This window comes from Sander lucioperca, chromosome 9 (assembly GCF_008315115.2).
Source record: "Sander lucioperca isolate FBNREF2018 chromosome 9, SLUC_FBN_1.2, whole genome shotgun sequence".
NCBI lineage: Eukaryota > Metazoa > Chordata > Actinopteri > Perciformes > Percidae > Sander > Sander lucioperca.
The window spans coordinates 15,577,503-15,635,562 of NC_050181.1; the positions used below are offsets into that span (position 1 = coordinate 15,577,503).

The window sequence follows — 58,060 nt, forward strand, 5'->3', positions numbered from 1 at the left end:
ATTAGGGTTGCAAAAGCTCAGACAAATATCCTGTGACATGATAGGGGGTTAAGTGGCGATTAGCTCTGTATTAATATAGCCCATAAAAAAAAAGAAAACAGATATATATATAATCTATATCTATCTGAACCTGTGACTATATATTAAACACAGTAACATTTTCAAAACATCTGAAATATTAAGCTATATGTACAGCTGCCCTATTAAAAACAAAGTCTCTCTCTCTCTCTCTCTCTCTCTCTCTCTCTCTCTCTCTCTCTCTGACAGACATCTATTAAAAGCTGTTGCTGACGTCAAAAGTGTCCGCCATCTTTGACTGAGAGCTGCACTGCATGCCCCCCCCCCCCCATTGAAAAAGAAGTGAGGAAGAATCAGCCGACGTGCAGTGCCTTTGCAGCATTCCAGTCATATACAGAGAGAGGCTGGTATAACAGGGTTCGCTGTTGATAGACGCAGACATTTCCTCCCATACTGACTGCGGGACACCCACAACAGGCACAGGTAAGACTGAGGACATTTTCTACTTGGATGTTTTAACATCTATATTTCTTAAGCGGGTCGGTTTTTGTGCAGTGAAGAAGCAGATGTGTATTATTCTTGGGTAGAAAAAAAAAAAAAAAAAAAAAAAGTGAGCGTTGGACGTCTGATTTCTGCCAGCCTGGATGATGGTGATACATCATGTTTGCTGTTAATTCTTTTCGGGTTTTATCTCGTTGCGGGATGAAGCGGATCATTTGCGGCATTGTTAGCGGGGAGACAAGGGTGAAGGAAGGAAAGGAGGAAGGAGAAAAGTGACGAAGAAGAAGCCAAGGGAAGGCAATGCGTGACAATCCCGGGTGATAAATCTCAAACGCAAACGGTGGATTGCTGAGCGGATGGATGCGGCGGTGCGCTAGATTGAAGGTGTATTATTCAATGTGGGCGTTTTCAATGTTTCAGCACCTTGGACAGCGCCAGAGTGGGGAGGAAAGAAAAAAAAACACACGGAGGAGGTGAAATTCAGGTCCAAACACTGCATTGTAGAAGAGGTTCAGGGCTGTGTCTGAAGCATTTCTCCCAGCCATTTTGAAGGGATTGTGTGTTATGTGTGTGTGTGTGTGTGTGTGTGTGTGTGTGTGTGTGTGTGTGTGTGTGTGTGTGTGTGTTTTTCGTGTCGTGGCTGACTGAGAGCTTCATCTCCCACCTCGGAGCTGACAGACCAGCAGGTAGACTGCTGATGTCGCAGCGGGTTGGGGGGAATCGTGCACGCCGAGCAACGAAAACAAAAGCAGCATCCTCGCTGCTTGGAAAAGAGGAGTCAGGGCTGATGCGGCGCATGTGGTCTGAGGAGGAGAATGTCATGTTATAGCCTAGTAAACTGCGCCATGGTGGAAGTCGGTGGGAGGAGGGTTCGCCGATATAAACAGGAGGGAGGGGGGCTCCACGACTGTTTTTTTGTTTGTTTGTTTGTTTGTTTGTTTGTTTGTTTTTACGCAGTGTTTTTGCATCACAAATCCGTGGCACATTTACCTGATAGAGGCATGAGGGGAGCTCGAAAATACCCCGCTGGTAGAACGGTGGTTGGTGGGTGGGTGTTGGGTGGGGGGGTGGGGGGATGGGGGGGGGCTTACAGGCGAGTAATGGGAAGAAGAGCGCCGGGGAGGACCGCGGTGAAACCCGCACTATGACAACCCCCCCACGCCCCCGCCTCCCCCCTCCCCTCCCCTCGGTATCCATTCATCCAGCCGTCTCCGAGGAGACGCACATCACTGCCAATGAGCCCTGCACGCACTGTCTGTCAATCATACACACACAGAGCAAAAAAAAAAAAAGAAATCAAAAAAATTAAGCCCCCTGGGTGCTTATTTGGTACCCGAGCACTCCTACATGTGTGTACCAGTGTGGACTGTTGCATGTATAATGCAGAACATTAGGCTACATACACGCTACATATAGAGCTATACCAGTATTGCTTCCAAACTAGACATTGTTAGCTACATTTCAAAAGCTTGCAGTAGCGACCCAAATCGATGTTTTGCCAACCCACCCCCCCACCCCCTTTTTCGTGTAGGGGTCTTTGCAGTTCAATTTAGCCAAGCGAAGGCTACTGTGAGCCGGGTACAGAGCACCGTGAGGTCACGGTCTTTTGTTGCAGTTAAATTTAGCCGACAAAAGGCGACTGTCCTGCAGCGATGACAGATATGTTTAGGCACCAAAAGAGAAGGGGGGGTCCGAACATCCAAGGTGGGACCGAACACCGGTCTTCTCCCTGAGTGTGTCTGTGCGTGTCATTGAAATAACATGTCTATTGGGGTCGATTTCTGCAGGTATATGGACGTTTTTGCTGAGAAGCAATCACGTCGATGTCTGGATGTCGTGTGTGTTGAATTGACGCCCCTGTGCTGCCTGTCACGCACAGCACGCACACAATGCCATGGCTGCTATGAGAGGTACCCAGCCTCGTGGTGCAGAAATAAAGATGATTGTAGTTTTATTCTGAGATTTGACCATGCGGCTGATTAGAGATTAAAGTCCTGTTGATCTTTGGCGCACCTGGGATTATTTGACATTACACCACGCATGGCGGTAGGCTGGCTGAGGGTCACAATTGAGGGGTTGATTGAATGTGTGTCACATTACTGGAAATCATGCAGTGAGCACTGTGACATGAGGATTACATTTACCCAGTTACACATTCCTTTAGTGAGTTTTTGGTGGTTTCTAATGACCTTAAAATAACAGATGTTGCAGTAAAGTCAAAAGCAAACACGTTCAGTTTGTTTCTAAAGGAAGAATAGCCTACAGGCTTTGGACACTGACAGCTGTGTCGCTGTGTGTATTCACTACAATGGCAGATTATAGCCTAGAGTATATAGAGAGCACAGTGAAGCCCCCCAAGGATGCTCCAGTTGCCATGACCGCTATATCATGTCGCGTTATGCGGCTTGCACTGTTTGGACTGCAGAGAGGGAGCGAGGGAGAGACGTGGAGGGGGTGGGGGGGGGGAGGGTTGTCAGGCCTATACTGCACTATACACACTGTGAAGGGGCTGCTCTCCGTACAAATGGTGACTCACAACACTATCCCTATGCGCTGATTGTTTCTCAGAAACACCCCGGCCATTGTTCATTTCACACGGGGCGCTTTTACGCCTGACGCCTGCATAGTACTGTTCTGAAATGGAGCTAAAGCCTCTGTGATGGATGCTCTGGATCACTGAGCCGGCTAGCTGCGCATTGCTTGTTTTTGGTGCAGGTACAGGTCTTATTTGTTACCTATATCTAACAGCTCCTTTTTCACCCTAATCTTTCCGATTCAGGCTCTTAGCCTGAACCTTCAAGTGATAACCAAGCCTTAAGAACAGTATGCAAAAAAAGCCTTTTCTAAAAAGAGTTTTTATGGTTTGCAAGGTCCTTATGCATGAGCAACGTCACACATAAAGTCAGTCAACGACAGTCTCATTTAACATTCTCAGTTAGACTTTCCAGTCTTCTAAAGTCTTGGTATTTGTAGGCCTTCACATATCAAACATCTTCAGTCGTGTTTTGTCTTTCACTCTAGCATGCACGTTTTTGTTTTGTTTTTACACATCTCATTTTGGGAGCAAACGCAACCGCGACTGCCAACCCAACAAGGCCAGGTGTGGTATCCCAGAAAAGCTGTTTACATTTGGGCCTGAATCCAACCGAGAGCTGGAGATAGAAAACAACTGTACCTGCTCAAAGTAGAGCAAGCGAAGCATCCACAATTCTTTGCTCAAGGGCCTTTTCCAAAGTGCCCTTGAGCAAATAACTAGACCGCTGCTTTTCTGCCTCCTTGATGAACTCTGGATTGGCAGTGTGAGCTGAAAGCCCTCCTGCCGTTGTTTACCGGCCATCACAGTGCAGTTCAGGTTTTATCTGCATGAGAAACTAAATCACCCTCGTGGATTCAGCAGAGCTTGGTCTGCTGCTGTCGCATTAGTAACTCAGAGATGTCCCGAATAATACCCTCAAGTATGCTGCATGTTCTTTCTCTCTTTTTTCTGAATAGTGGTGCCCCAGTCTTGGTTCATACAGAAGTCCAGAGCCAGAAGAGACAAGGCTATTATTCTTGTCTGAGTAGGGATTGTGTCTGCCTTTTGGACACATCATAACAAGGGGTTATTTCTTTTTCAGGATATTCTATTTTCTCTGTGCAAAGTCCCCACGCCCTGGAATAGAAGGTTTTATAATCCGGACGTCCACATCTGTTCTTTGTATTTTAATTAACATCACAAATGTGCCTCACACTTTATCTATGTAATATGATATTTGACAGAAGTCAGTCCCTTTGAAAGGGCATTTGAATTAGAGCAATCTGCATAGAGTCAAAACATAATAATGACAATCACAAAGAAACAATACAGTATATATCTACTGACAAAGGACTAATGCAGTTGGCGTAACATTGCAGTGCATTACTTAAAGGAAAAGTTTTTTTTTGGGAATGAGAAGAAGATAGATTCCTCTATTATATCTGTCTGTTAAATATGAAGCTACTGCCAGCGTATCTTAGCATAAGGAAGGATGGAAACAGTGAGAAACAGCTAGCCTGGCTCTGTCTGAGGGTAACAAATTCCAAAGTACAAAAACTGAATTGTAAAAAAAACACGTTGTGATTTTTTTTTTGAGGGGGGGGTTATACAGTACAACCCATCATATAACATAATATGTCATTTTTACACATCAAGTTTTTTACAGATTAAGAGGTCTGAGGGCATATTCACATATTTTCTTAAATTGACCTTTTTAGGGTATTGGCATATCCCCATGTGTTTCATATCAAAATGTTCACAACAAACTTAGCTTTCCCTATAATGACGCCCACATTTTTTTCTAGAGCAATGTGTAAAGAGATAATTTGACCCTAAAGCTGAAACGCTGATGTTCGCTTTTTTGAAATTCCTCAATTTTTTTTTTGAAAACAAACAAATGTTGTATGAATTGTTTCGGTGCTTTAAATGAGTTTGCCAGAGTCTTAGGTGATATGTATTTTAAACAGTAAATAAATGTCTGAAACAGAAATGTTGTAACATCGCTTTTTGATTAGGAGTTTTGTCAAACATCGTTTGGACGTGCCGGTGCGTCTTCCTCAGTGGGTTAAAGAAACGAGACAACGTAACGTACGTGTAACTTACTGTAGCGATAAATGCTTTTCTGATTCAGATTCTTCAGATTCTGATTGTGATTGAAATTGATTGAGTTTTACAGATGCTGAATTTTCTTTATTTTTACAGAGCCAGGTTAGCCATTTCCCCTTGTTTCCAGTCTGTAAACTAAGCTAAAGGGCTGCTGCTGGTAGCTTCACAGTACAGTTCCAGTGGTATCAATGTTCCCATCCAACTCTTTAGGTTTGCCATTGCACAGAGACACACAGGTACCGATACAGAAATGCAGTGCAAACTCTAGGCTGGAAAGCAAATAAGTTCACCAAAAAATCTCAAACTCTTTCTGTACATGAAACAAGAGGCGACAAAACAGCATCCAGTCTGAAAGATTGTCATTCTTTCCATGTGAGTGTGAGATATATGAGAGCGACGGCAGCGGGAAAAAGGCAAGTCACGGTAAAAGGCATGGGTTGAGCTTTTTGTTTTGTCCAGTCAGCCCTCGCGGGACAACCCCTCGCTTCCTCAGACGCACTCTGCATGGGAACACAAACAGACAAACAAAATGGCCGCTCCAGAGGGCCTGCAAGCTGTGGTGAAGCATAGAGGAAGACTGTAGTGGTGCATTGCTTCGCTCACCAAACCACATCATATAAATAGAGTTTTTTTGTTTGTTTGTGACACTGTCTTTCACTATGACGCAGCAATAGTTTGTTGCTTTCATTGTTTTTTTATTAGACAGGGGCAGAGTGTTCTTGGTTTTTATCTAGATTCAGCTACTCTTTTCGGCGTTTGGGATGTTTTGTACAACTTGCCAGTCAGTCGGGTCGACAGGATTGTCTCATTGCATTATGTAGGGTGGTTAAACGGTTATTAATGGAGATAGATCACAGATATGAGCAGCATACTATTGTTTGAAGACTCCTTTCAGTGCTTGCACAAAAGCAAGATTCTAAATTTAGTTTTTGTTTTTTAAAATCTTACCTCTGTTGTGCCCTCTCACAGACGTGATATGACAGCTACAGAAAGTTGATATTAGCTCCCACGTGATGCTCCTGCTTTTGAAGTTTTTCTAGGAATTGAAAATAAAAATAAAACACCTTTTAAAGCCTTTTTGCAGACAGTTATCTGTGAGGCGCTGTCAGGCACTGTCATCGGTCCTCTCTCCCCCTCTCACAGGGTTAGATTACTATTCTTTTTATTAATGAAAGGATTTTAGACGGGGGGGGGGGATTAAAGTGATTCGAAAGAGAGGGAATGAGAGAAGGGTGTGAGATAGCGAGACAGAACATGGAAGCACGGCGAGTATACATATGAACGAGAGAAACTGCCAAAGTGAATTGAAGAGATACTGTAAATACTGTGTGAAAATGGATACATGTCTTCAATACAGATATCTGTTCCTGTTAAAACTATTCAAAACATATAGTCTTTTAGACAAATTGGAGATGATAGCCAGAAATCAGAAGATGCTTTTACTAATGATTGCCGAGTAATACACTTTGGGTCTCAGATTTTTCTACGACAAAGCTGATATCTTGGAGTGTAGTCACTTGCATGTGCGTGTCTGCGTGTGTAGGAGATAATGCATACCTCTCCAGTTTCACATTGATCTGTAGCTTCAAAAACATATCACTTTCAGCAGCATTATCCATGGCTTTAGCAGCGTTCTATTGTACTGTAAACCATCCCCTTGTACAACTTTAAGCTTCCATTTTCCAGAATAAAAGCATGTGTAGACATCTTATCCCTGCATCAGTGAAGCATAAAAGTCACCGTTTGATGTGCTCGGGTCGACATGAATACGCCCTCCGCCCTCTGCATTACATGGCATTGTGTGCTCAGGTGCAGGGACAATACGACCGCATGTATCAGTCTTCGGCAAACATGGCTGTGTGGAGACGCTTTTCATTCAACGCTCAGTGGAGTGTTATGTGATGTTTTATTTCTGATATTGTTGCAGTAGGTCTGTCTGTCGGCTCGGGGTAATTCATGATGCTGCAGTGCAGCTGACCGGAATTGTTCGTAGTGCGGGTTAGCCTCTGCAATGCTTAAACAGAAGGGTATGTATAGGATGGAGCAGTGGTTCTCAAACTTTTTTCAATAATGTACCCCCTTTGAATTTAGTTTTTTATCAAAGTACCCCCTGACCAGCATAACAATTTTTTTTATATATATATATATAAAAAAAAAACTAAAACCTGGCTACATAAAGAGGCACAATACAGAGCTGCGCCATCAGTGTCTGACTGACTAAACAACATTGTACCTGAAAAACATTTAAAAGCTACATTTCAAATATTACGAGTCACTAAATTAATTCATTACTATAGTGTATAGTTATTTTAGGAATTATGCATGACTGAAATTTTTCAAATTAACATTTGAAAAAAATCTCCCGTACCCCCTGCAGAACTCCAAATTACCCCTAGGGGTACGTGTACCCCCAATTGAGAAACACTGGGATTGAGGGCGTGTAGAGGATATTTGATTTATTGTTTCCTGTGATGTGAGGTTTGTCACACATTGTGACTTTATTATACAGTACATTAGGGATGTAAGGATGCATCGGGAATCGGTTAAAGCTTTAGTGTGTAACTTTTTGATATTAATGAACGTCTGTTACATTCAAGCCATTGCCAAATGAGTTGCTACAAAGCTAATTAAGAATACCAGCTCCACACAACTCTCTCTGTATTTCTCAGTATGACTATGTTCAGGAAATTGTGGCGGTGACTTTCCCGCGCAGAAACTCGAGTAAAGATAATTACCTCTTCTGAAAAGTCCATCATTTTTTTTATATCCTCCGTGTCCTCCTTGGCTACTAGCAACTGCTTGGAGGAGGGGGGGGGGGGGGCGTGCGCGATCACGGAAGGCTTGTATCATGTGGACGCACCGACAGTGTTGTTGTCATTACTTAGAATTCCTCATGGGGGGTGACAGAAACTACGCACTATAGCTTTAAAAATCTATATAAATGTGTCATGGTTACAACCGGTTGAGATCTACTTTTGATTTCACCTGTTTGTGTTTGACTTCAGGCATCACTGCATCTTATTAGTTTATTTATTTCAAGAGATTTATTTATTTGGATGCAGGATTAGTTTTAAAAAATCTAATTAGTCCTTTTTTCAAATTTTTGTTATTTAGGATAAAGCACAGTTTCAGTTGCACTTTTGATAAGAGGACGCGTCTGTTGTTTTGCAAAGTTTATAGAAGTAAAGGAATAGTTTCCAGTCATATGTCTGCAGCTCTTCCTGTGAGAAAAATTGTATTGTGAACTTAAAAATCGTGAATCGAATCGTGAGTGTATCGCTACATTCCTAGTACACAATACAGCATTACAGTATGAAGACTGCATGCATTATAGGGCATAATGGCATGCATGGAGTGATGTATTATGTAAAGCTGCAAAGATTAATCAATTAGTTGTCAACTATTGAATTAATCACCAAGTACTTTGATCATCGATTAGTCGCTTTGAAATTCTCTGATTCCGGCTTGTTAAATGTCAAAATGCTCTAGTGTCTTCACTCCTTTGTAAAAGTAAAGTGAATATCTTTGAGTTGAGGAAACAAGACATTTGAGCAACACAGAGTATTGGTATTATTGATTGTTAAAGACTGACCTCCACACTGGAGGTCAACATTTCCCCCTGCAGCATTTACACACATTCAAATATAAAAGTGTTCTCTGAATTGCTCTTCATTAAAGTAGGGTTTTTTTAAGCGTAGAATGAAGAAAATGTATATTTCTTTTTTAAAGATTATTTTTTGGGGCTTTTCCCTTTATTTTGAAAGTGGATAGACATGAAAGGGGGAGAGAGATGGGGGATGAGACACAGCAAAGGGCAGCAGGTCGGATTCGAACGCTGCGCCGCTGCAGGACTCAGCCTACATGGGGCGAACGCTCTTACTGGGCGAGCTAGAGGTCACCCCAGAAAATGTATATTTCTTTGAATGAACTCCTTGTTTCTACGTCTTCTGTGATAGTTAACTGAATATATATTTGGATTTTGGAACCAAATTCCAAATAAGACAACACACTCGACAGCATATATATATATATATATATATATATATCACAGTTCTCCAGTGGCTCAAACACATAAAGAAGGCAGCAGATGTGAAGTTGGATATTTTTATGAGTGTATTCTGTCAGAAGGTATTTCTCATCCCTGGCTGTACCTAATTGCTTTTTAATGTCTTTGTTTTTATGACTTCTCAAATATTAAACAGGCTCTTATGTGACACTGAAGTGGCCTGGCTAGGCCTGTGACCACGGAGGAAGTAGAGACTTTATCGCTTTGAATGTGTCCTGTTGGACTGTGAAATAAACCTCTGGGGATCACTGATTGGAATTATTTTGTAGATCTCTCATGTCATAATCCCCGACTGTACAAATATGCTCCATGCCAAACAACTGTGACCAAAGGACTGATGAAAGACATCAATATTGATTAAGGCATAGCAGTTTACTAGCCTGTTACTGTAACATCGCCAAAACATCAGGAATTCTGCCTTTGCGCTCTGCGGCTGGCTTGAATGTTTCCTCTCTGGGAGTCAATGAAACATGCAGCTATATAAAGGACATCTGCTGCATTTTTCAGCCAGAGAGCCTTCGCATCTCTCCGCCTTGACGTTGATTGCGACAGAAACAAAATAAAACTCTCAAATGCCGCATCAGTTCGTCTTTACATTCTTCCAACAATCATGACTCTGGTTTGGTTGCAATAAACCCTTAATTCACCCATTTACATGTGGAAATAGGCTGGCTGTATACAGGCTAAAAGTATTGATTATTTAAAAGGAGTCTGGTGAGTTTGGTGGTGGCCATTTCAGAGCTGTGTTTCTGGTTAAACAGTGACAAACAACTGTGACCAAGGGACTAATGAAAGACATGAATATTGATTAGGGCATAGCAGTTTATTACTGTAGCATCGCCAAAACATCAGGGATCCTGTCTTGCTTGTCTGGATTAAACCTTTCCTCTCTGGGAGTCCATGAAACATGCAGATATATAAAGGACATCTGCTGCATTTTTCACCCGGAGAGCCTCCGCATCTCTCCGCCCTGACGTTTACTGCGTCGTAAAACACAAGAGCTTGTGCTTCTAATTCAAAACAAGCTGCAGAGGCCTGTACACAGATTGCTCGCTTGATTGTGTTTGACATGTGTTTATGTGGCCCGCCATTCCCTCAAACCCCTCACCCCATCTCAGTCATCCCACTTTTTGTCCTTTCAGCTTTACTGCCAGCATCAGCTCATGTGTTTGCTTGTCAAATGCCATATCTCCACGGCCCTCTAGTCAACACGTTCTCACTCCCAGCGCGTCAAAAAGCTTGGTCAGGTGCCTTTGGCGTTTGTTACTGACACAAAAAGTCTCCTTTGGCGTCATATTTAGACACGCTTGGTCGGGACTCTTGGCATCACTTTTTGACGCTCTGGGTCGGGACAACGTTTAACTGATGTGCGGCACATGAACGGGACTGTTAGGTTTAAGAAAAGACCGTGGGTGGGGTTATAAAATTAATGTTACACGCGGGACAAGAACGGGGACATGAACCCCAGTCTCCTGGGTGAAAGTCCTGCGTTGTGTCCTGAGTCCTGCCTTATGTGGATTTTTCCGTTTTTCATACTACTCGCTACTGTTGTCGCTCTTAATACTATGTCATCTTACAAGCGCGGTGGTCGAGCTGCTGCTATGCCCAATGCGTTCCATACAGACGCTAAAATTTTTGCGGCGCTATTTTGACGAGTTGGGAATAAAAAGGGGTTGCTGTAATAGCCACATGGTAATAAATGCTCTCCCAGAGGAGACTGTGAGCACAGGGCTGAAGGGCGTCCGCTCTGCATACTGAAAGATGTCCTACACGCTGTTCTTCTCATCTTCCTACTGTAGCTTAAAATAAACACCTCAGTCTGCAGCACTGAGATGCTCTTGTCTCCCCGTCTATTGTTCCCTCTGCTGTGCTTTTCACTTGTTTCCAAGGAGCAGGCTGGCTGATAAGGAGCCATGCTGCAGCTCAGGACCAATCAGGAAAGGGATTGGGGGTGGGGGGGGGGTGTCGGTCAGCCTTAAATCACCAGGCTTGCCCTTGTCTTCACCCTCAGTCTATGTGGTGTCTGTTTGCAAATGCAGCAGCAACGCCAACCTTCAAGAGCCAATAAATGGGACGATGACATAGTTTTAACTTTGGTGCTGCATGATAATGGATGAACTGTACAGCAGTATTCACATTAACATACACACAGGTCGTCATGTAGCTACACAGAGCTGTACAGAGAGAGTGGTCACCCTGGAGGGGTAGTTTATGAGAGTAGGTGTGTGACTGGAATACCAAGTGTGAAACCTTCCATCTATGCCCATTGCTGTCATTAAGGCCCTATTAACGGAAGTACATTTCGAAGATAATTGCCTGAAGGAAGGTGAGGGACGTGCCAGATGTCCCTTACCTTCCTCTCTCTGTGTGTGTCTGCCGTTCTCGATATCCCGCTGAAAAAGTTTTGAAGGAAATTTGGATTGTGCAACAAGGCAGGCCTGCTTGTCCCTTTGGAGAACGATTGTAAAAACTTAGAATATGCTCACAACACATATGACGAAGTACACACGGCGATACACCGGTAAGAGCAAATTGTGTTTAACCATTTATCCAGCTGATTTACATAGCTAACGTTTTCTTTTGCGGGGTGCAAATGTTCCACCAAAACAAGTTCCTTCCCGAGACTATTTTGCAGAGCCACCGATTGACCAGACCAGACGATTGTGATTGGTTTAAAGAAATGCAAACAACCCGGAGCGTTTTTTTCCCTTATCACAGAGCTGTGGAGATAGGTCTGGCAATATGAGACTATTAAGATCCTGAAACTTTCAGAAAGCAGTATTCTGTAACTTCTGGCATCCCAGAACCACATTCACTTTACACAATAACAAGAAACACTTTCATAAAACCACAATGTACAGTACCAACAGCCGTGTCCCCCACTGACCCCCCTCTTCTGCTTTACCACAACCCTCTAAATAGCTTAGTAAAGTGCCATGGGCATGGATAGGATATGTCTTGTATGATTTACTTATGTGTTTTATAACATGCCTTGTAGGATACTATGAACAGATTATGTTTGAATGTTTGTATCGCTGCACAGTATGAGGGGTCCTCACCTGCCCAGTGGTTATAGCGTATCATACAGTAGGGAATTTACTTATACATGCATCCGTATTCTAAAAATGTCTCTTCCCATTTACAATAGAATCCTCAAAAGCAGATCAACAAATCATCACTAATTAAACTTAACGCTTCAGACTAATGTTCTTGTTCTGTATGCAATCTGTCACAACAACATGATGTTATCTTGCCACAGGCAGCCTCGCAGCAAGGACTGATGATTATCAGACTGCATGAGCGATTATCATCAGTATATTTTGAAAATGCATATTTTTCTGACCACATACAGTAGCAGCACATTTTGTTTTCATTCACTATAACTCAGATATGTAGGCTGATTTTATGTTTATGCAGATTTGTTTTTGATAAGTGTGTGTGTGTGTTTGTGTGTGTGTGTGTGTGTGTGTGTGTGTGTGTGTGTGTGTGTGTGTGTGTGCACATGGTACGTCCTTTTATACGGCTGCTGGTCTTTATTCGTGGTGATGGGGTTTTGAAGCATTGTTTTTCCAACATATTGTTCCTAATGATTATTTTCATTATTAAATAATCTCTCCATTATTTTGTCAATTAATTGATTAGCCGTTTGGTCCATAAAATGTAAAAAAATTGAACAATGTGGCCAAAGAGTGGAATGGCAACTCCCGGCCCGTCACATGATGCTCTCTGGCCCAAAAAGTTTTCCTATAGACTTACATGGCGAAAGAGACATCTGTAAATCTGTGGATTGGAGCGTCACAACCCCCCCGAAATGACTCATTTCACTATCTGCATTTGATCTATTCATTCCGATAACATTTGGAAAGTCTAAAAGAGCTGCACGATCAAATCATTTAGCCCCCATCCAAGTTGGTTAAGCGCTAAACAAGCAGTGCCGAACATCAGGCTTATTTTTGGGCTCCATAATGGCTTGCGCCACTGAGCAACTTGGGGCTTGGCGTCAAACGCTGTATCCAGTTTTTATAAAACATCCATGTCCAAAATCATGGTATTTTATATAATAAACAAATTGAAAACCAACAAATTCTACCATTTGAGAAGAAGTACAACGGCTCTGTGTAGTTGTAGTTAAACTCTAAAAACTAAAATTAGCAAGCTAGCGTGTTCACAGTGGCACTAGCACATATAATGTTTACCATGCTCAACATTTTAGGTTTGCGTGTTAGCATGCTACCAATTGCTAACCTTGGACCGGCAGACAGACGCCTGACAGACCGACTTTCCAGCCATAGCGTGGCTAAAAATAACTTAAACAATAATTCAATCCTCAAAATACTTTACTACTAATGTTGAATAAGGAGGTTGCGCTTCAACAATGGAGATTCTCGGTGGAGTTCTAAACCCAAAATTCAGTAGGCAAGTTCCCAAGTTAAGGTCAACAAAATACTGTCATTGTACGTGTTTAATAGGCTCACATCACAACAAACCAACGCTGACGCGTTTCGGCGCTCTGAAGAAGGCTTTGTGCCCAAAATGCGTCAGCTTTGAATTATTGTGATGTGAGCCTAATTAAACAAGTAAAATGACTCCTTAACTTGGGAACTTGAGATGTGCTATCTTTTCCTCATGACTTTACCACTAATTTTCTGTTGACTGACGAGTAGACTTCATTTACATTGCTACATTTTGGTTTTTAGGAGGAGTTTTGAGCCAAAAGAGATCTCCGTGTGTGTGTTTTTGGCTCCAGTAGAAGAACTAATCTGCGTTCAAACTAACATGCCCATACCTCATATTTCATCAACATTCTCATATACTGGGCATGTGCATGCCGGGGTAAACAAGAGGCAGTGTGTATACTCCGCCCATTGTTGGTAGTTGCCATGGTAACATTAGTAGCTTAGAACGAGACGTCATGACCGATAAGACCCAATCAGGCGGCGAAACATTGGCATCAGTGTCGGTGTTGCCAAAAGCCTCTGTTTGCGGCCGTTGAGACGGGGATTTCAAACCAAAACGGGGTCAGAAGTGTTTAGAACCGGTTTAGAGGCTCTGAGACACCAGAGCAGTGTGAATGTGAGGTGTAAACATAGCAAAAGATGTTTGTTTTCAAACCAAAACTTTGCAATGTAAATGTAGCAGTTCACCTCTAGTTCCTTTTTCTTCCTTTAAACCTTGGATTTGAATGGCTCTTCTCAGGGCCACAGTGGAGAAAGTCTCTGGATGTTGATCTCTGGAGCTTTCGAAGCGTTACCGTTGCTAGCCTGCACTGTTATGGTCCTCCACCTCCTGCTCTTTAGCCATGTGTTTCTGAGAAGTGGATGGTTACAGTGGGGCCAGATGAATAAGTGATGGGGTCTTGGACTTCTCGGGTCAATAATGCATGGCATTCTTTTTTAGAGCAGGCCACTGGGATGTCGCTGCGGCACTTAATGCTAGCTCCTCTGTGCAGAGAGAGCTACAGCTGTAGTCACACTTGGGCTTACTGTGTAATGTTACATCACTGTTGTTATTATTCAGGCCCGCCATGGTTCCTGGAAGGATGGTGTCATCTTGTCCAAATAAGAACGCTTTCGGATAGAAGAAGCATGCTAGCGTACAGGTTTATCGTTCTTTTGAGCCCTAAAATTGCTGCTGTGGATTTTTTAACAGCATTAGACATTATTTTACATTAACCATTTACATTCTAAGAAATATCTGTCTATAAACAGTTGCATTATTGTATATTTTAACAGAAATTGTCCATAGAATGTAATTCACAGTTGTATTTTTGTTTTTTACATTTCAAATTGCATAATTTGTGCACCCGACAACTTTTGTCGGCCACGGAGGTTGGTTTTGGAGATTAAAGAAGTCCACGTTATCCCTTTTTTCACATTTTTTTCACATTTTTGTTGTGTTTTTTTTTCAACTTCTTTGAAGCTTTTACTGATGTTTCTGTTGCTTCCGACATTTGGGAAGTTTTCTTCAACATTTTCAGAAGTTTAAATCTGAGCAGCTTTGTGCGAGAGAATTTTAAATAACAAAAAAATGTTCAGTATTTTTTTTACTGTAGCTACACACAAAATGTCCCTTTTTCAATTACGGGGCAAAGTCCGGGTAATGAGCTGCTAGAACTATTATGTTACGGATTTATTCCTTAGAGTGTACTCTGTGGCCAAATGACAATTCAACTATGTTAATCTAAAAAGAAACAGCCACTCGATCCATTTCACTTCAGTGCTTTTGTCACCACAGTCTTCTGTATGGAGTGATAACAGCCGCAGCAAGCTGTAACCTTCACAGTTAAGTCGAATTATGCAACAAGATTTATTTGAACAAGGGCAATTCACATCAATCTCTCATCTGTTACTGTGCTAGGTGTGGCCAGATGGCTAGTTTTAAACGCTAGGCTTTATCATTACCTTTGAGTCCCGTTATCGTACTATCGATACAGTGTTAATGTAGCTCTGAACTTGAGAATGAGCACATCATCTCATCTTGAGATTTTGCAGCAGGGCAGAAAATGAGACGCTATTTCATCTCTATCAGCTCGATAGATATTTATTAAATCTGTGCCTAACTGTATTCATCACACTCAAGTGATGTCTCACCAACATTTAATGCCCATCCAAGATCTTTTACTCAAAAAGACAAAGAAAAACATTTGATGCAAGGACAGAGATGGAGCGTCTGAAACTGAAAGCAAACAAAATGGCAGCCAACGCGCACACACTTAGAGCAAGAGAAAAGAGGGACACACACATCCAACTTGTGCATGAAACGATCTCAAGATCTATTGTCTCTCTTGCCACAGGCCACATAAAAGCTCTGCAGTATCTTACATTCATGGACATGTTCTATCACATATTGATAAGTCTGTCTTCAGCCTTCAAATATATCCACAAGTAAGTATTCAGATACAAATAGGCCATAAAAAAGATTACTTTGTTGCAATAATAACACAAAAATTACAGAATTTGGTCAGATTTCGCTATAAATCGCATTGTAAAAATGAAAAAGTGTAATATTTTTTCAGCATTATATAATACATTTTTACTGACAGAACATGTAAGGGTGATGTAGTATACGTACATTCAGTATCTTAGTTACAGTAATCTTATTTTGAGATTCAGTCCAATAAGTATTGATACACAGTGTATCTAAATAAATGGCTGAATTTGGTAGAGTTTGCAGGTATGGTCCAGTCCGTATGTCCAGTTCTTTTTTTTTTTTTTTTTGGTTAAAAAGGAAAGAGGAAGAAAGAGACGTGGAAAAAAAAAAGAAAGAGAGAAAGAGACACAGGAGAGGAAGGATATTAAAGAAGAGAGGAGGAAGAGAAATGACAAATGAGAAAGCAGTTCGTGGGGGCTGGTAATCTCCAGGTGGAATGTGATTGGACAGGGTATGAAATATGTTGTCCTCAGCGGGGGAATGTGTGGGGGAATGGAAATAAGGGCATCTTTATATCTTGCGTTATTGTTCCCATGGTGGTTACACACAAGTGTCACTCCTGCGGTAGTAAACACATGATGGGTGGAAGGATAGAGAGCTAGAAAGATGAATGTTATGCAGTTATTTTTTGCTACAGAGAGTGTTGTACAGAACATACATGCAGGTATTCAGCCGTGTTTTATTGCTCATCCAATTCTTCCAAATACTGTTGATGAATGTGCAGTCATTCAAAGCCATTACAATGCCTTTGAAACCTGTGATAACTGCCCCGCTAGACATACATTTTACATTTTACAGCACCTTTTCTCGGGCCATAAATGAAATCATACTGCCAAATCAGTCAACCTCACTGCCACAGTTCTTGGGGCAGCATGGATGTAATAAAGTATGTCTATATTCCTGCATAAACAAGACTTATGTGCTTAGTGCGCTGTGCTACAGCACAATTGTGTACTTTAATTACTTAGAGGTGGATTTTTTTCCTATGTTCTTGTTCTTTATTGCCTTCCTGTTGACTTGGGAGTCAAAAGGTGACAGTGTCCGCGCCATCAAAAGATCCTCTATAGCTAATGATAGCGCATTTCAAACAGCGCCAATGGTATGGAACGGTACACACTTCCTGTCTCTTTAACGGGCGTGGCCTCGTTTGAAAGTGTGTATAATTTATTAATATTTTCTTTTGCTAACGTGAGATATTTACACAGCTGAAAGACACATTAGTAGCATTAGGAAAATCAGTTTTGTTACGATGTTCCTGAATGTTAAGTTGACGTTAGCTTCTCTGTGTTATCAGATCTCGCGTGAGTTTGTAACTGAGACAGAAACGGGTCTCAAACAAATTTTCTCGTGATTTGTCATTCTGAAATTGGCCATTTTAGTGTCAGAATGTTCAGGAGATATGTGGCTTGTAAGGAATCGGTCCAATATTTACTTTGGTGACTAAGGGACAAAAGAATTGGTCAAAATCTGTGTTCATGTTTACTTCTCCCATCCGAATCAATACACTCGAGGCGTGGCAGTGGAGAAACCCATGTGACACAGATACATACTCTGAGTTTGGGCATTTCGGTTCTAAACCGTCTCTGGTGCCATGTGTAACACATAATGATAAGCTGATAGAAACACAGGGGCAAAGGACACGGTGGTGTGTGCCAACACACAGTGGCAGACACACAAAGATGGATTTGTTCGAAATGAACAATGGAGATAGATATAGTAGCTGGTTGATTCCCTAAATATTTTCCCCTCCCATGTGTTACCAAATGGAAGGAGGACATTATGAGCCACCTGTGTGGCAGATGTTGGTGGAAATAAAGGTAGCTACTTACCTGAAGGATTCAGTCAGTGCACAGCATTCCTTATACTGACAGATGGAAATGAGTCTGAAAAGATCAAGGATTATATATAACAGGATTACTGAAGTCTGATTACGAGATAAAGTGATTACTGTTACTGATCAAATTAGGGAATTTAGTTCCATAAGTATAGCAATTTTTTTCTTCATTTTTGAGTGGGCATTGTATTACTGCCTAATTAACATTGGTTTGTAGCAATGACTAGACAAAGAAAAGAAAAAAGGAAGGAGCTTTCAAATCTGAAAAGTGAAGCCAATGCAGAAGGATTTTCCAGCAGCAGAAGCATTTTCCAGCAGGGGGCGACTTCACTAGTTGCAAAGAGAAGTCAACTCCTATACAAGTCTATGAGAAAATTACCCTACTTCTCACTTGATTTATTACCTCAATAAACATTTTCATATTGAGTTCATGGTCTCAATCGCTAGTTTCAAGTCTTCAATACAGCATGGTGTTCATTTTGTAAATTATGGTCCCATTTCTTTTTAAATTGATGATAAAGCAGGGGATGCTTTAGGGCGTGGCTACACGCTGACCTGTCAATCAGGACATAGGTTTAGCAATGCTAACCATGGCACTGTGCACATTAAAATAGCCCTCAACTTGTTCTGTTGTGTTGTTCATGTTTTCATCTTAAACTTTGACCCTCTCATTGTGTATTTTCACTTTATCAAAGTTAATTGGAATATTTTGGTCACCCAAAAATGTCTGTTTTTTTGTGTCTTTGTGTTTGGTAGTACCTTTCCAACCAAGCTAGGTATCCAGCACTGCCGTTAGCTAGTAAATTAAGGGAAAGTCTGCTGATTTTCTGTGTACTGCCATACAGATGCAGTGCAGATGAATGGCCCCAGTGCCTGGAGGTCCGTGTTTACCTGCCGGTAAAACTCAGCTGGATGATTCAGCCGGTTGAAATCTGCAACTTTCTCTCTCTGGCCATTACATACTCTCTGGCTTAGACGCGTTATCCGTCCCAGCTCCACCCTCTTGTCCAAAAATGTCCAGTTTCAAAAAATCAAGATGACAACGGCCAAATTGCCAAACACAAGGCTTCAAAACTTTGGTCCACAAACCAGTGGGTAATGATACTGCTGCTACGTCCATTATTTTTACAGTCTGTGATAGAGGTCCTAAAAGTGTGCATGCATGGCACTTGATTAATGTGTTTAAATATTTGCAAAAGTATATTATATTGTGAGATTATTCTGATGTTATGATCAATATTGTACATGCAGTTACTTCACAAAACAGCACAGATAAACATCCAGATGAAATATTCCAGGTTTATCTGGTTTCCCCATCCACTTCATTACTCAAACTGCTAACAGTCTTTCGGTGATTAGTTAAAAATTAAAAGTGTCTCTCAAGTGGGCTGGCCAACATTTAATCATATAGAGATCTCCAGATAAATGATTGTGCTGCTCTGAGAGGGAGCATTTTAATGGTTGCCGGGAAGCCTTCGGTAGCTCAAAGGTCATCAGATTGATCTTTGTATTGGTATCTCACATTTAACTCTGTCGAGTGCTTGCTATCTGCTTTATAACTACAAGTTGCTCTGGATAACAGTAGCTAAAATGTGACCTAGCTCTGCATTAGTGGATGCATACATAGTTTCTCATATTCCTGTATGGAACCAGAGGTAAAAAAACAGAGCACATTGTTTTACAGTGTCTCTGTGTAGCGCGAGTTGCTGAACTAATTTGGAGTTAGGACAAAATTAAAATGTTTGACCAGACCACTCAAAATTGTATACTTTATTTTGATTTGTTTTAGTTTTTCGCTTTATGTGCATTTATTTATATTCAAGAAACAGAAGCCGCAACAGTATATAGTAAAACCAAAGACATTATTGGAAAAAAGGTGCCAAATGACTCCACTGACTCTTGATAAACATAAGCCGATACTTGGTTCACAACTCAAGGTTCACTCAGTTTGCTTTTTCCAGAGCTTTTGACCATTTCTCAAAGTCTTCTTCAGTCGAAGCTCCGGAAAAGCCTCGTAAGTAAACCTTGAGTTTAGAATATTTTGCCACAAATCTGTATTCCCAAGGCTTAGGAGGAATTTCCCTGTTTAGTAGCCAGTATGCTATCAAACTAATTGTAATTAGAAATAGCCAAAAAGCTATTTTGAGATCCATTCTTTCAGTGCCATTGCACGTTTATTACAGTGCACACTGATCAATGTATTGATTATAAAAGCATGTTATTGCATAACAGTATTTTGTATCTCTTCTTGAGAAAACCTGATGATGAACTTGTTCCAGAGCCGAAGCAGGCAGTGCTGAGGGCAGCCAAGATGCAAAATGTGAAGCTTTAATTGTGCCGTAAAGTAAAAGGTCAGTGTGGCCTGTTAAAACGTAATTTCATCAATTTGGTTACATAACGGGACAGGCAGGCGATGATGCTCTCTCGTTCTTCAGCGAGTCGTTCTGAAGAGTGCTGTTGAATCCGACTCGATTCAGACATTAAGCGCTGCACTGCACCAGTCCGGTTGGAGGTTTGTATAACCCAACATGGCCGCTGCTGTTCTGAAGCCGCACGGGAGAGCGAGGGGAATGGAGAGAGGGAGAGAAATCAGAGAAATCCAAGCAGGGAGAGATGTAATAAACACAAATATAAACAAAAAATATAACTGTTTCCGATTCAACATGCACATTTTGTCTGCAAAATAGTGGAAGGATATTTGAGTGTGCCAGTAATTGTGTAAACTGGCTTCTCATGAATAAATAAATGCTTTAATAAAAGGAAGCCTGTAAACGGTGCAGGACTTAATCATTATGACACAGCTGTTGATCTGAGGACGTATACATGACTGAATCCATCTGCTCAGATGAATGCAGATTGATCTATTCACCGCCCAGGGAGGTTTTAATGATTCAGACCTTAACGTGCTGGGATATTGCCGTGGCAGTAAAAAATGGCTTTATATCCTGTGTGTGTGCAGCAAGTATGGGGCCAGCAGATGTTGTTGTGAACATCTCTGGACACACTAGTGGGTGAAGCAAGCAGAGCGGGTACAGCGGGACCCTCAAAGGCAGAATATCAACCAGACTGTCCACTCAGTCACCGAGATGAGACATGTCCAAGTGGGCGAAGACGTCTGTCCAAGATGATACACAGACTCTCACTCCTTCTCTATTTTCTCGCCAGACCTATCTCCACAGAGCTGTGGAGTAAGCTCTGGCTAAACCACACATACATTCCGGGATAAGTGAAAAAAAACGCTCCGGGTTGTTTGCATTTCTTTAAATCGTCTTGGGCGGCGATAAGCTCCAAGTGCAGCGGCAGTGGCTCTGCAAAATAGTCTCGGGGAAGGAACTTGTTTTGGTGGAACATTTGCACCCCGCAAAAGAAAACACCACATACAACATTAAATGAAGTTAACTGTTCACACAATACAGTAACGTGAGCTATTTAAATTAGATGGGTACATGGTTAAATTTCATATGTTCTTACTAGTGTATCGTTGTGCGTACTTCGTCCACAGCAATCCCTGTAAATCAGTCCCAAAACGTCCCAGTTAGATAGTAAATGCTGTAAACATATTCTCTAAATCTTTACAATCATTCACCGAAAGAACCAAGCAGGCCTGCCTTGTTGAACGATCCAAATTTAACTGCGTGTCAATCACTACTCATGCACACGCATTCATTCTCCCTTGTGGGGGAGGGGCTTAGGAGAACGTTTTGGGTTTTAGCGGAAAGGGGGGAGGGACTGAAAAGTTGTTGATGTTCAAATTTTTTGGCTAAGTACTGGATCTTCACAATCCTACCTACAGCACCTTTAAGATACTGTTTTAAGAGACGTTTTTTTATAGCAATCGCTGAGGTTGGTTAGATAGATTTTACTGTTTAGGGACATTTTGGTCTCAGTTAGTTTATGTATTGCAAGGAATAGTGGAACAGTGATCTCATGAAGACACTTAATTACTTCATAGACATTGATTCTATAAGGTAAATCTGAAGGATTTTGTTTAAATCTGTGTGTCTTGTAAAATGGCATTTAGGAGTACAGCATACAGTGCTTTAATCTTTCAAGGGTTGCACATAGATGGATGGTCTGTTTAGCTGTGCTGTTCCTCTATTTGTTTTTATTTACCAATGTGTCTTTTGAACATTAAACATAATATGGGACCTTTAGCCTGTATTAACAGATTTTTTTGGCCTCTTGTGGGGCAGCAGAAACAAACATCAGTTACATATTATCTCCTCATAAAGTCGATAATAATTGCAACAATTCACATACATGTTGTAGTGATCCACTGCACACTACTAGTGTCTCTGTCATATTACCGTCATTTGATTGAGTGTTAATATCAAAAATATGACTTTAAACACAATTTTTTTATTTACCTGAGATTGTGCATAAAATATGTCGCTCCAGTCGCTTTAGTCTAACAGCCAATGATTCATCATTATTAAACCCTAGGTAGTAATAGGCCATTATTGCTGCAGGATTACCACTTAGCCAGGAAGCTATGGAGAGGAATTAGATTTGATTCTTAAGGCGTTTAAATCGTTTGTAAGGATGCCTTGTAGCAATATCCACTGATAATCTTGAACAAATCTGACACATGACAAGTTATTTTAATGATCATCTTTAGAGTTCGCTCCCAGTAATCCTACATCTAGAGATGCCCGAGCGTTTGGTTTGTGATGCTAGTCTCTTATGACCTACAGATGGGAGGAAAGGATCACAGCTACAGGGCTAACAGGCTGTATATGTCTCTCTGTGGCTAATCTTCCAAAATCCCAGTCAACACTGTCTGAGACTGGCATTCCTCCACAAACATCGGTCGCCTGCTCCCTTCCCATTCATTCCCCAACAAACAAACACTGCTGCTGCTGCTTCAGCTTCCTAATCTTTCGTTATACAGCCTGCAACAGTTAACAGACTTGGTTGGTTGGTTGTTGCATGCTGTGCTTTACGGCTGCACAATATATCCTTTTTTTAAATATATATTCATCACGATATTAGTCTATATCGACGACTTTCCACTTCCGGGATTGCTCCGGTGCTGCCGGAAATTCTGCTGGATGTCCCTCATTTTGGGCCGGAAGTCAGTTTCCTTCCGCTTTCTTTGTGTTGTAATTTTAAACTCCAGTGGATTTATGAGGACTATGGTTAACTGCTCCTCAGATCTCTGCAGGGTAAATCCAGACAGCTAGCTAGACTATCTGTCCAATCTGAGTTTTCTGTTGTACGACTAAAACAACTTTTGAACATACACACGTTCCACCAAAACAAGTTCCTTCCCGCTTATCACCGCCCATGACGATTCTGATTGGTGTAAAGACATGCCAATAAACCAGAGCATGTTTTTCTCCCATCCCAGAATGTTGTGTGGACTAGCCAGACCCTCGTCCACAGCGCTGTGGAGGAAGGTCTGGCAATGCGAGACTATCACGATATCAACTTGCGCAATAAACACATCGCAAAAGGATGCAACATATCGCGAAAGACACTTAGAGATTTTTTGAGTTAGTTGAAAGAGAGTATCAGTAGAAAACTGCACTTTAAAGCGTTACTGTCATTCTTTTTTTAATGGTGCAATTTATGTGCAATTCAATTTGTTCAATAACATGTTGGAAATAATTTCCTTTCGGGTTTTTTTCATTCAACAAGCAAGTTGTTGTATTTGAGCAGAATACTGAAAGCAGCAGAAATGCAGAACTGAGTACACTTTCATATCTGCAGGTAATAACGTTATCGTGATATTCAACAACGTCATCGCATATTTTCCTCATATTGTGCAGCTCTACTATGCTCCATTTTTTTCGCACCCCTCTGGAATATATTTGACATTTTCTACCTTTGGCTTTAATTGCTGCGGTTATCCCGGGTGGCTTGATGCCCAGGGGTAGGCGTTGAGGCGTATGTCAACTTGTCCAAGGCCATCTTGACATGGCACGTGTGATGATAATGGATGTATTTAAACTGAAAAGAAACAGGAATTTACAGGATGAATTTCCTTTGGATTAGTTAACCTGACTTTGTCCGGAATAAGTCATAACGCAGTTAGCAGATAATATTTCTCTGTTTCTAGAAACTGTTTTTGGCTAATCCTTAAAATTTTCCATCTGAGCCTGAAATTCTTCTGCAAATATTGTCTGCCCGCTGTCTCTGTTCCTCTTTCTAATCCTCCATTTACTGTTACCAACTCTTCCAAGTGTTGTCATTGCTCAGAGAGGTACAGAGAGGAGACAATGAATGTATGATGTGGTGGATTTGAATTCCATCACTACAAAACCATATTTTTGAAGCTGTCTGTAGTTTCAACTCATAACAAGAGTTAGCTCTTTACAGATAGGTCTGGACCACACTCTATAACCCAAGCTCTTGGTGGGTGCCGGTTGGGACACAGGACACTGATACAGATATACAGATTGTTGTGATAGTGTTACAGTCCACTCTGTGAGAATGTTGAAGATAGTCCTTCTCATCCATTTTATTTGTATCCCAAATTGTTTTCCTATCTGTGAGAAGAGACCTTGAGACAATCCTTCCTACCATCCTGACTCTCTTATCTTACTACACGTCATCTAAATGAACGGAGCCATTGTTGGAAAATATGTATATCCCTGTGTGTCTCATTACACCTTTAGAACATTATGAACTGAACCCTGCTTCGTGTCGCTTTGTTCTCCAAGATCTCGTCACTTCTTTCAGAATCTACTCACAGGGGGTCAAGCCAGTAGATGATCGGATTCAAACCACAAAACAATCACAACACAGATATAGACAGATTGTTGACTTTCCAAATGCCAAAAGCTAGCTCCTTTCTATTTCAACAGTCAAATGTCCAATTATTTACTATTTACTATTTAATGAGACTGATTATGCCTCATCCGTCCTTTTCTTCTGTTTGGTCTCTTTTCCAGCCTTCCCCAATTCCTCACTAGGATCTTCTCTTCCCTGTTGGAGACCTTCTCCACCCCCCACATCCAGCAGCCATGGCAGATGACGCAGACATGCGCAATGAGCTGTCAGACATGCAGCAACGTGCCGACCAGCTGGCAGATGAGGTAAGAACAAGGCGCTCGCTGAATCACGCTGCTTTCAGTTGTGATGGCGCACAGGCATGACGACACGCGCACTTATGCGTACTTACTCACAGAGGCTGGACTTGAGCACATTCATACACATACAAATGAAAAGCACATGTAGGCTACAGTACACGAGAGAGACTTTGAAATGGCAGATCTTAACACTAGAACCGCCATAGCCCACGTCATTTAACATTGTGATTCACAAATTTGAAATATTATTTCCCTCCTGCCCTAACCTTTCCTTAATACCTTTTGTGCACATTCCTATATTGTCATACTGATAGAAGGACATTGTGTTTCTCAAAAATGCCCCCCTTAAGTCGTCAGGAGAAGCGCCAATTAACATTGGCGAACAACAAATTTGATGTATTTGCATGATGGCCGTACAGCGCAATGAGACAATGAATGGAACATAGGAGCTAATTTGCATGCTAATATTCATTCACAAGCACTTATAATTACTTAAGGTATGTACAAAAACACTAAGGTATATAGGCCCACAATATTTATCCTTTTATATGTGTAAAATATCAGAAATGAGAGCAAAACTAATCACGGTTTCTGTCTCACTATAAAAGTTGTGTGCGCTGTACGCTATAATAATATCAGGAATGTTATTTAAGTGACTTATTTGAACCAAACACTAACTGTTCTAAATTGTATTAGTTCAATAAGTAGGTGTGGATGTGTGCAATCACATGGAATTTTATGTGACTGTTGTAATCATTTGCACAGCGATTATTTTAACCATTTAGTTTACTTGCCAAAATAAAAATGCTGAAATTGATTATAATGCATTTCAATATGTATTTCATGCCTTTTATGTTTTACGCTGCAGGTTATACACTGCTTACAACTCAAAACAGCATCAGATGCAACCAAGTAGATGGTGTTTTGTCATTAAAACTATTTTTTTGCAAGAGCTGCTCACAATAATATCAGAGACTTTGTGTGTACTGAACTGTAAGACACAGCGCAAATATTACTGCATCGGGTGGCAGCCTTAAAAATCTATTTTCTAAAAATAGAAATAGCTAAATTTTACACTGCTAAATATCAGTTTTGTGTGGGTTCGAGCTGCAGGATAGGCTACCTGGCTGCAGATGTGTGTCCTATCCTTGCTTTTATAAAGATGGAGCCTGATGATGCGTTAATGGCCTATTTCAAAAGGATACAGGTGCTCTTGGGTGTCGGGTTTGGTGGTTCTAGTGTTAAAACATGACAAACATATACTGAGAATTTGCATACTGTATAGGGTAAATATTCATACAATAGCGACTGTTTTTAACAAAAACACGCCCATTTTAAATTGTCTAAATCTAAAAGCTATTTCAATCAAGCAAGACTTTTTACTCCATTCTCGTTGTGTGTGGGATGTTTTATACCCTAAGCTCAAAATGTTCAAAAATAGTCACAGATGTAGTTCAGTCCTTGAATTCACACAGCACCATGTTATTGTCTGCCTCGGGCTGTGGCTGTTTGCATATTTGTGTGTGTGTGTGTGTGTGTGTGTGTGTGTGTGTGTGTGTGTGTGTGTGTGTGTGTGTTTCTGTGCAGGTGATAGGAGAGTCCTGCATCATCTGACTTTACATAACACTGCACATCACTATCTTGGTTGTGTGTTTGTGTGTGTGAGTGTACATGACACAAATGTGTGCAATCATGAGCGTGAATTTGCAAAGCTAATTGTGCGAGTGTGTCCGTGTTCATCTTAAGGAATGTGCTTGAGCTGTGCGTGCGTGTGTGTGTGTGTGTGTGTGTGTGTGTGTGTGTGTGTGTGTGTGTGTGTGCGTGCGTGCGTCAGTGTGTGTGTGCGTGCCTGTGTATGTGTGTGTGTGTGTGTGTGTGTCAACATCAGTAAGAGAGAGAGAGAAAGTCTCAGTCATGGCCCGGAGCAGATAAGCCCACGTCCCCTCCAGCTTCACATATGACTCATACTATATAGCTGAGCAGAATATTAAACACACACACACACACACACATACATGAACATAGGGCATGCACAAAATGGCGGCGTCAGAATAACAGTTTTTGCCTCTGTTGCACAGACTTACACAAGCTCTCAGAGAGGAGAACAGCTCATATAGGGGCCATTTCTGCCCTCAAATAACACAAAATGCCAGTGCAGGGGTATTCTGGTTGCTTGACTTCAGATGAAAAGAGAAGGATGAGAATAAGGAAAGCGGGTGAAAGAGAAGGAAGAAGAGAAAGAGGGCTGGAGTCCTTTGCCAAACCCCTTCTGTAGCCCGCACCGCTCCGGGGATCAGCTGTACTCGCAGCGAGCGCAGCGAGGCCAAGCTGTGTCATTGTAAAGAGGATGAGATATCACAGAGCGCCGTCCCTGACGAGCTCTAGCTCGCAAGCTGTGCTCTGCAGCCACAAGCTTCTTAGAGAGGGAATTGAAACGTGCAGCTACATATCTATCAATACACAGGCTAATAATAGCTAATAATAGACATCCAGGAGAAAGGGAAAGCATTTTATTACCAGAGTTATTTTTGATTGGCAGTGCTGCTGTATTCTTGAGTAATTTAATTTAATTTAATTTAATTTATACTTTTTAAAATAAAATTTTGTTTGTTAGAAATCACTACACACAGACCTGGAATGGTTTTCATTTTTTTTTTCCTCCAGTCAGTGCCCACTCCCCACAGTAAAGTACCTTTTAAATACACACATGTTCAGGACCTATTCATGCACAAATGGAGAGATGTCAGAGGGAGTGGGTAGCCAGTGCTGGATCAGCGCCATGAGCGGTTGGGGGTGATGAGTTACTACTGTAGATCTAAGAATGCTTGAAAGCAATTTAGTTTTGATCTCATATCCAAATCATTGTAAGCATTCTAGGGCTGCAACCGTCGATTATTTTATCGGTTAAACGATTTGTTGTCTATAAAATCTCAGAACATGGTAAAAAATGTCGATCACTGTTTCTCAAATCCCACCATGACGTCCTCAAATGTCTTGTTTCATTCACAACTCAAAGATTTTCAGTTTACTGTCACAGAGGAGTGAAGAAACTAGAAAATATTCACATTTAAGAAGCTAAATGACTGATTAATCGATTACCAAAGAGATGGCGATTAATTTAATAGTTGAAGACCCATCGATTATTTGATAGGTCTTTGTAGCTCCGAAGCATTCAATTGATTGACAGCATAAGAATAAACTCCAGAACTCAGAAATCAGTCACGGTTACAGCTTGGTTCAAAATTCCCATCATAAGGTCGGGCGTGTTCAATAGCCGGAGCAGACAGTGTGTCCCTGTGAGTTCATGTCCAGTTGATGTCGATAAACGTCAGATATTGATCCTCTTTGTGTCCCGCTGATTGTTCAAATTGACCCCACTTTGCTGTGATGCAAGCTCGCTTATGTTTAACTCAATAAACATGCTTACTGTAGATAAGTTTTTCTGTGGTACCCCAGGAAGACTCAATTTATTTATGCTCTTCATGTCAAGCAGTACTGCTTCCCTTTTGTGATGGCTGCTGCGGTTTGGAATCTGTCGTGTCATCTCAAATGGAAATGAACTGTATCTTTTCTTTTTCCACAGTCTCTGGAGAGCACTCGTCGCATGCTGCAACTGGTGGAAGAGGTAAGAAAAACCCAGTAACACTTTGAATTCATTAATGAAATCTGAGACAAAATATGACACAGGGAGAACAAATTATTATTATTATTATTATACTGTCATGTCTCAGATACACTCTGGGCAAAGTTCTTCTATATACAGGACAGGCTGATATATGTACTATCAGACAAATTGCAGAAGAAACATGATATTCAGGGAAATTCATTGAAAAGAGAAAAATGCAGCACCCCAAGGGCGTAACTTTGGGTTCAACATTGGGGGGGTTGAGATCTCCACTTTTGAGCAAAATTGAAATTTTAAGCGTCAAACACTTCATTTCCTGCATTCTGGTGAATTTTTCTGCATCAATTCATGGTGCAAATGGTACAATTTATGTATAGGAAATTATAATAGGTTAGGTTTTTTTGGGGGGGGGCGGGGGGTTGCACTGGCCAGTTTTGATTATTGGTGGGGTTGTAACCCCCTCATCCCCCCTGAAAATTACGCCTATTACCCAATTAAATTCTTACTGTTTAGTGTAGTATTTTGAATATTACAGCTACGAGGCCATTTCATTTGGTTCCTTTCAAAGAATTTGAGACTGTACTCCCCCGAAAAAAGGCGCAATTACGATCTATATTTACGTTTATAGTGATGTGCCCCTTAGTCGCTGTAGTAATTATTATGGGAGCAAAGCAAAAAGTAAGATGACGAAGTATAAGAGCACCAAAATTCGACATGAGGAGGTACAAGAGGTCGGGGTGGTGATGGACGGGTCAAACAAACACAGGACTTTCACCAAGGAGGCCGGACTTCAAGTCCCATTTAAGAACAAAAGTAAAAAAGCTAGTATTTTTTCTAACTTCACAGAACAAACGGAGCTACGTCACGTTCTGCGTCACGTGCGTAACCGGAAGTGAAGTAGCATCTGATTTTAACCCAAACTATGATCTTTTCCTAAACTTAACTAATTAGTGTTTGTGCCTAAACATGGCCAAGTAATTTTTGTGTCTAACCCTAGTCACGCATTGCTAGTCACGCATTGCCAGACCTTCCTCCACAACGCTGCAGAGGAGGAAGCAAGCGAAAGGTAACGGACATGCTACAGAAAAGAAGGACATACGGCGAAATTTCCGGCAGCAACTGAACAATCCCGGAAGTGGAACGTCGTGGATATAGATTAGTCTAACCAAACTAAGTAAAAGGTCTGGCTACACCATACATACATTCTGGGTTGTTTTGCATTTCGTTAAACCAATCACAATCGTCTTGGGCGGCACCAAGCTCCGGACACAGCGACGGTGGCTCTGCAGAATAGTCTCAGAAAGGAACTTGTTTTGGTTATTTTACCCTGCAAAAGAAAACATCACACACATTAAATCTTCAATAAATCTTCATTAAAGTTAACTTCATTAAATGAAGTTAACTGTTCACACAATACAGTAAAGTAAGCTATTTAAATTAGCTGGATACATGGTTAGACGTAATTTGCTATTACCAGTGTATCGCTGTGTGTCCACAGCAAATCCAACCCAATCGGTCCCAAAACGTCCCAGTTAGAAAGTAAATGCCGTAAACATATTCTTTGTGAATCTTTACAATCATTCCCCGAACGAACCAAGCTGGCCTGCCTTGTTGCACGATCCAATCCAGTTTCTTCAAAACTTTCCATTTTCATGGACAGATATGAGAATGGTATCAATCTTTTATATTATCTCTCGCCAAAAAGGGGAATGCGTCTTTCCCTGAATGAGAAATATTCCTTGAATATCTTTCCTGCTAGGTAAAAAAAAGACATCACAGGTATGTTAAAATTTAATTAAAACTGACTGACAGACAGACAAACTACTTCCGGGTCAGGTAACCTCATTGATTTCTACATTTTGCTTAAAGGTGCAATAGGTAAGACTTATAAAACTATTTTTCTGTCATATTTGCTGAAACTGAACCTATGTTCGAGTAGAACTACATGAAGCAGGTAATTAAAAAAGAAAATCAGCCTGTAGTGCAATTTGCAAAAATCCACCGCTCCCTGTTCAGATGCACCAATCAGGGCCAGGGGTGGTGTCTAACTGCGTGTCAGTCACTGCTCGTGCACACACATTCATTCTCCCTTGTGGGGGGAGGGGCTTAGGAGACAGTTTTGGGCTTTTAGCGGAAAGGGAGGAGGGACTGAGAAGTTGTCGATGTTCAAATTTTTTGGCTAAGTCCTGGATCTTCGCAATCCTACCTACGGCACCTTTAAACAGACACAGGATTTCTCTGTTCTAAGTGCTTGCATCCATTAGTCTTGTCAGGCAGGTCTGAGTGAACCATGAGTCAATCGAGTGACCACGAGAATACAAAATGAATTAATGTCAGAGAGACAGAGGATACACACACACTAACACACACACACACACACACACACACACACACGGACTCCGTAGATTTTTCTTATTTGCCCATGTAACATTCATGCCAATAAATAATGCTGGGAGTGAAAGACAAGGAGAAAGAGGAACAGAAACGCTGAGAGCGACGCGCCAACAAGCAGACAGCAGAGATGGAGGCAAGGGGGAAATAACAGGGAGACAGTGTGGACAGCTGGGGGGGGGGGGTGGGCGTCTGACAAGCTCTCGGTGCAGATCTCAAGGTCACATTGATCATCCGTCGACATATCTCACCCACAGCCCCACCCTGCCTCTGTGCTGCAGGCCGGGAGATTGCTTCTATATGCGGTTATTACCATATACAGTATATCTATTAGGGCTGTCAATCGATTTACGTTTTTAATCGTGATTAACTAGTTAACTCGCGAGTAATCCCAAATGAATAGCACTTTTTTTGGAGACTACTCCAGTGGTAACTCAATTCACATAGACAGCACAATGCAAAAAAAAAAAATGTAGTCTTGTGGAGAGAACCATCTGAAAGGGCTTTGAAACTCAACTTGCCATTCTAAAGACCCTTTTCTTTATCCATTTCTGCTCAAGGAGCTTTGTTTCTGCTAGCCATTCACTTCCGTTCATGGATGTATTCGAAGACCCGTTACGACCCGCTCCCATTCCGCCGTCACGTCTCTGCTGCAGGCAGCCCCGCTGTTAATTCGTTAATATATATATATATATATATATATCACTGTCGGATGAAACCGGTGTTTTTCAGAAAATGAATAAAGGCTGATTTGAAAACATTTTATTGAGCTTAGACTTAGTTATATGAAATTGCCTCATCGTATAAATATTTGTAAAACCCACAGACAGACGTCAGAAGGGTGACCAATAGCATTGATTTATGAAATGTGTATTACTATGTATTACCCTACTTCCTAGACAACATTCGGTGTCAGTTTTGTGACGATAAAGTATTTTCTGAATAAATAGTCTATATAGTTACTAAATAGTTTTTTTTCTTCCAATCAGTGCACACCCTGAGGATGCTTTTGAGTCAGTTAGAATCCTTTATGATGCAACTAAATCTTTAACCTGTAACTGTGATCTATCACATACAATCTAATTATGATTTCTAATCCATAATTTGACGTACACAAAAGTCTTGCAAATTTGCAACCTACTGTGTGTGCCAAAATGTATGTATCTATCCACCTGATTTGAATGAGGAATCTGCACTGAACCACCCCCAGTCCTGTATGGGATCATGGTTGATTATTCCTTGCTAGATTCCCTCGGGACATATTTCAACTACTTTGGGATTTCTCTTGGACTAAGGCTTGCTGAATTACAGAATAATTTATACACCAGAGTTTCCTTATTGGTCCCTGCTCGCCTCTCAGACATCAATATGGCTTTCCTCCCAAACTGCTTATGAGGCAGGGGGGGATGAGTGTAATTGCATTCGTGCATTCAAGTGTGTGTGTGTGTGTGTGTGTGTACTCTGACACACCATAATCTTATTTATACCTATCAGGCCGAACCAGGTGCCTCATCTTAGTGTGGCGGTGCTGCATTTCTAAGAAGCAGAGAGGGAGTATGAGAGTTGCGTATATGCAAGTGTCGCCTATCCTCCGCCTCCTCGCACACTTTCTAACAGCTTCAAAACCTGTAGCCAACCCAGTCTATCAGTGACTAATAGCTTTACTGTTGCACTCATGCAGGTTCAGCTGTTCAGCTGGCTCACAGTCGGGAAGAATTTAAAATGAAAATGTGAAGGATGAAAGAAGAAAATAGAAGAAAACAGTCTTACTTACAGGTTCAACACATGAACAAGTTTGTATAATATTGTACGAAAACCTATGCACAACAATTTGTATGATATCCTACGACGGGGGTTTTCAAAGTGTTTGAAGCCAAGGACCCATTAACTGAAAGAGAGATGAGCAGGGACCCCCTACTACATATGTAGTATAAAAAGAAGTTAAACTGGGCCTACAATAACGTGTAGGACAGCTTAAAGCCTTTATACAAACCCTTTTTTTGTGCAAAAAATACTAAGCAATTTAAATAATAATTGTTGGCATGATTTTATAAATCATGTTTAAATATTAAACATACATGTGGCTCAGTGAATCTTTAGGGTTAACTGTATCTGTGGATGGCTATCTTAGTGACTACCTTACCTATAGGCCAGTTAGACTATCATCAATGGGTTTTTTTTCACAAATAGGCTCATAAATATTTGCCTATAATATGTTGGATTCACGCTAAGACATTTTCATTTTTGAAAAACTTAATTCAATAATTTGATGGGCCCTCTGCAGTAACTCTGAGGACCCTGGGGGTCCCGGACCCTCTGTTGAAGATCTTGACCGCCAGTCAGTCACATGACAGTGAAGTTTAGCAGTCTTTACAGTTAAATTAAAAGCCAAGAAAAGGTGACTGTGAGCTGGTAACGGTCTTTTCAGGGGCCGTTGCAATTATAGTTTAGCAATAAAGGTGACTGTCACAAAAGGTGACTGTCACAAAAGGTGACGACAAATAAGTTATGGGTTAAGGGTTATGGGGTTAGGGTTACTCCTGGGATGTTGTGTTTTCCTGCTAACTTCTTCCGAAAAAACGAACTCCGCTCCCCTGCTTGAAAGCCCTGTATTTTACGAACCATCCGTCCACCCTGACCTACTCCATAAGCAGACAGCACTCTTACACAGTGGCAGTCATTGTGGTGCATAGAGCAATAAATACAGGGAATACATATGAATTACAGTGCATTGCTTTTCATAGCTAGATGTAAAAATGGTTCATGAGAACAGCCTGACAGGTTACAAGCAATTCTAATGCGCAGTCTAAAGGTCTACAGCTGCTGAATCTTAGACAGGAGAGGTAGTTATTAAATAATTGTGGCATTTATACCAGGAAATCAAATGACAAGGTTCCCATTTTAATGAGAACACTTCTTTTGCTACATGCTGACGTTGGGAGGAGCAAACTATTCTAATTTGTTGTTTTAAGAGAAAGGAAAAAAAATTATCCCAGGGTATCATAATGTTAACTTAGTCGCTGGTGGGCTTTACACAAAACATGGTGACTTATATCTTCATGTGTATGATTTATACAGTAAGACATCACATGTACCGTTAAAATCTTTAAAACATGTGGGTCTCATGTCGCAGTTTTATAATTCTTTACCTCTACTTTTATTTAAATATGTGTGCTGTTGGAATAGTTCAACATTTTGTACATCATTTGCTTTCTTGCCAGGAGTTAACCAGGAAACTATTATTGGTCTTCTCATCTAACTCTTTACAAGAAAGCAAGCAAGTGTGTTTTCCAAAATGTCAAACTGATCCCTTAATCATGTCATAATTAACCTTCGTTTAAAGGCATGCAGATAAAGCTTTAGCTTCTGTCCCTTATGCTAGCTGAGAGTTTAACAGTCTTTAGTTATTGTGTTTTACTACATCATAAGAATCCAGTATCAAAGAATGCAAAAATAATGCGAAAGATCAGTGAAGAAATCAATAGTTTTCCAAGTTGCACAAAAAAAAAAAAAAAGTTTCTGGTGGAAAAGGAAAAGGTGGGGAACAGGGAAATTGTTTATGGTTTATGGTATGGTATATGTTTCAGTAGCCACTGATTCCCTAAGCTGTCGTAGCCTCATTACTGACTTCTGTTTCACTGTGTCTGTCCTCCCTCCTTCCCTTTCTATCTGGCTGTTTTCGGGGAATAGAGCAAAGATGCTGGCATCAGGACTTTGGTTATGTTGGACGAGCAGGGAGGTAAGTCTGCAGATGGCGGGTTTAGTCACAACATAGAGGTGTTAATAACTGAGTTATTCACATTCAACAAAGCTCATATATTGAATCTGTATTTGTAAAAAGTAATAGATTATGATTACATTCACATAGTAGCAGCACCACAAGGGACATTATTATTCATGAATAGTAATGTTGGTGTTAAATTTATAGTATCAAAACACTTGTGAATGGATTGATTGTTTCATATGCAGTTGCTTGTTTTCATTTAAATGCATTTCCAAACTAATTAATTTTTTCCTGATTTGTTTAAAGTAATATTTTCTGATTTGGGTTTTGATTTAACGCATGGTTTATTTGATTGCTCAAGGGTGCCAATGGTTTATCTTTGGGGAAATTGTCTTTCTTTCAGCTTCCTTTAACTTTTGTTTCCTTTGGCTAACACTTTTCTTTTTGGTTTGCCTAATTGCTTTTGATTTGCCAGCAGCTTTCTTTAGTTTCATTAGCCAGCAACAGCGAGAGACAGCAAAGGAAATCTTGAAAGTGCCAAAACATTAACAGAGGAATACTTAATGCCAGCCACTGCAGTGCCAAAACCCTACAGCTCAACATCAAGATAATGTATTTATTGTACAGAATCCAGTTGGGTGAACATGTTTGTCCCTGTGGCAACCAATGGCAGATTGACTTCTGGGCTGTTCTTAGATCTGTTTGTGTTATAATCTTCAGAACTACTAAAGAAAAACTTGTTGGATATTAAAATGCAGTAATGTAGGTGTCACAGACTTAGTAACATTGAATTGAATTTCAACATACATTTACATATTACCACATCAGCTAATACCCTTAATGAAAATAAGTGGCAGAAGATATGCTATTGGTTCTGCTCAAAGGCCATTTGTTAAAGGTTAATTCAAAAAATCTTCAAAATTGGTCCAGTATTAAGCGAGAATGCTGTAACCGGCCTCCGCGAACTGGGCTGCAATGTAATCCTATTGGGAAAATGTGCATCGTCAATTTCCGTCTACTAAAAGTGCTTCTGACAGTCTCAGATTATTATTCTAAGTCACAGACAACATTTTGGAGAGAATCTCTACAGAGATAGACCTTTTTCTTAAAGAGTAAGATCATTTTTGTTTAACCAAAAACAGCTCCAAAATCACCGTCGCCAATCTCACCAGACTCCATTTAAATAAACAATACTTCTAGCGTGTATAGAGCCAGCATATTTCCACATGTAAATGGGTGAATTAAGGGATTAGTTCAACCAAACCAGAGTGGTGATTGCTGGAACCAAGACTGCTTTTGATAGTTTTTTTTGTTTCTATCGACTTTGAATGAAGTGTATTTTACGATGATAACATTACTGTTTATTTAAATAAAGTCTGGTGGGTTTTGCGATAGCGATTTCCGAGCTGTTTCATGTTAAACAAAAAGGATCTTACTCTTTAACAAAAAGGTCAACATCTGTAGGGATCCTTTCCATAATGTTGTCAGACACTTGCAATAGTCTGAGCCTGTCAGTGGCAAAACAAGCACTTTTAGTAGACGTAAATTGAAGGTGCTCAATTGCCCAATAACCTACATTGTAGCTTGTCTTTCACTGGCGACTGCAGCGGTCTTGCTTAATACTGAACCGGTTTTAAAGACCGTTGTTCCCATCAGTTACTTAGACACATAAATATAGGAAAAAAGGTTGAAAAAAAATGGAGTTACCCTTTAAATATATACAGTTTGGCCAACCTGTCTTTTCCTGTAAACACTACTGGAAGCCAAAATGCCCAAATGTGTGAGAACAGCTAAACAGGTCCTGCCACCCTGCTAACAGTCCAGAGTTTAAAAATACAAGAGGTGGATAAGAAAAAACGATCGATTTAGCTGGTAATGACAAAATATTCAATCACTTCTCTATCAACCCATATACAGCTTTGTACAATCCCTGGTTACATGCAGTTTGTTAACGAGCAAGCCAACAAGCCACAGTAAATAACATGGTTTAAAGCAGTGCTGTGGTCAAGACCGCCTTTGTCGAGTCCAAGACATGTCCATCAAAACCGAGTCAAGTCCAAGTCCAATGAGGTTGGAGTCCAAGTCAAGACCGAGTCAAAATGAGAGACAGTCGAGCCCAAGACAGAATCCTCTTCAAGACCACTTACTTACCTGTTCATAATTTATGGGATGCAGAGACATTATATTGTCTTTATTAGGATGATCCCTATGCATGATTATTTGTAATGATCAAAAAGCAAGTGCAAGTATAGGGTCAAATAAGGCCATATTAATTACTTTAAGTAGAGCAATTTCACTTCAGTCACATACAGCTGAAGTGCAGCTTCACATATAAGATGTTGCGTTATTTTATTCTGGTGTAAAAAGAACTTTCTGGGCTGCCAATGGAAAATGTAACAAACAACACAGGTGTCACTATAACTTGACATGTTCCCATTTTTTAACGTATTACTCGTCCTGAAGAATTGATAGTACAACGTACATTGTGTCTGTGGCCAAATGAAAATGATTGATGCCTCCGCGTGTGTGTGCTGCGCAGAGGCTTATGACGCAGTCAGGCATATACAAGGCGACCAATGTCAATCCCTGTTCTAGATGGATTTTCCATTAAACCAATTCCCGTTTTCTGAACAATCATTTGTTTTAAAGGAGGAAGTTACTTTAGAAAAAAAAGCATATTTTGCTGGACTCGGTCGAAACCAAGAATATTTGGCGAGACCAATGACCAAGTCTGAGTGCAAATACCAGCGAGTCCAAGACAATAGAAAAACGTCTTGTACTACAGCACTGATATAAAGAGTTTATCACAGTTAAAAGTGGCAGTGTAAAACTATGAAAAGCTACCTTGTGCTTCACTTGGCTCTAGCGAGGACATGGAACTTCAGCTTTCCCATTGGCTGGAAGGCATGTAAACCAATTCACCAATCCTGTAAGGGAGAGCCGTAATTGCACCAACACGCTTGTTCAATCAGGGGGATGAAAGCTGTAGCCCTCCTCCGACCATCCATTGATCCCTTCATTCCTAGTGTCCACATTATTTTGCACCCACAGGATCACCCCTGCAAAACCATTTGCAACAGCTGACTGGACACACAGGAAGCTGTAAGCCTGAGCTGACCTCTGACCCTGCGTTATTGACTTTTTGCAGGCAGAAGAGCCTGCAGCTCTATGGCACTTGATTCATGAGACAGTTATAAAAGGGTGTAGAGGTTTTCTAAAAATAATTTTTTCTTCAAAATGTAATCTTTAATGAGTGCTGCATGCTCAACTTCATTACCCAACTACACCCTAACACACACTCAACATGGATCCTTTCTTGGTTGAATATATTTACATAAATGCATGCCAACAAGGGATTTTACAAATCTGTAAAAGTCAATTAACTACTTTTTGAATCAGCTACATATTTAACTGTGCCTCACCTCACACTCTGCTTGCACCATAATCACAATCAGGATGGAAAATTCTTTGGGCTGTAGAACAGTCACCAGTGCAAAAACTGAATCTAATGACACTCAAAATTCTTACCTTGAACGTTTGCAAAGGCAGACAAAGCAACAGAGGCAGTTTTCAGTTGAATGAGCCACTTCATTTTAGTTATTCCAATGTGGCAGCAACATGTAACAATGTAATTCACCAAAACTGGTGATGGAAAGAACTTTGAGTAGCCTCTTAAAAAAAAAAAAAGGTATGTTCCCCATGATCATGCCTTGATCCACAGCCCATCAGAGCCATTCATCTTAAATGACATGTCAGTGTTGCATGATGCTGGCCCCAAATTAAACAGCTCTCAAGTGAGATTTATTTGCATTGATCTGATGAAATTATAAAATAATTGCTCCGAACAGGACCAAGGACTGAATCGCTTGGTCTCTGACTTTAACACTTAATGTGTCACATGGAACAATTAAGGGAATGGTTTGACATTTTGGGAAATACGGTACATTTGTGCTCCTGCGCAAAGTTAGATGACAAGATTGACACCTAAAAGTGGTATCAATTTTCTCATATAACACTCGGCTAAAATGAGACTGAGCACACTTCCCAAAATGTCAAAATATTCATCTAACGTCAATTTTAAAAAGATTTCAACCGAATTTTCCAAGTACACTGAGAAATAGTATTCACTGTCATTATTTGATTTTTGTGTGCTTTTTATACATTTCTCTGGCCCAAAATTCTGTATTTTATCCCACCAAATCATAGAAATTTAGTTCAGCGTTAGTCGTCACCTTGACACACGCACATACACACATCATAACTCATATTACTGTCAACCAGTCAATGAAATTCATTCCACTACTGTCATCCCTTTGTCCTGACCAGAGCAACTCGATCGTGTTGAAGATGGCATGAACCATATCAACCAAGACATGAAGGAAGCCGAGAAAAATTTAAAAGAGATAGGGAAATGCTGTGGGCTTTTCATATGTCCATGTAACAAGTAGGTACTGACAGTGTGCCCCAAAGGTTCTCTACATATGTGGTGGCGTCCAGTTTTTCCTCTTTTCTTTTTTGTTTTACTTTCTTTCGTCACAGTGAGTGTCTGAAGTTGTTGTCTTCTCTCCTTTGTCCTCTCTTTATCTCTCTCTCTCTCTCTTCCTCTCCTCTTCCTCCCTCCCTCTCTCTCTTCTCGTGCTTCGTTCTGTGGGGGATAAATGACTTGTGTTTAATCAGAGCAACTGGAGCGCATCGAGGAGGGAATGGACCAAATCAATAAGGACATGAAGGATGCAGAAAAGAATTTGAACGATCTAGGGAAATTCTGTGGTCTTTGCTCCTGTCCATGTAACAAGTAGGTGCTGCTTGCCTGCCTGCCTGCCTGCCATTGAAAAAAAAAAAAAAAGAATAAATATCTGAGAAATCAAAAATCTAATCGAGGTAGAAGTGACATCACGATGGACATCAGCCAATAGTCCGCTCTGCTCCGTCTCCAAATAAACTCTTGACTCTGGCCCTTTCACATCCATACGAGGTGGACACTGGAGGCCATTATGTGCTTTCAAACACGTTCTCTCTCCCACACACACACACACACACACACACACACACACACACACACACAGACAACACACAGTACACTTGAAGTCGAACTGAAATTTGATTTCTCCACTTCTTCTGTCAGGAAAGACTACGATCATCTGCGACTGATTTTCCATTTTTCAAAAGAGGATAAAACATTTTTCGTCTAGGCTTCAAGCCATTTTAGGGATGACATGCTGTTAGTCAACATAGTGTTGGTCGTGTGCCATTAGTGATTTAAGATGCCTGTCCCTTTACAACATTCGACATTTGTGAGGACCCATCATGCTGTTAAGTTTGTATTCTGCTTGCAAAGTGAAAGCTAGCAAGCTAGGCTAACTAGCTCCCTCGGAAAGTGCAAAATAGCCTAGTTAGCGTAGCTTAAGTTTGTATTCCGCTTGCAAAATAAAAGCTAACTAGCTCCCTCTCGGAAAGTGGAAGATAGCCTTGTTAGCGTAGCTTGCTAATGCTAGCGCTGATTCCCACTAGACTACTTTTTGTTCACTTGCTGAATCATCAGCAGTTTGTACACATTCAGTGTCTGTCTTGCATTATAGAAAGGAGGGGGCTAGCTAATGTTAGCTGGATCTTTTTTTTATGGTTACAAATGTGGCAAATGACTAGTCGGCCAGAACTCACAGCAATTGGTAGTCCTGTAAGCTCAGCGCTCCATATGTTACCCAGTTATTCAAATCATAGTCTGGCTCAATGGATGTACATTGCCGGGATAAAGCGTAGGAGACACGCCAGATGTTCCGCCCCTCTCGCTATCTCCGTTATCAGGGCTTAGCATTGCTCAGGACGGTTGTGATTGGTGCAAAGAAACACTAACAAGCCAGAGCGTTATTTCCCCCTATCCCAGAATAGATAGGCGGTATAGCCAGACCTTACCGCAGCGCCGACACAGCCTGGCCATCGCAACAGCTCCAGTATTGCACCAATCGGATTAGCAGTACTGACATTGTCAGTCGGAAACAAACATTTATGACCCCTGGAGAACACTAATGTACTATGTGTATATATAAAGTGATTTCTGAGCAAACGTGAATTTAAATTTCAGTTCGACTTGAATAAAAATTGAGACAATACGCAGACACATACTGTAGATAATTGCGGGCACATGCAGCAGCCTTGTGTTCTTCTTATGTCTCCCCTGGATTGGCCTCAAGACATACAGTATCCCAGTATTCACAGCTCCACGACTGGCAAGCATCCCATAATCAGTCTGGGCCATCGCTACGGATACTTCCAAATTACAAACTGTCATGAGCCATGTAACCACCATGCCCTAATTCACTTCTTTCTTTGCTGCTGGTGGGGCGCAGTCGAACCAGACGTGCAAATAGACTGGGGGACACCCAAATCCTATAAAGCCAAGCTCAAAAAGCCCAGTCCTCCACATAAACTCTTCTCCACTCAGCCTAAGCCAATGGTTCATCAATAAGTGCCTCTCTTAACACCCTTCTACCAAGAGCCCTTCTCCAAGTACCCCATTCTCTAAGCTTCCACTTCTCCAAACACCTGTATAATGGGAGTCATCTACATGCAGGTGTAGCCATTGTAGAAGTCTCACTTGTAACAGTTGATCTGATTCCTTCTGAAGAGGAATTTCTTTTAGTGGTAATTAGGGATGTAACAATGCATTGTGAATCGGTTAAAAATCGATATAAATGTGTAAAGATTACAACCAGTCAAGATTTTTTTTAAAAATGGCCTAGGGCGTAACCTACTTTTGATTTCACTTGTTTGACTTCAGACGTCACTACATCTTTATAGTTTATTTATTTGAAGAGATTTGTTTAGGTATTTATTTAGTTATTTCGATGTGGGGTTTGTTTCAAAAAAGTAGATTTAAAATTTGGAATCAAATCAAATCGTGCGTTGAGTGTATTGTTACATCGCTAGTGGTAATGCAAAGTGATGGGAAGAGTGGACTTCTACAATGATATCACTGTAGCTGTTGGCCTTCCCAACTGTAAAAAAAAAAAAATTCTATAAGATTTATCTAAAAGAGCAGGGCTGGGGCTCCCAAAGCATCTTGGCACTCAGATCATTTTTAATGTGTTGACTCCAGCTGGGAATTCAGTGATCTTGGTCCCAAAATGCCTTTGGTCAGCCTGGTCCAGGACTGTTTGACACTTCTCCTCATCTGCATGATCTCTACCACCACCGCACCGCTCTAACATCCAGTAGATCCTCACTTCTTTGCAGGCGACAAGTACTTTTTTTTGTTTCCCTCTGAGCCCCCCCCCTCCCCCCACCACCATTTTTGAACCACCAAGTGCCAAAGATATGGAATGACTGACGAGCATGACCCTTTTGAATGCTCATGCATGCATGACAATGCAACTCATAACAGCAATGCTACACATGATGATGCTAAGATCGTGATATCAACAATGAAGGTGATGTTGATGATGTTGATGGTGATGATTTACAGATCTGTTTATGTTTTATTTAGCAGAGTAGTGCAAAGCCTGTGGGCTTTTTCTGGTAACCTGGGAGTGAATAGCAGATAGATAGAAAGGATTAATTTGTCTAATTTTGAAAAATGTCAAAATCTCTGGGAAGAAAAAAACGAGAGAAGAAAACTGATTGAGTTTAAAACATTTCCAAAAAGGGATTTTCTATTTGTACACAGCAACAGTGTTGAAAACTCTGGCAAAATATCCAGGCTATATCTACACTACCACGTTTTTATTTATGCCTCGCGTCCACACTACTCCGGCATTTCTGAGCCCCTAAAACAGAGACATTTGGAAACACTTTTGCCCCCATTTTGGTTTGAAAACCCCAGGAGTCGTTGTAGTTTGGACGGGCACAAACAGAGACCTTTGGAAACAACGACGCCCGTCATTCAATCTTATCGGTTATGAAGGCGTACATACCTTTCGGTAACAGTTCCACCTCGTTGTCGGTCTAAGCAAATAAGCCCCTGGTCTTACTTTTCACCATCGTTGTTCTTTCCCCAAAGTATTTTCTGTATTTTCACTTTATACATCCATGATTTTCAACCGCAGAGTAACATCAGACAATCTGCTTCCTGTTAACAACGGTACGTGCTTGGCCACTGTATACGAATGGTCATGTGATATGCATTGCCAGACGTGTTAATATGAATGAAGATTAGTTTTTCTACGGAGCTAAAATTGTTGTGTTGACGGAGATCCTTTTGTCTCAGAACGCTGCTTAAAAATGAAAATGTAGCAGTGTAGATGTAGCCTCAAGCAATACTTTTATATAATTTGCAACTGAAAAAAGTTGTATGCCACTTTCAGGATTACAGCCAAAATGCGTGATTCTGTAGATTGGACTGAATCCAAATTAAGTGCAAAAAAGCAGGGCAATATATAGGCTATGTTAATTTCAGACCTTCTTAAATTAGAAAAGAAAGAAAAGAATGGTTAAAAACGGAAGAGAAAAGAAGAAATGCTACGTGACAAATTTGTCATTGGTAGAAGGAAGGCAGAGAACACAAACAGTGACAGTATGACACATTCAAAGCAAAGGAGCAAAACAGAAGGGGGCTGGAAACTGGGTTAGCACACATGCGCAGTGAGATGTTTTCAGGGATGGAGTCATGTTTGATGTGTAAATGAATACATCGTGTCACTGCGCATGTTCTTTGTGGTGTCCATGTCTTTACACGGCTGCGCGTGGCTGGCGTCTGGTTCTGCTGCAGTTTCTCTGCAGTGCCACCTCTCCTGCAGAGCACTGTGCTAAAGAAGCCTTTATCCAGGCTTTATCCTGTTCAACATTACTGTTTGCTAAGCTCCCTCTCCCGCAGGGAACTCGCTCACATGTAGGTCAGCCATATCAGAGAGTGGCATGATAGCCTGCTGGGAAGGCAGCTCCAACTGAATGCAACCATAAATGGATGCTAGAAAGACATAAAAACAGACATATTTATTTTGGATTTCTTTCAGATTGAATTCATATACGCTGGGATATTTTTTTTTAATCCCTTCAGCATGCTGACTGTCTATCAGAGTTAGGTGGTTTTTTTGTGTTGTTTTCTGGTACTTACCGTAATGCCCTTTGGATTCTGGCTGTCTTCATGCCTCTGTTTTATTGGTGGATATAGCTCAACTTGCAGGTCACTCGGGGAATAAATTAGATAGAATGAGTTCAGTTTTAGCACTGGATCCGCAATCCTCATATGATCTAATCAGATCATTTCAGTTCAATCACAGCAAAGCTGATTAGAGAAGTGCATTATATCCATTATGAGACTGCGACGAAGCAAATTGCAAAGGAAACGGAACTGGATATGAAATGAAAGAAAAGTGATGGGAGAGGAGTGGAGAAGAGATACAAGAGTATGTACAATAATAAGGAATGAAGGAAGCTTAAAAGAAATAGGTACAACAAGAAAGGACTCAGACAAGGGTAGCATGTGTTTATAGCACACTGGTGTGTGTCAGCGGGGACAGGGGGGGCTAAGCCAAGCCTCGCCTCAGTCCATTTCTATTATTAAAAGCAGTGTAGGAGGCTGAGCCATCGCCATCCCTGATACAGAGAGTGCATCCAGACAGCACTCCAAGGTTATACAGAACTGAGCAACTGATGCTGCAATTCAAGCAAAGAAATGTCAGAGTAGTGTTGAATAGCTGATGAAAACACATGTATGGATATGAGATTAATTTCTCAGGAGAGAGAGAGAGAGAGAGAGAGAGAGAGAGAGAGGTAAAAAAGTGTTTAGGCTTTAAATTCTGGAGATGCAAATTATGTTAAAACCATAAAAAATGAACCCTGTATCTGTTACCTTCCCCTCTATTTTCTGACTCTTCTGTGTCAAAACAGAGGCCGAATCGGACAGTTGGACAGGGAGAGTGAGGCAACATTTACAAAGCCATGCAGCCGAGCTGTGATTGCATATCGTGTTAGCACAGCTGTATTTGTCGTACACTTTCTACACTCAGACACAGATTACAATGGGAGGTGTTAGTGTCATCCTTATCACTCTCTTCAGTCCTCTGCCTCAACGCTACGTGACAACTCTGGACCTGGAATTATAAAAACATAAAAATAAATAAAATAAGCGAGGGTGGGGGTGTTACAGTAGGCCTAGGATTAGTTAACCATGGTGTTATTCTCTGTTGACTCCCTCCAGTTTCTTGTTTTGTTTCATTTTGTCGTTTGGCAGTTTTGTTCTTCGCATTACTCGTCGTCCCTCCTAACCATGTTCTGACAGTCCTGTACACTCTGTGTTGTGTGTCTGCCAAAAGCTCGTCTCTTCTCTGTTTTCTGTCACACTGGGACATTTAACTGTGGGAGTTGGGTGGGGGTGGGGGGGGGGGGGGGCAACAACACAGAAGTGCCAGTAGGATGGTTTAAAAATAAAATTGAATTCAAAAGGGAAAGGAAAAGGGTATTGTCAAACACTGACTATGTTTACATGCAAATATTATTCCGTTATTTTGTCCTTTTCAGAAAAAGACAATACTCCGACTAAGCTGTTTAGCTGGCTAATTGAAATGAATATTCCACAAATATTCCCCTTTACATGCAGCCGTGCAAAAGGGCGGACTGGTTATACCGTGCGAACACAGCCTCCCTCTTTCATTCCTTTAACTAGGTTCTTGACGGCGTTGCGATGTTTGCACGTGGCCATAAACCTGCTGATACCCAAGTCTTTCATAATGTTTAAAAGTAGGTGTGTGTTTCTTCTTCCGACCAGAGATGTGGGCTTTTCTTTTGGGCGTACATCTCTTGTACTTTACCGCAGCCGTGCAAACTGCTGGCTGGTTGGTTTGTGTCCAACAACCACAGCAACACACAGAGCTGACCGTACGCCGTAAACAGGCAGGTGGCTGTAAACTGTCACAAACTGTGTTTTTACCACAGTATATTCTGAACGAGCTGTATACATGTCCAAAGAATGCTTCTAAAACACAAAAAACATGAATAATAATTTATGTCTTAATTGTAAAATGCTAAATTTAGAAAAGGGCCTTATTCGGACTACCTAAATGAAATAGGCTGTTTACATGACCTGTATCAAATTCGGCATATTGTCATATTCAGGATAATAGCGCAACATTATTGTGCATGTAAACGTACTCACTGAGTCATCTTACATGTTGAAGTTATTGAAATGCATGCTTAGATACACAAAACACACAGATGTGACTTGTGCTTGATTCTGAACAGTATGTTTTATACTCACAAGAATTAACATCACACACATTACTATTGTGTAACAACAGAATGAGCCTGTACCTACCAAACCAAATCTACCAACCAGTCTGTGCCTGCTATGCTTTGCTTGACTTAGTCTAGTCCCTACCATATATTTATGTGCTGGATGCATGAAACCAAATAACACCTTTTTGTCAGCTGATCACACTACATACTGATATATATATGTACATATATATATGTTGTACCTCAAGTCAAAGGCTCTCTATGCAGATTTGACTAATGGGAAGCCAGCCTGGTTGAGGTAAATGATGAATCTGTTCAGTTAAACTGTTGAGTAACTGTTCTTCCTCGCCCTCCTCTTCGCTGCCGGCGGCCAGGATGAAGAGCGGAGCCAGCAAGGCCTGGGGGAACAACCAAGATGGAGTGGTGGCCAGCCAGCCCGCCCGCGTGGTGGACGAGCGTGAACAGATGGCCATCAGCGGAGGCTTCATCCGCCGGTAAGAGGGGAGCTTGAGGTTTAAGATGGAGATCCAAGTATGAGGATGAAGAAAGAGGTGTAGGTATGCATATCAGAGGAATATGAGTGCCCATGTGGAGGTGGTGCAGACATTTTGGGTTTTAAGAGAACCAGGAAGGGACCCACACAAAGTAGAAAGATGGGAAAATATGCTTATTGGCTTTCTTGCAAAGATTGATACCACTCTCATGTCTGTATGGTAGATGTGAAGCTACAGCCAGGAAACCATTAGCTTAGCTTAGCATAAAGACTTGTGTATTGGCAGTTTCTAACCTTATTCACCTATGATTATGGTATACTGTCTTATATTAGGCCTATACTGCGTAAAACCTTTTTCAGCCTTCAGCTTCCCAGCCAATGTTATCAAAGGCCAAGTTGTTGAATTCATTCTGGTTGATTCTCAGGAGACAGAGACAGAAAGAGACTGTGACAGAAAGAGACACTGTGTGGTTAAGGACACCTGCCAAGGGTGAAAATATGTATAGACTAAGCACCTTCATCTAAACGTTCATCTCTTTCCAGCCTGACAAGCCCGCGGGATCAGCATTTGCAAATGTGTAAGCTGCTTATGGCAATAAAGCTCCGAAAAGACAGATGTTCTCTGTGAATTCATGTTTTGTATTTTTTTTCAGCTAAAAGGAAAGTTTCCACAAAACTTGAATCAGGAGGAAACAATCCACTTACCATAAAGATTTTTTTTGGTCCTCATTACAAAGTTACAACGTAACCTGTCTGTTTAATCCGTACAAAAACTAAAGTGTGAAAAACAACAGTTGCTGCTCCCTGCCAAGAAAATGTCCAACACATAACACCCTGTAAACCCACAACTTGTGGTTTTTACACAGATTAAACAAACAAGATAGAAACTGTTAATTAGTGAGCGTTAGAGGTGCTAGCAGTTTCCTGTTGTTTCCAGTCTTTTATTCAAGCTAAGATTGCTCTCCTGGCTCCAGCTACATATTGACCAGACAGACATGAGAGTGGTATCAAACTTCTGATTTAACACTTTGCAAAGAAGCAAATATGTGTATTTTCTGAAATGTGGAGATTTTTTGGTTTAGTGTTAAAAAAAAAAAAAAACTTAATCAGTTTGAGTTTTAACTGCCAACTGAACCCATTTAAATTGTTTGAATTGGTTATCAGTGGTAGGCCACCAATTTTATACATCAGATTATCTATGATGTATATCAGTTTAATGTTTTCTGTGGCTCTAGAGGGGCTTCCTAAAGTCTGAGAGAATAGAATACTAAATAACCCCTAATAATGTTATTTGGCTTATCTCAGTTTGGGACTGGACAATATGATTTTTTATCCAGAAAACCTGCGTTATTAATTGAAATTGTAGAGTAGCCTAATCACCCACATCTTTAAAAGATGTGGGTGATTACTACACTTGGAGATTACATTCTGGGAGTTTGAGAATTTAGCATCTTCCAAACCTGACCCAAACTAGAGGACAAAAAAGTCAGGCTATTCTCTTTTGAGCCATGCTCGTGGCTTAAAGGTGCTCTAAGCGATGTCACGCGTTTTTTAGGCTACAACATTTTTTGTCGCATACAGCAAACATCTCCTCACTATCCGCTAGCTGCCTGTCCCCTGAACACACTCTGTAGACAGCCCAGGCTCCACAAACACCAACAAAAACAAACTGTGCCAACCTGCACCACGAAACATAACAAACAGTCTTCCAGCGTTCCAGCCAATAACTGACAAGAAGGATTTGGGGGTGGGGTTGGGGGGTTAGTGCGCCGAAGCACGGAAGGGAGGGGGAGGGAACGGGATGAGGAGGAGAGGGGGAGCTAGCCTCGTTTTGTTTGAAAATACTTTGAACGTCAACAAGAAGTGCCGTCACCCAACATCACTTAGAGCACCTTTAATGGATGGCAAATGTCGGTCTGTGTTTCATCAGACTCAGGCTTTTTGTGCTTTATCTTAGCTGGCTAGCACGCTAATAAGATGGAGAACATCATACCGTCTTCACATCTACATGTTAGCATGCTGACGGTAGCATTTAGCTCAACGCACTGCTGTGCCTTACAGTGCTGCTAGCATGGCTGGAGACTCTTGTTTAAACCTTGCAAGTCACCCAAGTTGGGAATACACCTTTAAACCAATTTCCAGTAAAACACTCCCTGCAAACTACAGCTAAGAAATATAGTGCGTTCCATTTACCTCGGAACTCGGACAAGCTGCTGCAGGTGCTGTGGAGACTTCACCGCCGCTGCTTAAGAAGCAACTAGCACTTGTGCTTGTCCACATTTCACCTCATCCACACCTCCATTCCTTATACTTAAAGTTTGGACCCACGATTGCAGTGTTTTTGAACCATTCATTATATACCTCTACTTACTATCTTGTTACATCTCTTAACTAATTATGGATGTGTGCGCACTCTGTTCATGAACGTAGCGATGTAGCAAGCTGATATCGAAAAAAAATATTACACTTAAACAAACACTTATTTGTAGTATTTGCATAGTATTATGTTTTTTTATTTATTTATTTCATTATTTTTTTTTAAATATATCAGAGATTCCATCCACGTGCCACTAGATGGAGCTCGCGTACCACAGTTTTAGAACCACTGTTCGATGTCAGGGATCGTCAACAGGGTGTCCGGGTCCCCTAGGGGGTCCTCAGAGTCGATACAGGGGGGCCTCCAAATTATTGTTAAGTCTTAACATGAATCCAACATATTATCAGCAAATATAAATCCTCACTGCTTACTGGCCGATAGGTAAGGTAGTCACTAAGGCCAACCACAGATACAGTTATCCCTAAAGCTTCACTGTGCCACATGTATGTTTAACATTAAAACATGATTTATAAAATCATGCAGACAATTATTATTTTAATAGCTTACTATTCTATGCAAAAAAGGTATGCATAAAGTATTTAGGCTGTCTTAGCAATTATTGTAGGCACAGTTTAAAATGCCACTTCATTTTATACAATACATGTAGTAGGGGGTCCCTGATCCGTCTCTCTTTCAGTTAAGGGATCCTTGGCTTAAAAAACGCTGAAGACCCGTGTTCTATATCATTTAAACATCTAACCCTAAAGTCTAGCTCTTTTTAGGGAAATTAAGCAAACTTAAAAATATACATATAATTGATGTTTTGTGAATTTGTTGTCTAAATTGAATTTGAGATCATAGTTTTATTTGCACACACCACTGCTAGTAATAGAAGTTAGTGTCATACAGTATAGTCTATTTCAGACACATACCCATATTGAATTTCTGTAATGTGTAAATATACTGTGTATATATATATATATTTTTTAAATTTTTTTTCTCAATCTATATTTCTTCCAGTGAACACAATGGTGTTTGGAGGTTATATTGCTCTGTAAATTGAATTGGACCAGTGCTGGAAATCAGGCGATATTATATTTAATACTCTGTAGTATCAAAATGTGCTGCATGCTGTGTATCCCGTTCCAAATTTTGTAACAAATGTTAATCTTAATTGGTCATTTTAAATTGCAAATTAAGATAGACGTCATTAAAAATAGATATATGTAATTTGAGCGTTAATTAATCAAAACAAAAAGTATGGAATGCAGCAGTGAAATACAAAATACACTGCTGTGCACAGGATCCTCCCTAGTGTCCAGATGCCTGGTCTGAGTTCAGACAAGTAAAGGGTCAGAGGTGAAATATGGATTTAAGGCACAGCCAGCGCCTTCCTGAACCTGGCCAATAGGGCAATATGTGCTGGGGGTGGCCTGGTGTTTATGCAGACATCACCGTATTAAAATCTGCCCTTGTGTGTGTGTTTAGAGTAACAGATGATGCCCGGGAAAATGAGATGGACGAGAATCTGGAGCAGGTGGGCGGCATCATCGGTAACCTGCGCCACATGGCCCTGGACATGGGCAACGAGATCGACACCCAGAACCGCCAGATCGACAGGGTCATGGAGAAGGTACGGCACACGGGAAGATCTAGATTTTTAAACAGCATTTTATCTTATTTCTGTCAGGTCCATTAAAGTCAAGAACAACGCAAACAATAAAAATGCTTTAGGAAATTTTATTGAATAAATTACGAATTAAATTTGACGGTGTGGCTCTGTTCAGAGGAGTCCCCTGACCTTTAATGAGCACCATGAAAAAGCAGAGAGTCAGACAGCAGCAGCATTAGGGGACGTTCACACAGTTTAAGACTGGGGGAGCTAAACTATTCCCCCATATGAACGGAGCGGCAACGATGACATAGAAGCCTATGCCACGTTACACACGACAAGGTGGAGCTGGGGAGGAGGTGGGTTGCATAGATGCGAGCAGCAAGCAGTTAGGAACAAACTAAAGCAGCTTTATGTAGGGCGCCCTGTTTGGGTGTAACCATTTAGGAGCGAGGGGAGTTGACCAGCTGAAGCAACCGATCTGATGCAGATCAGCTGATGTGACCGTTTGTTGGCTAATACCGGTTAGCGGCGTCTTGACTACTTGGCCTGCCAGAACTGACGCTGGACGCTCAATTTATTATAGGGTTATATTCATTTTTTGTACATTATACTGTAGCTTTATTTAAGGCAAGGCAGCTTTATTTGTTTAGCACATTTCAGCAACAAGGCAATTCAAAGTGCTTTACACAAAAAATTAAAGAGCAGTTAGAAAAATAGAATAGAAAATAGAAAAACAGAAATAGAAAAGGACAGGTATAAAATCAGAAGTCAGGAAGGGGTTTATTGCCACAATAAGTAACCCTTGTGTGGAATTTGCCTCGGTGAATGGTGCATACATAAACAAACAAACATATTAAACACTATGAAATAAACAATAAACACGGAAACAAATATATACATACAAACTAACTGGCTGAATAGGTTGAGTGCAGAATGGCAAGCCAACCCCCTCTTCTGACAGGGTGGAAAGATTTCAACATCACGCTGAATCAAATTTGGAAATAGCGTCAAAGCAAGAACACAAACATTTCTTTTTATTTATTTATGTCAGGTCTCTTTAACACTCATACAATTTAGGAAATGTAGAGTGCAGGACTGCTCGGATTTTTCATTCACGTGTTTCCCAGTATCTCCAACATCTACCCAATATCTTTGATAGTTTGACCATCAAAAAACAAAGATGTTTGACTTTTTCAACATTTGATTTGTTCTGGTCAGTTATTTATTATACGTGCTGTTTCAAAGCTCTCTCAGCACTGCCAGATTGCAATTCTTGTAAAGATATAATGAATGTATGAACCCTTTATTAACTTGTAGGCCTAAAAGTTGTCAAATTTAAATGAAGTTAGCAAAAGTATACTGTATAGTGTAAATAGTTTATCATGACCTCAATGTCGTCAATGGTAGCTACAGCCCAGCATCACGTGTCAGTGTGTTGACATGCACAGCAGTAACCAGGGTATAGTCTTACCCTGGTCGGAAAAAAAGGCTTTTTCTTCCGGTTGACTTTTGTCCAAATCACAATAACGTGGAACGCGGGGAGAACAAGGACAACCTTTCATATCTTCTTGATGGTACTTGCTATGGCGAAGTCCTCAGTGGGTTTAAAGGTTTAAAGCCTGTGTTGTTGCTGTTGTTTTTGGCGCTGTTGCTTCCAACTGTTTCCTTCTATATCTGGGTCAAAAACCACGGCAGTGGAGTGGGGAGGAGCAGTTATAACCTATGAAGCATGCGCAGACATAACGTAACCAGATGTTACCCTGGTTAAGGTGTATGCATGCATAAATACACCGGTTACTAAAGGAGTTATCTAGGTCTGTTAACCGGGGTATGAGAACTCCGATTTTAGCTGGGGTAAGGTGTTTACATGGTGTTTAAAAAAACGGGTTATTGCCTTAACCCGAATATAATCAGGTTTTTAAACTGCATGTGATGGACTGACAGTGTTTTTTTCCAAGCCAGAGTACTGAATACTGTACTTTAGCTTAAAGGCGCTGACACACCAACCCGTTTATCGGCCGTCGGACAGTCTGGCGAGGTCGGTGACTCGAGTCTGTTCGGTGTGTTCCGTGCTGTCGTCAGTCGAAGGAGCCATCGGCGTTCATTTTGGCCGATTTGACTTGTTGAATCCACCAGTGGGCAGTCGGACTCAATGACCAATCTGACTGGTGGAGTGCTAGCCCTTGACTACGAATCAGTGCATGAGAAAACCGGAGCTGACAACGCCAGTATCTTCTTATTACTAGCCATCGTATTTTCTTCCGTTCAGCTTCTGTTCAGATTAGCGCCGCCTGCTGTTATGGAGACGTATTACGTGTTGTGCACGCGCAGAATGTACGCTCAAGTCTGCGTCGCTTTGGTGTGTTCCGAGGCACGAGCCGACTGATCAGTCCAACTACCTTTTCTGCCGATGGTCGGCCGTCGGGTTGTGTGTCAGAGCCTTAAAACACACCTGTCAAACTCAAGGCCCCGTGGGCCAAATCCGGCCATCGCAAATTTTGATCTCGCCCACTTATCAGTTTCCACAATACAATACAATACATTTTAGCCCGTCTGAATTTTCGGCAAACCAAAAAGACAGGAAACTGTTTTCAAACTGCAATTTACAGACTTTGAGACTCATAAATTCCCAAACAGCCAGTGAGCTTGCGTATTCAAACTGTGAGACGGTAGTGGTGTGGCTGTGTGGTAGCCTACTTATATTTTTCCCAGTGTGGCCCCTTTGACGAAATTGAGTTTGACACCCCTGGCTGCCAATACAAGCAAACTGATGTTGTTATCTTCCTTCTTTGTCCCTTTTTCCTTCCACCCAGGCTGATTCCAACAAGACCAGGATTGACGAGGCCAACCAGCGCGCCACAAAGATGCTGGGCAGTGGCTAAACGCCGTGCGCCCGGAGCGCGATGGTCCCGGCGTCCCGTGCCGCACATCTACAGGCGCTGACATGCTTTCATCATGGTATTGACCTTCTAGGTTTGCACACATGCACATATCACCTCCCCTCCCCCATTGTAAATGTTGTTCTGTGTGTCGTCTGTCGAGCTTTTTCAAGATGATTGTCCTCGTAAAAAGATGATTTCTTATACTCCGTATATCATTCTTTCCAAAGGTTGTATATAGTGCTGACTTGATGGCTCTCTAGCTCACCTGTGAAGTTTTTAATTCTCTTTATCAGAATATATATATATATATATATATCATATATTATCATATATCATATATCATATATCATATATAATATATAATATATATATATATATATATAAAAGTACACTGCTCTGGATGACAAGTATATAATAGGAATGCTATACAAGTTGTTTGTTTTTATTCTTTTTCCTTTTCAGTATCTCAGTATCGTCTTAGTAAAACTGTGTCATCCATTTAGGCTACTGTCATGCTCCTCATTTTGGTGTTGTCAGGACAAAAAGGGAGAAGACTGATGGTAAAAAAGGGACGGTGCAGATGGACGGGATATTGCAAAGAGCACTTACAATCAAAAGGCAGTCGTTGGTACATTTTCCTTCATCGCAATCATACTGAGTTCTTGTTTAGACAATGTGCAACTAGACTCTCCGTAGCTGTATTAGACATTGCATTCCTAGTGATGTGACTTGTGCGTTCTCTGCATGACAAATGGTAGATTTTAGTCTTATAAATAAAACCTGTCTGAAAAATATATATAAAAAATGATAACATGGCAGTAGCAAATTGACAAAAAACGCATGCTCAGTATTAGGACACAGTTGATCGTTCCATACTCCTGCAAGTTTGCAATAGTGCCACTCTTTTTGTCTCGATATATTTACCGACTGTGACCATCTCGTTGTACAAAATGCAAAAAGGGATCAAAAAAGTGAGATAAGAATGAAAACAATGTGAGGACTTGGGGTTGTAATGCAACAAAATAAAACAATGACCTGTTTTCTAAATGATTATGCAGTTCAGTGATGAAGATGTTGATTATGTGCTGAAAGATGAGGACTGGTTGTGTACTGTAACATAGGTTTTGGATGCTCTGAAAAAGATAAAAATAAACATTTGCAATGTAAAGCAAAGACGCATATTTCTGAGAGACCTTACTTTTATAAGAAGACTGTATCTGTAAGTTTATTCTCCCCCGTGTGGTTTGTTATTGGTAAAAAAAATAATGATAATATTGAATAACAATAGCTATACTCTGAAACAAAAAATACATACAAAAGGTTTTTTGTTTTTGTTTTGTTGCTTCTGTACTTAGAGCTATGCACACCAAATCGCCAAAATGTGGAGTAGTTAGATTAAGGTAATTAAAATACCTAGACCTGAATGACACAATAGGTTGAACCGTGAGATTGATGTCCTCAACGCATGTAATATTAAAGACCCCTCTCTGTATCCTGTCAGTGTGTGAAGTGGTGGACATTTTGTAGCTAGCTGAATTGATTAAAAGTAATAAACCCTAGTCGCACGCGTGTCTGTCTTTATTGCTCCTGTGAATCGAGAGTCTCTCTCTCTCTAAGGTCCAGGGGGATATTTACAGAGATTGCCACTCAGGCTATGCATTTGTGCATGTAAATTAAGACTGATGGAGCAGACAGTCCACCCTAATGTCAATTTTTGTCCCTAACTGCTCGAAACAAGCATCCTCTTTAGGCATAGAGCAGTCCAGACATATTACTAAACAAATCAGGATTAATACACTGACAGTGTACAAGATATAAGATTTACATACGCTGTGTGCTAGAGTATTACTTTGGAAGAAAGAAATAACTACTGTAAAACTTCTCACTGTAAATTTACAGTGATATACTGGCAGCAGCTTCGCCAGTAAACTGCTGTTTATTTACAGTAAGCATACCGTTTTTTAAACTGTATGGTATTTTACTATAAATTAACAGTTTCTTACCATATTATTTGAATTTGCAGTAATATACTGGCTGCAGTGTAGTTCCTGCCTTTTCCTTTATTTTCCCAAGATGTATTGGTATTAACAGTAAATACCTGTAATCTGTAACATTCGCAGATAGTGCTGTAATATTATTATTTAATCCCAGAATGCATTGCCATTTACAGTATGATCCTGAAAAACATTAAAACAGTAAGACACTGAGATTTTAGCCGTAAATCATTTTACATCAAATGTTTACAGTGTAAGATTCATAAATAAATAAATAAATAAATACAAATAATAAAATATTCTCTGAAATGTTTTTGTTTTTTTCATAACTTTGTTGTGTACCAACCAAAACAGGCTAATACAACCTTTTCACTTATCTGTGGTACAAAAAGACTGAGCGAATATGCAAAAATACATAATTTGACAAACATGCAAGCACAAAGAAAAAACAAATTAACTTTAATTAATTTAATTACATTCCTTATAAACCATTCTCTGAAATGTGGAGAATCTAGCTAATAAACATGAGGCCATTTAACATAATGCTTGAAGCCACTGAAAACTTGGTTTCAAATGTTAAAGGTGCTGTAGGTAGGACTGCGAAGATCCAGGACCAAAAATTTGAACATCGACAACTTCTCAGTCCCTCCGCCCTGTCCACTAAAGCCCAAAACTGTCTCCTAAGCCCCTCCCCCCACAAGGGAGAATTAATGCGTGTGCATGAGTAGTGATTGACACGCAGTTAGACACCCCCCCTGGCCCTGATTGGTGCATCTGAACAGGGAGTGATATATTTTTGCAAATCGCACTACAGGCTGTAGGTGGTGCTAGGGGAGCCAGATTTTATTTTAAATGACCTGCTTCATGTAGTTCTACTGGAAGATAGGGTCAGTTTCAGCAAATATGACAGAAAGTTAGTTTTATTAGGCTTACCTACTGCACCTTTAAAGTATTTAAACATGTTATATACATGACTAAATAAGAAACACTCTATAAGGGGAAGAACACTTACACATCTTACATATTTATTAAGAGTTTAACACTCGGACACTTCTTCAGGACTGTGTGACTGTGCTTTGATCGGATTTGATTCTATGAACCCAAAAATAAAAGTGTAAAAAATGACTTGAGTTGTGGTTTTAGTGTGTTTCAGTGACTGTGGTCTTGTATCTAGCAAAAATAAGCAATAGCTTTCATTCTTCCTAGGAGCATACATGTGTCCACCAAATTCTATCAGTTCAGTTAGTATATTTTAACATATCTGTTGGTCACAGACAAACAAACACAACAAAACACAGACGGACATGGATGGATGGACAGAAGGACCAAGGAACAGAATGATGGACAGAGCAGATAACTAAACTCTGCTCACTGCTGAAGGTAAAAACTGTTTCTCTGGATATAAAAAAAAAAACTACAATTCTAGAGTGGGAATCATTGTAATAATGGCGCAAGCTAACACACTCACATGTCTCCATGGGGAAGAAGTATGGATCAATAAAAGAAGACCTTGCTTTCTGTTTTGTAATCTCACCCCGACAACTAGGAACAAGACAGTATTGTCACACTTTTAATGCTCAGAGCAAGGTACACAAGACAAAGGTTAGTTTGTAATATGCACACCAATAGTAAGTTGCTCTCTCTCTCTCTTTATACCTTGGCTTGGCCCTCCCCTTCTGGTCAGGATGGTTTCTTTCAGTTAGTGTTTTGCATGGCTTTGTACTCAAGACAAAACCAGAGGTTAGGATCTTCTGAAGACATCCAGGCAGGAAAAACTCATTTCACATACGTGAAGAACGTTCAGGAGACCGTGATGACTTGCAAAGAAGCATTTAATGGACACTCATGAGGCAGTACAGTTTAACCACAATGTGTTCTTGTGCAGTGCCGTCCCAACTCTCTGAAGTGTCTGTCTTCCTGAAGGTGTATTTAAACTCATGCAGGAGGCGTTGCGTTTAGCTGAACAACAACAACTTAAACAAAGATATTGCAGGCGCCGTAAACACAGATGCTAAAGCTTAGTTCAGCTTGTCTCTCTCTCTGGAAAGTATGCTAAAGTAGACAGTCCTGAGACAAAACATTCCCTTATCATGCAGCTGCCTACGTAGACTCCTTGAATCTGTAGATAGACAATTAGACATGAAGAGGTTTGGTTGTTACAGACTGGCCAAATATTCTTGTCCCCTGACCTGTGACCTATGAATGACCTGATGTTGTCTTAGCTTTCCCTTTAGTCTCATCATGCCGCAACAACGCCTTAGTTTATGCAATCAGGCCAAGATTAAAGGACAATTCCGGCGCAAAATGAACCTAGGGGTTAATAACATATGTGTACCGAGTCGACCGTTCTCTGGGATATGTTTTCATGCTAATCGAATGTGTCTGTAACTTGAAACAAGCTACCACAAACCGGTGATTAGCTTGTAACGCTAGTAGTCGGGGCACAGGGTAAACTGCTATTTCTAAGGCTCAAAATAGCACCACACTTCAACGGTAGCATAATGAGGATCCTTACATGTTAACCGAAGCATTGAGAACTTTGTAAGTGTACAGACAGTTTATTAAATAGATAGATTATAAAGACAGTAGCGTTCACGTTTACATGTGGGCGCCATCTTGGAAAACGATGACCAGTTGAACCACGTCGTTTCATTAGCATGACAACAGATCCCAGAGAACGGTCAACTCGATACACATATGTTATTAACCCCTAGGTTCATTTTGCGCCAGAATTGTCCTTTAATTCAGTAAAAGGATATGTAAATGATTCATTATCAAACACAAGGTAAGTTTAACGCTATAGTGTGTAGTTTCTGTCTCCCCCATGAGGAATTCTACGTAATGAC

The 58,060-nt window shown here is 40.8% G+C and overlaps 1 protein-coding gene across 2 annotated transcripts; it reads left to right on the top strand.

Annotated features, from left to right (window-relative positions):
- Positions 1-318: 318 nt before the first annotated feature.
- On the top strand, positions 319-54,779 carry snap25a (synaptosome associated protein 25a). Of its 2 annotated transcripts, none has more exons than XM_036005688.1 (8): positions 319-501; positions 24,867-25,010; positions 28,588-28,629; positions 34,711-34,759; positions 39,071-39,188; positions 46,288-46,407; positions 50,212-50,356; positions 53,152-54,779. In XM_036005688.1, the coding sequence occupies exons 2-8, from the start codon at positions 24,939-24,941 to the stop codon at positions 53,218-53,220; spliced, it is 615 nt and encodes a 204-aa protein (XP_035861581.1). In that variant the 5' UTR covers positions 319-501; positions 24,867-24,938; the 3' UTR covers positions 53,221-54,779. The 2 variants fall into 2 exon arrangements, with proteins under 2 accessions (XP_035861581.1, XP_031151324.1); XM_031295464.2 differs by lacking the exon at positions 39,071-39,188 and adding an exon at positions 39,422-39,539 and having other exon boundaries at positions 320-501.
- Positions 54,780-58,060: the final 3,281 nt, after the last annotated feature.

Coding starts and splice junctions, on each gene's coding strand:
- snap25a (XM_036005688.1), top strand. CDS start 24,939: ATGGCAGATGACGCAGACATGCGCAATGAGCTGTCAGACATGCAGCAA. Junction 34,760..39,070: donor TATGTTGGACGAGCAGGGAG/GTAAGTCTGCAG, acceptor TGTCCTGACCAG/AGCAACTCGATCGTGTTGAA. Junction 50,357..53,151: donor TCGACAGGGTCATGGAGAAG/GTACGGCACACG, acceptor CCTTCCACCCAG/GCTGATTCCAACAAGACCAG.